This window comes from Lactuca serriola, chromosome 1 (genome assembly GCF_051521515.1).
Source record: "Lactuca serriola cultivar US96UC23 chromosome 1, Lser_US96UC23_V15, whole genome shotgun sequence".
NCBI classification, from domain to species: domain Eukaryota; kingdom Viridiplantae; phylum Streptophyta; class Magnoliopsida; order Asterales; family Asteraceae; genus Lactuca; species Lactuca serriola.
In genome coordinates, this window is record NC_136408.1 from 129,211,872 (window position 1) to 129,283,960 (window position 72,089).

General features: G+C 35.6%; 3 protein-coding genes across 3 annotated transcripts; 2 read left to right on the forward strand and 1 right to left on the reverse strand.

Moving 5' to 3' along the window:
• Nucleotides 1–21,240: 21,240 nt before the first annotated feature.
• Nucleotides 21,241–21,750, reverse strand: LOC145061469 (uncharacterized). Its single transcript, XM_079008949.1, has one exon. The coding sequence runs from the start codon at nucleotides 21,748–21,750 to the stop codon at nucleotides 21,241–21,243; it is 510 nt and encodes a 169-aa protein (XP_078865075.1).
• Nucleotides 21,751–43,685: 21,935 nt separating this feature from the next.
• Nucleotides 43,686–45,931, forward strand: LOC145070914 (heat shock cognate 70 kDa protein 1-like). The gene is made up of 2 exons (XM_079017869.1): nucleotides 43,686–44,044; nucleotides 44,142–45,931. The coding sequence occupies exons 1-2, from the start codon at nucleotides 43,807–43,809 to the stop codon at nucleotides 44,405–44,407; spliced, it is 504 nt and encodes a 167-aa protein (XP_078873995.1). The 5' UTR covers nucleotides 43,686–43,806; the 3' UTR covers nucleotides 44,408–45,931.
• LOC145061476 (heat shock cognate 70 kDa protein-like) lies at nucleotides 44,498–45,784 on the forward strand. The gene has a single exon (XM_079008960.1). The coding sequence runs from the start codon at nucleotides 44,498–44,500 to the stop codon at nucleotides 45,782–45,784; it is 1,287 nt and encodes a 428-aa protein (XP_078865086.1).
• Nucleotides 45,932–72,089: the final 26,158 nt, after the last annotated feature.

The following is a 72,089-nucleotide window of genomic DNA, read 5'->3' on the forward strand; positions in this document are numbered from 1 at the left end:
AAAGAGTAAAAGAGTTTTGAGACAAACTGAGCAGAGCCGTGTGTACGATCAGCCAGCGCCCGAACGACGAATTCCCCAAAAGTACCCTTACATTATGTGTTATGAGATATGTTACATTATGCATGCTAGAGTAGGCTATGTATTCATATTAGGACTAGAGTGGCCTGATTTGTGATGCCTTTGCCTAGGGGTTTTCTGCTGCTGAGGTGCTTTGAGGGTGAGTAGATAGCAGTTAGGAGCTCATGAGAATAGAGTACTTGTAATCCAAGATCCAAGGAGGAGGACTTGAAGTGAATGTTGATGCGGTGTGGTCGGTAGTATTAGGCCCGTACTACTGAAGACACTGGATCAGTGGGAATTTCAAGTAAGAATCTTTTGGACAACGGAGGACAAGTAGGGTTCTGTCATCGAAAATGAGTATGTTCGATCGAGTCTCTGTTCATTTTTGTTGTATTTCAGAGGCATCATGGTTGGGACTCGACACACACCGGAGATCAGTAGTGTTAGCGACGAGGAGATCCGTCGATTGATTCATGAGGAGGTGGTTGCTGCCATCCGGGCTGAGATTCCTGAGATGTTTGGGGCAATCAAGACCACATTGATTGAGACTTTTGATGAGCGGTATGTAGCGTTGACTGAGGTTGCTGCAGCTGCAACAACTGTTGCTGTTGCTGTTGCCAGACCTCAGGGAGGTGACTCGTTGTTGTTCCGGGAGTTCAACAACACGAAGCCACCAGAGTTCGACGGGATGCAGGACCCGATTACTGCTATGAGATGGATCTCTGACATCGAGGGATGTTTCTATACGTGCTCTTGTCCAGAGCACTTGAGGGTTCGGTTCGCCTTGAACCAGCTCCGCATGGGAGCGAAGGATTGGTCGAAGTTCGTGACGGCGAACTTCATTTTGGCTGAGATTTCCGAGGTGACTTGGGAGAGGTTCACCGCTATGTTCCGAGAGGAGTATGTTCCCCCGGTGGAGAGGGCGTTGATTCAGGAGTTCTTGACCCTCAAGCAGGGTACTGATTCTGTGGCAGTCATCACTAGGAAGTTCCATGAGAGGGCAATGTTTTGCCCTGAGCAGGTGTCGACTGAGCAGGCTCGTATGAGCCGTTATCTGAGTGTTCTGAGGAGAGATATTTGGGAGTTCGTGGTGAACTCGACTTACCGGACATTTGCTGAGCTTCAGGCAAATGTCCGGAAGAGGGAGATCGAGCTGGAGACTCAGGCCAGGGAGGAGGCCGAGTCTCAGAGGATGGATCGGTGGTCGGCTCAGTCTCAGCCGGCAGCCAAGCGGGCTAGACCCACTGATTCGAGATCTGGGGGCATGAAGGGCTACACATGTGGGAAGTGCGGTAAGAGTCACGAAGGGTCGTGCAGGGCTGGGGTGTGCTACAAGTGTGGGAAGGAGGGGCATATCTCGAGGGATTGCCCCAAGGGATTTTCGGTTTGTTTTCATTGCAACCAGACTGGCCATCAGAAGGCTGAGTGCCCGCAGCTTCTTCAGGGATCAACGCAGGGATCTGCGCCTGCTGCTAGGGCTACCGAGGTTCGGCCGGTGAAGGCCGAGGCCCCGAAGGATCGTGGGAGAGCATTTCAGTTGACCGCGGAGGAGGTCTGCGCGGCGCCCGATGCTGTGGCTGGTATATATTCTCTTTTCCACTTTTATTCGAGTTGAGTTTTTATGCTTATATGATGTTATGCGTAGGTACTTTTCTTGTGAGTTCTGTGCCTGCATTGGTATTATTTGACTCGGGTGCGAGTCGGTCGTTTGTTTCCGTAGCATTTAGTTAGGATATTAGTGTCCGTCGAGAGGCGTTGGATCGGCCTCTGCGAGTTTCCATAGCTGATGAGCGAGCAGTGTATGCTTCGGATGTGATTCGAGGATGTGTCCTTGAGATCTTCGGTGTAGAGTTTCCGATAGACTGGTTCTAATCGCAATAGGGGACGTATGTGTTATAGTGGGTATGGATTGGAGGAGCCGATATGGAGCTGTGATAGACTGCGAGCGTCAATTGGTGACGATTCGAGACCCTATTGGGGGAGTTCTTACGGTGTACGGCGATGGTACACGTGCGGGGTCAACATTTTGTTCGGCCGCCAGAGTGAGACAGAGTCTACAGCAAGGCTGTAGGGGTTTTATGGCATATATGAGGGATGTGAGGGTTGATTCAGAGAGACCGAAGTCAGTTGATGGGGTCCCGATAGTGCGTGAGTTTCCGGATGTGTTTCCAGAGGAGTTGTCGGGTGTGCCTCCAGAGAGGCAGGTAGAGTTTGGTATTGAGTTGGTTCTGGGAGCTGCACCTATCGCCAAGGCGCCTTATCGTCTTGCGCCTCCGGAGATGCAGGAGTTATCCTCGCAGCTTCAAGAGCTGCTGGGGAAGGGGTTTATCAGGCCGAGTAGTTTGCCATGGGGGGCGCCTATTCTTTTTGTCAAGAAAAAGGATGGTTCACTCCGGATGTGCATTGATTATCATGAGTTGAACAAGCTAACGGTCAAGAACTGTTACCCTTTGCTGAGGATTGATGATTTGTTCGATCAGTTGCAGGGAGCATCTTGGTTCTCCAAGATCGATTTGAGGTCTGGTTATCATCAGGTGAGGTTGCGAGAGGAGGACGTCCAGAAGACAACATTCCGGACTCGTTATGGTCATTATGAGTTCGTGGTGATGCCTTTTGGACTCACCAACGCACCGGCGGTGTTCATGGATCTCATGAACAGGGTGTGCAGACCGATGTTGGATCGCTCAGTGATCGTGTTCATCGACGACATATTGGTGTATTCGAGGTCCAAAGAGTAGCATGAGGAGCATTTGAGGGAGATCCTCAGAGTTCTGAGATCGGAGAGACTTTATGCCAAGTTGTCCAAATGTGAGTTCTGGCTACGAGAGGTTCAATTTTTGGGGCATCTCATTAACAAGAAGGGGATATTGGTCGATCCGGCCAAGATTGAGGCGGACATGAGGTGGGAAGTGTCGAGATCATGGCTCTTTCTAACTAAAGGCCGGCGTATCCTATCACCTAATGTTTCTAAGGAGCGAGAGCATGGGAAACCTCTCAGATTGAACTAGGCCTTACCTTGAGTGGTAATTCTTATGTGTGACCAGAGGGTCTTATGTGCATGAGTTGTGTAATGAGATAACCTGCTAATCATTTATGTTATGTATTTTGTGTATTATATTGTGATGCTGCGTTGAGGGACTGGAGGGTCCATCTGAGTTGTGGGACCAGAGGGTCCTACTGAGACACATTGACCAGAGGGTCTTATTGAGTTATGGCCTCGAGTGGCTAATGTGTTGTGTATGGTATTTTGGGGAACTCACTAAGCTTTTATGCTTACCGTGTTATGTGTTATGTGTTTCAGGTAGTTCCGAGGATCGCGGCAAGGCACTGGCATGATTGTACACACTGACGGGAGATTGTTTTTATGGTTATGGGATTCTGTTTTATTTGTTGACATTTGAGACATATGTGATTTTGAGAATTACGAAACAAGTTTTATTGTGTTTAAAATGAAAAAATTGTTTGAGAATTTACGTCGTTACAAGTTGGTATCAGAGCCTTGGTTTTAGGGATTCGGATGCACGCTCGGGTGTGTTTGGACTCAAACTGAGGATTTGAGAAGGATTTTCAAAAAGAGATAAGTCTTTCTAAAAAATGAAAAAGAGTTAAGAGAGCCGAGCCGGAGCAGTGTGTACAATTAGCTAGAGCCGAGTGGTGATTTCCCAAAATACCCCTATTTTGTGTTATTAGATATTTTATGTCATATAATGCATTCTAGAATAGGCTAGGTGATTCATATATTAGGACTAGGGTGGCCTGATTTGTGATGCCTTAACTTAGAGATTTCTGCTATTAGTGTTTAGCTTGAGTATGAGTACCTAGCAGGAGCGAGCCAATGAGAGGACTACTGTGGGAGTAGCTTGTGAGGCATAGAGTACTTGTAAATTGGGATCCAAGGAGGAGGACTTGGGGTGAGCACTGATGCGGTGTGGAAGGTAGTATTGGGCTCGTACTACTGGAAGCACCAAATCAGTGAGCGGCCCAAGTAAGAATCCTTGGGATGCTAAGGAACAAGTAGGGGCGGGTGATCAAGTGTGAGTATGCTTGAGCGACTCTCTGATAATTTTTTTGTTGTGTTTCAGAGACGTCATGGTGGGTACACGCCACAACCCTGAGAGCAGTGGGACTAGTGATGAGGAGATACGTAGGATGATCCACGAGGAGGTGGCTGCAGCTATCCGAGCAGAGATTCCAGAGAAGTTTGGTTCTATCAAGATCATATTGATTCAGACGTTTGACAAGCAATACACTGCTACCACCGAGGCTGTTGTTGTCGTGGCCACTGCGGTCGTCGCCGCTGCTAGGCCACAGGGAGGTGACTCGTTGCAATTCTGAGAATTCAGCAACACAAAGCCACCGGAGTTTGATGGGACGCAGGATCCGATTGTTGTGATGAGGTGGATCTCCGATATCGATGGGTGCTTTTATACGTGTTCTTGTCTCGACCATTTGAGAGTTCGGTTTGTGCTGAACCAGCTTCGCTTAGGAGCAAAGGTCTAGTGAAAATTTGCGACAACTAGCTTCACCATTGCAGATCATGTTGCAGTGACATGGGAGAGGTTTGTTCAAATGTTTCGAGACGAGTATGTTCCCCCGGTGGAGAGGGAACGTTCGGTGCAAGTGTTTCTGTCTCTCCGGCAAAAGATAGAGTTGGTGACGGAGATCTCAAGGATGTTCCATGAGAGGGCGATGTTTTGCCCCAAACATGTGTCCCCTGAGCAGGAATGTGTGAGTCGATATCAGAGCATACTGAGGAGGGATATACGTGACTTAGTGGTGAACTCGTCGTACTGGATATTGGTCGAGCTTCAGGCCATTGCCAGGAGGAGGGAGATTGAGCTTGAGTTACAGACCAGGGAGGATGAGGAGGAGTCCTGGGGGAAGGACCGGAGACTAGTGTAGTCGCAGTGGGTGACGAAGCGGGCCAAGCCCGCTGATTCCAAAGTTGGGGGCCCGAAGGGCCGCACTTGTGTTAAGTGCGAAAAGAGTCACGAGGGTTCTTATTGTATGGGGATATGTTACAAATGCGGCAAGGAGAGGCACATGGAAAAGGATTGCCCCAAGGGATTCTCGGTTTGCTGTCATTGCAACCAGACCGGCCACCGGAAGGCCGAGTGCCCCCAGCTAGTGCAGGGACCAGCGCAGGGATCTGCACCTAATTTCGTGCGCGCTTCTGAGAGCTGGCCAGTGAAGGCCGAGACACCGAAGGTTCGTGGGAGAGCCTTTCAGCTGACAGCGGAGGAGGTCCACGCAGCACCTGACATTGTGGCCGGTACGTATTCTTATTTTATTCTTTTGAGCTATTTGGTACTTATATTATGATTGTATATAGGTACTTTTCTTGTGAGTTATGTGCCTGCATTGATGTTATTTGACTCGGGTGCGAGTCGGTTATTCATGTCTTTAGCTTTTAGTCATCACCTCAGTATCCGTCGAGAGGCATTGAGTCGATCTTTGAGAGTTTCCATAGCCAATGAGCATTCGGTGTTTGCGACTGATGTGATCCGAGGATGTGTGCTTGATATTTTGGAGTTGAGTTTCTGATAGATTTGGTACCGATCGCGATGAGGGATGTGTGTGTCATCGTGGGCATGGACTGGTTGAGTCGATTTTGAGCTGTGATCGAATGTGAGCGCCAACTAGTGACTATTCGAGTCCCTAGTGGAGGAGTACATACGATATACGGCGAGGACACTAGATCTAGATCAGCGTTCTTCTCTGCTGCTAGGGCGAGGCAGAGTTTGCAGCAGGGATGTATGGGGTTTTTGGCGTATGTGATAGATGCGCGGGCTTCTGCAAAGATATCGAGTTCTCTCTCCGAGGTTAGGATAGTGTGCGAGTTTCCAAATGTTTTTCCCGAGGAGTTGCCGGGTGTGCCTCTCGAGAGGCAGGCAGAGTTTCGGATTGATTTGGTGCCGAGTGCAGCCCCTATTGCCAAGGCGCCCTATCGTCTTGCACTGCTAGAAATGCAGGAGTTATCCTCTCAGCTCCAGGGGCTGCTAGGGAAGGGGTTTATCAGGCCAAGTAGTTCGCTGTGGGGACCCCCATCCTTTTTGTCAAGCAAAAGGATGGTTCACACCGGATGTGCATTGATTACTGGGAGTTGAACAAGTTGATGTTCAAGAACCGTTACCCACTCCCGAGGATCAACAATTTGTTCGATTAGTTGCAGGGGGCTTCTTGGTTTTCCAAGATCGACCTGAGGTCTGGGTATCATCAGATGAGAGTCCGCGAGGAGGATGTCTAGAAGATGGCCTTCAGGACATGTTATGGGCACTATGAGTTTGTGGTGACACCTTTCGGGCTCACCAACGCACTAGCAGCGTTCATGGACCTCATGAACCGGGTGTGCAAGCCCATGTTGGATCGTTCGGTGATAGTGTTCATCGACGATATTTTAGTGTATTCAAGGACCAGAGAGCAGCATGAGGAGCATCTAAGAGAGATTTTTGGTAAATTGAGGTTGGAGAGGCTCTATGCCAAGTTCTTTAAATGTGATTTCTAGTTACGAGATGTCCAGTTCCTGGGACACCTCATTAACCAGAATGGTATTTTGGTCGATCCAGCCAAGATTGAGGCAGTTATGAGGTGGGAGGTGCCGAGATCCCCCACCAAAATCAGGAGTTTTTTGGGACTGGTCGGGTACTATCGGAGATTTATCAAGGATTTCTCCAAGATTGTCATCCCACTCACTAGTTTGACCTTGAAGGGTGTCGTGTTTGTTTGCGGTTCCGAGAAGCAGACCTCATTCGAGACCCTTCGCCAGAGATTGTGCGAGGCTCCCATGTTGCCCCTTCCGGAGGGAATGGATGATTTTGTGGTTTACTGTGACGCATCTATTATAGGCATGGGTGTGGTACTGATGCATAGAGGGCACGTGATAACATACGCATCACGACAGTTGAAGCCTCATGAGATGAGATATCCCACCCATGATCTGGAGCCAGGGGCAGTGGTATTTGCCCTCAAGATCTGGCGTCACTTTCTGTACAGGGTTCGGTGTATCATATACACGGACCACATGAGTCTGAAATATCTTATGGATCAGCCCAACCTTAACATGAGACAGAGGAGATGGTTGGATGTGGTGAAAGATTACGACTGTGATATCCTGTACCATCCGGGAAAGGCTAATGTAGTAGCCGACACCATGACCCGCAGAGCAGAGAGTGCTCTGATCCGAGACGTGTGTATGAGGATCACAGTGATGACTCCAGTTCTAGATATCATTCGAGAGGCTCATGTGGAGGCCGTGAAACCAGAGAACCGCAAGTGGGAGCAAGTGATGGGGCAAGTGCCCGAATTTGTGAAAGACAGCCGCGGGCTTATGACCTTCCAAAAAAGGATTTGTGTGCCCTTTTTGGGCGAAGCACGACATGTATTGATGGAGGAGGCACAAATCAAGATTTTAATCCAAACTAGGGCCACTAAGATGTATTTTGACATGAAAAGAGACTATTGGTGGCCCAGTATGAAGAGGGATGACGCTTGGGTAGTCGAGAGGTGCTTGACATGTCGTCGGGTTAAGGCCAAGCACCAGCATCCGCAAGGCAAGTAGCAGCCACTAGAGGTTCCCCAGTGGAAATGTGAACATATTTCCACGGACTTTATCACCAAGTTGCCAAAGACTGCACGAGGTGTCGACGCGATTTGGGTGATTGTAGACCGGTTGACGAAGAGCGCTCACTTTCTTGCTATCAGTGAGAGCTCTTCTGCTGAGAGGTTGGCATAGATATATGTGAGGAGGTGGTGGCTCGACTTGGAGTGACGACATCTATAGTGTCCGATCGGGATGTGCATTTTACTTCCAGATTCTGGAAGAACTTCCATGAGGAATTGGGGACGCGATTGCATTTTAGCACATCCTACCACCCACAGACAGATGGACAGAGTGAGCGGACGATTCAGATGCTCGAGGACATTCTTTGAGCGTATGTTATGGACTTCAGTGGGAGTTGGGACATATACCTACCCCTGACTGAGTTTTCTTACAACAACAACCACCATTCTAGTATCGACATTCCTCCTTTTAAGCTCCTTTATGGGAGGAGGTGTCGGACCCCCATTTGTTGGGGAGTGATCGGACAGTGAGTGATGGGTGGCACTGAGATAGTGCTCAAGACGACTGAACAGATTCAATAGGTCAGGCAGAGGTTACTGATGGCTCAGAGTCGCGAGAAGAGTTATGCGGACAGGCTTCGAACTTGAGTTTTAGGTTGGAGATTTCGTTCTCCTGAGGGTATCCCCGTGGAAAAGGGTAATACGGTTCTGGAAGAGAGGCAAGCTGGGGGCCCGATTCATCGGCCCTTTCATGGTGATCGCTAGAGTGGGTAAGGTAGCATATCGTTTGGAGCTACCTGCGGAGTTGAGCCAGATCCATGACACCATCCACGTGTCCCAGTTAAGGAAGTGTGTGGCCAACGAGACGATAGTGGTACCTCTAGAGGATATTCAGGTGGATGCAAGCCTGAATTATATCGAGAGACCTATCGCGATTATGGACCAAAAGGTGAAAGTGTTAAGGAACAAAGAGGTGCCCCTGGTTCAGGTTCATTGGCAACATCGGAAGGGGTCCGAGATGACTTGGGAGCCGGAGTCCGAGATGCGGGAACAACATCCGGAGCTATTTCAGGAGCATGACTTTGAGGGCGAAGACTGATCCTAGTGGGGGAGAATTGTAACATCCCGAGTCCAGGTATACCTCGAGAACCTTGATCTTTTGAGCTATTGTCATTTTTGGCCTTAATTATAAAAAAGAGTGAAAAAAGAGTACGCGGGGCGTACCTTAGGGTATGTTTAGCGTACTCGTCAACATGCATACTACGCGGAGACCACCTAGTATGTTGGGCGTACCCATGGGTACCCCCAACATATTAGGTGGTCTCCGCGTAGTATGCATGCTGACGGGGTACGCTGGGCGTACTAGGCCCAAAATGCAACCCTAATTTGAGGTGATTCCCCTATATAAGGAACATGATGGCCCCCTTTCTGGCCACCATTTCCAAAGAGAAAACCCTAAGAGTGCCCTTACCTCCGTTCTAGAGCTTGTGTGTGTGTTTGAGCTTTGTGAGGGTGTTTTTGTGGTTTTGAAGAGAAGAGAAGGCCTTGAACAAGGAGAGTTGGAGTTCAAGGTTCTAGATCTGAGCAAATTTATGTGGGAAGCTTCTCTTTGAGGTATAAAGCTTCAAAATTTACCTTTTTTTTCTTAAGTATGTTGTGATGAGCATTTTAGGGTTTTGTCCCATAAAGGTGGAGTCTTGATGAGATCTTGAACTCCAGAGTCTAGGACCAACCCCTTTTGAGTATATGAGTAGTATTATGCCATAAAAATCCAATCTTGGTTGGTGAAATCACTCCATGCAAGAGTTATGAAACCCTTAGGACAAAACAGTTTGTATTTTTGAGAATCGAGACTTTTCAGCCATGCAAAGGCTTAAAGTCAATGACTTTATGGATTGAGAGGCATTAGAAGGCCTAGATCTGAGATATGGGCTTATGTTTTAACTGATTAAGACCATGAGTATAAGAAGAGTAAAACCGGGGAGTACAGTGGGCGTAATCCCCAGTACGCGCCGCGTAGGGGCCGAGCACCCCGTTTCTGGATAGCAGCCGAGTACGCCCATCGTAGGGAGTTGGAACGCTCAACATACTCCTTGCTGTTCACTTTTTTTGACTTTTAGGGTTTGGTCAAGATTGAGGACTATTAAGCTTTGGAGGGGTAAAATGGTCTTTTACCCTTCTATGAGCTGTTGAAGGCTTAGTCTAGCTTCTTGAGGGCTAATACTAATTAGGGATAGTTATTATGTGTTAGGAAGGAGCTAGACCGGGGAGTAGAGATCAAGATGTCGAGTGCGAGATTTTCATTCATTAGCTTACGAGGTGAGTCTTCTCACTATACTTACCTTGAGTGGTAATTCTTATGTGTGACCAGAGGGTCTTGTGTGCATGAGCTGTGTAATGAGATATCTTGCTAATCATTTGTGTTATGCATTTTGTGTATTATATTGTGATGCTGAGTTGAGGAACCGGAGGGTCCATTTGTGTTGTGGGACCGGAGGGTCCCACTGAGACACATCGACCAGAGGGTCTTATTGAGTTACGGCCTCGAGTAGCTAATGCGTTGTATGTGGTATTTTGGGGAACTCACTAAGTTGTTATGCCTACCATGTTATGTGTATCTAGAAGTTCCGAGGATCACGACAAGGCATCGGCATCACAATATATATATATATATATATATATATATATATATATATATATATATATATATATATATATATAGGGAGTGGTTCAAATGATATCTCAAAAAGGTTAAGAAGCCTGGAAACAATTTTTAAAATGTTCTCATTAATGACATTTTGAAAAAATTCAAGATTTATATTGTATTAAGCAAACTTTTCTACTCTATAGTTTACAAACTACTTGTCACTTGTTGTTGAACTACCATCTGACCGTTGTCGGACCACCGTTGAACCGTCGCTGGACTAACAGTAAATTCAATAGCATTTTTTGTTGTATTCACGACTTAATAGAACAAACATTGTAGCTCTAGTTTCTTTGGTAATATTTTTCATTTTCCAGCCAAAATATTCAAAATTTTTGTAAGAAAAATGTAAAGAATTATGTCTTGAAAAAATCAATTTCCTTTTTCTAAATTGCAGATTTTTTTTTTAAAAAAATATATAGTGTATAATAAATATTCACAGTTAAAAATATAATATTCACAGTTTAATAAACATAATAATTTACTAATTCACAATTTAATATATTCATGCATACCTTCATTCATATTTTAACATAAAATTTATATAAACTATACAACTTAATACGGTCAATTTTTAGTTTAATAAATCAAATTCACAACATAACATAATATAATTCATTATACACTAATTTACATATTTAAAGAAGTCAAACTCAAGCTCCCCCACGACCACCACGACCAACTACCACACTTCACCACCAATCACCTGTACCAACGTCACAAACATAATTTCTTCCAAATTAAATCTCTATGTAAAATCATTGGTTGACGTCTTAAATACTATTTTCACAATTTAATAAACTAGTTAATTTATCTATTCAGAGTTTAATGCAAAATAATTATAAACATTAATACATTCTTATATGCACTAAGTTCATTAAAAATTAACAACTTCATACAGTCAATTCACAGTTTAGTAGTCAACTTAATCTTAATATAATAAATTTACAATTTAATGCAAAAAATTATACATTCACAACCATATTCTCAACTTAAGGGGAAAACTGCAATAAAGTCCTTACATATTGACTTCATAATCGAATTAGTCCTTATATCTTTTTTTTATTAAATTATTTCCCAAAAACCGGTAATCGTATTCAATTTAACACTTTTACCTGGTCAACAAGTCATCCGACATTCAAAAATTACACTTTTAGCCAAGATTTCAAAAAAAATTACAAATTTGGTCCGAAATCTACACTTTTGGCCCAAATTTTATATTTTATTACAAATTTGCTCAAAATTTTTTCCCTTTTTGCCCAAAATTTGAATTTTGTTATGAATTCATCATAACTTTTGTTTTTACAACTTTTTTTCTCAAAATTTTGTTTGAATATGTTTTTTCTTTATAAAATCATATTTATACAAAAAAAAAAACATATTTAAAAAAAACTTATACTTCCTATATAAAAACTTAAAAAAAATTGTATACGGAATACCTATTTAGAAAAATAGGTATTTATTATATACATAAATATATACAAATCCGTTTTTATAAAAAAAAATGTATACAGACATGTATTTTATTATAAATACATTTTTATGCAAACACATATTTATAAAATATATATATATATATATATATATATATATATATATATATATATATATATATATATATATATATATATACAAACACCTATTTCATACTAAACGTATGCATTTCTTTTGTAAAAACATATATATATATATATATATATATATATATATATATATATATTATTAACACCTATTTTATAATAAATGCATTCGTATTGAAACACGTTTTTATAAAAGATATTTAAACAAACACCATAGCTTTCCTTCCCCATAGTGACCCAAAACCATCACAAAACACCAACTTCAACCACTCGTCTTCCCTTTCACCACCATTTCTCATTGCTTTTTTCTTTCCCATGAAATACCTAGCAACCAACATTACCTATCCATATGATTATCTTCACCTACTGTAGTAACATTGCTTGACAACTACACTTTATAAACCACCAAACGTTGTCTCCAACCACCAATCGCTACGTTATTGCTCACCAACATCACCCATCCCTATGGTTAAGCAGAAGGTGGTATTTGCTGGTGGTTTGACGATGTTCTCAAACTTCGATGTTGGATGCGATGAAGCTAATGACAGAAGAGGATTGTGATGTAGATGTTTGGGATAGAGTGATAATGGTAGCTCAAGGTATTAAGGTTGAGATGGTGTGCTATACAACTGTGAAATGATTTATGTAATTATAGGATTTTAAATTAATAATATTTAATTGATTTAAGTTTCCTGAATTTGTTGAAACTTCAAAAGAGAACTAAATGATTATTATGATAATTCACCTATATATCCTTATCTATTTATTGTTTGAGAACGAATTATACAATAACACAATACTTATTGGTTATATATTGTCTTAGCTATATATATATATATATATATATATATATATATATATATATATATATATATATATATATATATATATATAATTTCATTGGAATCATAAAGATTTTACATTTATTAAATACTTAATAAATACCTATTTTTATAAATAGATATTTTGTATACAAAAATGTTTTGTATATATATATATATATATATATATATATATATATATATATATATATATATGTATGTATAAAGTAAGATTTTTATGTGAAAATATGTTATTTTTTTATAAATATGATTTTATAAAGAAAAAACATAATAGAAATTTTTTTTTGAGAAAAAAAGTTGTAAAGCAAACTAAATTTAGGATGAACATAGAAAAAAAATCTAAAATTTGGTCCAAAAGGTTAATTTTTGACCAAATTTGTAATAAAATTTAAAATCTAGTCCACAAGTGTAAATTTTGGACCAAATTTGTAATAAGATTCGAAATTTGGACCAAAAATAAATTTTTTGAAAGTTGGATGACCTGTTGACCGGGTAAAATGGTGGGTTACCGGTTTTTGGAACTTAATTGAATAAAAAACATATATAATGACTAAATCGATTATGAGTTCAATATGTAAGGATATTATTGTAGTTTTCCGCAACTTAAAACTTAGATGTATATACCTTCGGATCTATATGCTATTGCTTCTTTCAAAAATTATTTACACAAATAATCATAATTTAAATTTTATACGCTTTATCTAAAAGTAGATTAAATCATATATGTGTATAAAGTTTCTTTTATCTCATATTTTAGAAGAAAAAAAATTAATAAAAAAAAATTACAGCTTAATACAGTTAATTCACAACTTATTAAAATCAATTCACAATTTACTACGGTCAATTCATAGCTTTATATAGTCAAATAATAATTTAATATATAAAATTCATAGCTTAATATGATAATTTCAAAGTTTTATACAAAAAATAAACATTCACGGCCGAATTCTAAACTTAAACGTTATATTTCAAAACTTTAATTCACAGTTTAATAAAACAAATTTAGGTTTCTCATTCACAATGTTTACATCTTAACACATAATTGATTGTGTTGAAACATTTCATCGGATACATTTTGTGCACCACACAAATTCACAATTTAATAGAGCATCTCAGAATTCCATTCACAACTAATAATCAATTAGGACTTTCATTCATAGTATTCATAACATAAAAACATATTAATTCATGCATTCACAGTAACTAACTTAAATAGAACTAAACAATAATTGAAACATTAAAAACACAACAATTCTAAGCTTTAAAAAAAATCAAAATTCATGTTATTTTAGAAAACACTAACATAATAATACACATTCTAAATTCAATTCACAGTTTAACAACAATAAAACATAAAGTGTGAATAAAAATTTGATGCACACATCATAAAAATAACAAAATAAACGTGGATTAACAACTTAATAGTAGAAAAAACTATGTTTAACAAAAGTAAACAACAAATAAGAGATTAGAACATTAAATTCACAGCTTAACATGAAGAAAAAAAAAGTAAACAAATACCGACATACTTGATGTGTTTCACCAGAGATTAGAGATAAAAAGATGGAGAATATTTGACAGTGTTTAATAGAGCAGTGAAGCAACAAAAATGGTGGCGGTTGATGACGGTCTCAGATCCGGTCTCAATCTTGTCGGAGCTTTGTTAGATTTCTTGAGATCTTGTGGCAACTAGAATTTCAGTTGTGAACATGCTTGAAAACAGAGAACAAAATCTAAATAAACAAAAAAAATCTTCAGAGGATTTAGACATGGAGAACCAGAAGGAAATAAAATATGAAGGTTTTAAACTAGATTTGAAGGAAATCAGATCTAGAATCACGAGCATGAACAACGAAACGAAACAAAATTATGGAGGCGAAGCAGATATGGAGGGGTAGTGAAGATACGATGGCGATGACGCATATTGACGTGGTACATGTCAGAGGTTCAGTGGTGATGTCGGAATCTCGAATAGAAGGCCATATAGTCAACGATGGATGTTTAACTGGAGATCTGATATAGATCTAGTCATATAAGATGTAGATTTAGTCAAATCTGATGTAGATATGGTGATTTCTAATGTGGATCTAGTAAGATCTGATGTAGACATGGATATTTACCGAGGGTTGGAGAAGGATGTGGTGATTTATGGCGGTAATAGAAATCGATAGAGGAGTTGGTGGTGGCGGTGGTGCTATCGACATAGGAGACGACGGTGGTAAGTCACCGGAGCAAAGTTGTCGGTGGTAAGGGCGGCAGAAATGGTGGATGTTATCTGATGAAGGAAGAAGCAAAGATGAAGATATGTTTAGAGTCATGTGAAAGAATGGTGTGGTGATGGTTATGTTAGAAAGAGGAAGTGATATTGCCCAAAATATCTTTATTGCTTTTTGGACATTTATCAAAAATAAAAAAAAATCAAAATATTAGTATATATGAAATGCCTATTAATTACAACTTAAAAATAATTGGTTCTTATAACTCTTAAACTTTAATGGCTCTCATTTGTTGTTTTACCTATATATATATATATATATATATATATATATATATATATATATATATATATATATATATATATATATATTAAAGAACCATTTCATACTCGACACATTGTTACTCCAAAACATGCTACATGCATATTCATAAACATATTATATTTTACATTGATGGTCTTATTACACAAGACTAGATACAAAACAACTAAGTTTTAATTTATTAAAAAACTACCCAGGATTATAATTTTATACATACTTAAACTCAAATACAAAAGTAATAGTATAAACTATTCTAAATCTCCCAATAGTATATGACTATACTGGATGCCTATTACCTGCAATTGTTAAACACTGAGAGGGGTAAGCGGTGACGCTTAGTGAGTTCAATAATAGGTAAAATATAATGTTATGTCATATATATAGATCAATATGGGAAAATCAAAGAGGAACAACAAGGGCATATGTGAATCATGTGACAAACTTTCCATATCAATCAACGATTTGGTATGTTCCCAGGGCTTCAGGGGATTAAAAGTGGCTTGAAATAGGGTGTAAGGTGTAAAAGTAAGAAAAAATTTAACCAAAACTAGGAGGGTTCGCACCCTCCCTTATATAGGGTGCGAGAGGTTGGTTTCGAAGGAAGGAGAAGAACACATGTCGCATGCGAGGGGGTGCCAAGCGTCGGATGCGAAGGCTTGGGCACGTGGCAGTCTCGGACTGGGCTGCGCCTTCGGGTGCGAGGTTCAGCGACACACGTCGGACACACATCGGTAGCTGCTTCGAATGACTCATCAAGTCGGACACACTTGAGCAACGGCGACATGGCCAAACCCTGGCCATGCGAAATTTCTCGGTTCTTGTGATTTCTTGGATTTTTTGGCCTGAACTTCAAAAATCCATAACTTTCGCATACTAGCTCCGTTTTCGACTATCTTTATATGCACGCGTAGGTACATTTTCTCTACAACTTTTGTTTAGACTCCATCGGCTAATTTTGAATTTATTTTTAATATTATTATTTTTAAAAGATCGGGAAAGGAAAATTCGTTAAAAACTCATAACTTCTTCATCTGATGCCCGTTTTCGTCTGTCTTTTTACCGTTATACTACTATTGACGAGACCTTTGATTCTTGTTTAGGTTGTGTCGGCTAAAAATCACTCAATCTATATTTCGAGTTTTTTAGCTGTCTACTACTATACCGAAACATAGAAAAATCATTACTTCCTCATACGGAGTCAGACTTTGACGTTCTTTTTATGAAAGTTCTCGGTTTAACGAATACTACAACTTTCATTTAGATTACTAAGGCTAAATAGTAGTTTATCCAAAACTCAATTTTTATGCTAAAAAGTGTTTGTCGGTTTTGTCGCGGATCTTCGATTGGTCATAACTTATTTGTTATAACTCGGATTTCGATGAAGTTTTCGCCTAAATGTTTCTAACGAAATTATCTACAACTTTCAATAATGAAATTTTACTTTTTTCAAATTTTATATTTTTATTAAATTTCAATATTTGACTTTTGATTGGAATCTCATAAGACTTCCAATATTTTCCGAGTGATTATAAACAAAGTTTACTTCATTTCTAGTAAAAACTATCTATTAGAGCTCAACGCTCAGTATCATATAATATTTCATAATATTATTTATTTTTAAACTACAAAACACGATAATTGAACGGGTGTGTTACAAATACCTCCTCCTTTTGAGGATTTTGTCCCCAAAATCTCAACGATTAAAACAAATGGGGATATTTCGCTCCTATATCATTCTTATTTTCCCAAGTATAATTTGGGCTCGATGGTGTTTCCACTTGACCAGCACAAACTCCACTTCTTTATTACGTAGCTTTGTTGTTCTTTCATTTACGATCTCTTCGGGCTCTTCTACATATCTTAACTTATTATCTAGATTCACCTCCGATAATGGGACCATTTCATCATATATGCTCAAGCGTTAACATAGATAACTCACATGAAACACATCATGAATACCTGCTAAATCTTAAGGCAGTTCCAAGCGGTATGCTTGTTTACCAATTCTCTGTATGATTTTGAAAGGACCAACAAATCTAGGACTTAGTTTTCCTTTCTTCCTAAATCACATAATGCCTTTCCATGGGGATACCTTCAGCATTACAAACTCACCCACCTAGAATTCTATGGGTCGTCTCCTCTTTTCTGCATAGGACTTTTCTTGATCCTGGGCCGCTTTCATTCTTTCTCGAACAATTTGAATCTTATCAGTGGTTTCTTGAATCATTTCGGGGCCTCCAAGGATTTTCTGTCCTACTTGACGCCAACATAATGGAGTACGGCATCTACGTCCATATAGTGCTTCATATGGTGGCATTTTGATTTAATTGTGGTAACTGCTATTGTATGAAAATTCGACAAGCGGTAAGTAATTATCCCATTTACCAGCGAACTCCAAGACACATGCACAAATCATATCTTCTATTGTCTGGATTTTTCTCTCCATCGGACCATTTGTCTGGGGATGATAAGTTGTGCTGAGAGCAACTCGAGATCCTAATTCACGTTGCATACTCACCCAAAAGTGGGAAGTGAAACAAGTATCACGATTAAATATAATCTTTAGTGGTACACCATGTCTCGCAACAATTTCATCTAAGTATACTTGTTCGTATTTCTCCATTGGAGCCGTTTCACGCATGGCGAGAAAATGTGCACTCTTAGTCAGTCGATCGATAATTACTCAAATGTTATCATTCTGTCTAGCAGTCTTTGGCAATTTGATAATAAAATCCATGGAAAGCTCTTCCCATTTCCACATGGGAACACTAATGTCAACTGGCATTTTTAGCCAGGAAATTATGTGATCATGTAAACATCATCTATAATAATACTTGTAACCCTAACTGGATACCGTGCACTATGTTCATTCTATGACAACAATCATAATACAAAATTCACAAGTGAAGTTCAAAAATCTATACAAAGTATCTAAACAGTCAATAATGAGTAGAAAACCCTAAAAACTCAGGTTCAAGCTTATTCTGGACTAGGGTTTCTTTATTGGGCCTAATGGACCATTAAACATCCAATCGGACTATCTTGGGCTTAGAAACCCTATTTGGATTCTGAATGGGCCCAATACATAAACCTATAACATTTTGGGAAATTTCGGCCTAGAATGATTCATTCTAACCCTAATGGGCCTTACTAGGCCACAAATGAATTAAATTGCCCTAATGAGTCATAAACTCCATTCCTTTTATTTTAATGGGCCGAGAACTTTTCATTTGGGCCATAATATCGAAATCAAGCATTCAAAGCCGAAACCACTCCTTATTTCTCCTTTTTCCTTCTTCCTCTCGGCCCAATATAAAAAAAAGAGATTTAATGGCTAATTACCCAAACCATGACACATCACTTTTATTTAGGGGATATTAAGGCATTACACAACATGCATCTTGATAATTCCCATGTTTCCATGCAAAATCCCCTCACCTTTTCTCTCTTTATCTTTCGGCCATGAACATCAAACACACACACACACACAAACTTCACTTTCAAACACTCTAAAATCTCTCAACAACACTCCTTCCTGCCATCCAGATTTTCGAGATCTCTAAGTGTTTCAAGAAGATCTTCACCAAAGATCACCAATCTTGGGTAAGTCATCACACATCGAAGCTAAATAACTTCATTATTAATCTAGATCACTCCTTCTAAACATTGTTTATGATCATACTCTTAAAAAACCCCCCTAAGTTCAAGATCTACTCAAGAAAGCTTGCTATTCCACTTCTTCTTCAAACGGTGAACAACTAAGCAATGTGAGTTCATAGCCCTTGTTTTCAGATTTTACATGAATTTTGTGGGAGAATACAAGTAAAATGTGTAGATCTATGTGTTATATGCTTGATATGTGTGATTTCTTGGTTTATCTTGTAAAAATGTGTTAGATCTTAACACATCTCGACATCTTAAGCAACAACGAGTGATAAACCATGAACTAAGACACCTTATGCATCATTATTATCAATTTAAAGTATTTACATGTTTAATATATGAAAATTTAAAGCAAAAATCTTGTTGAGGGTCATATTGGTCAAGAAAACAAAGATAAGGGAAAAAGTGACATTTTCGATTTTTATAAGGATCAAACAAGTCATACTTGTATAAAATGGGTTTTTATGATAACCATACTTTTCAAAGGGCCAAAAGTAAATTTTAGCCTAATGGACTTAATATTTGGGCCTTACGGTTTTGGGCCCAAATTTGCGAAAAAATATGAGTTTTGGGGTTAAAATGTCATTTCATCAAAGTTTGAGCTATAAATGTAAATAAACCAAATTTAAGGCTGAAAATAACATTTATTTCTAAATTGGGACTAAAAATGCAAAGTTTTTGGATTTTGGGCCAAAAATGTAAAATTCACGAGAGTTGGGCCAAAAGTGAAATTTTTTTACAAATAAGTGCTGACAATGTAAATTCTTACAAATCAAGGTTTCAAATGGTGAAATAAATATTTTGAGACAAACCTGTCAATTATGAAACCATTGGACCAAAAATATAAGTTTTTATAAGGATTTAAAAATGGTGTATTTTATAAACTAATAATATCGTTATAGATCAAACATTGAGTATCTTAATATCATACGTAAATGCTTCATATAAAACACTATACCACATCAAATATACAAATATATAGCAATGGTACCAATATTGGGCCTGGTACTTGTAATGTCTTTGTGATCCATTTGCATTTTTATTGGGTCCAATATAATCAGTTCATGTCTAGTGGGCCTCAGTAACACAATGACATCCTCAATGGGTCTAAATTAATTTTTACATGTTATCGGGCCTTAGTGGCTCATTTGCATGTTAATTTTGCCCAGAGAGATTCATTGTATGCTTAATGGGCTTCAATGTGCCCGTTTGCATGCCACCAAGCCTTGAAATTACTTACGTGTTTAATGGGCCACAACTGTCCTTATTCATGTTTGTTGGGCTGTGTCTTTCACATTCAAGTATCATCAGGTTTTAGTAAATCAAACTACGTTTAACAACAAAAATATTCATGTGGAAATCATTGGGGTCTAGTGAGAATTATCGATCGACACCATTGAGTGTTTGGCCGTTGCCTGTAGTTATAATCAGAGTCTCCAGGAGGGGGAGAGAGAGAGAGAGAGAGAGAGAGAGAGAGAGAGAGTTTGTGTATAGATCTATATGGGGGTGACTCCCCCCCCCCCACACCTGAGCTGTTCGCTACAGTTAGATTCGGCCAGTCTAGGGTGACAAAATCTTGATCAAAACCGGCGTTTGGAAAAATGCCAAGACAGGCGAATTAGTCATTTATCTGGCATCGTTATAACGACTCACATAAGATTCAGTACCATCTATACTTTTCAGGGGAAATCAAATTCATATACTGTGGCGATACAAGACAATTCATACGATAATACAAATATTACAATACTATTATAGATCGGGAAATATCGAATTTTCCAGGAATTACCATCATTTACTTTCATTTACATGCATCAAATACAAGACAAGGAAAACTTTTAGGATTCATTCATTTACACATGTTTTGAAATCACACATACACACATATATTAGATTATCACATCATGTTGTAAACGAATTTTACAGAAAATATCGGATTTTCTGGGTTATACTATCGATACAAAGTCTTTTAAATCAAACTTGCTTATGAACTCACGAACATTATATATGTTGACCGTTTTCAAAATAACTTGTATTTTCAGGTAACTGTTTAGCCGAAGAATCATCAATTGTATTTTGGGAATCTTATTTTTGTGAAATGTTAACTCTCGTACAATTTATGATCTAAATATGTAGTATTATACAATGTACTTGATGTGAACAATGATGTTTGTAATATATAATGTTTGGCAATGATCGTGTTATGATTCATGTATATTTATTGTGATGATAATTCGATTGCTAGGCACACGATCCCTCGGACGTTTTCGTCGTCCGGTTCGAGGGTGTGACAACTAAGACTTTCTAGAATTCCGTAAGGCTTTTGGTGTTCTGTTTTGACTTGTAAGCATGTCAAACATTCCCGCACGTCTTCCAATTTCTTTCTTTAATCCAAGCCACCAACAATCAGGCCGTACATCATAGAACATTTTACTTGTACCAGGATGTATTGACAGCTTAGACTTATAATCTTCATCTAAAATCTTTTGTCTTAATCCGCCAATCTTTGGTATCCATAGGCGATTCTTAAATACTTTCAATCCTCGTGGATCATCAAGTAAAACATAAGCATAATGTACCATCCTTTCCTTCTTCAGATTTTCTGGATTTAAGGCCTCAACTTGCCATTTCTCTAGTTCGTCAAGAACAGTGAACTTTACTGTAGTGTGAGTAATAATATAACACATACTATTATGATAAATCTTTATGCTGAGTGCATCGGCAACTACATTGGCTTTTTCGGGATGATACAAGATTTGACAATCATAGTCTTTGATTAGCTCCATGGCTCGTTGTTGTCTCATATTCAAAGTTTGTTGATTGAATATATACTTGAGAGTTTTGTGGTCAGTAAACAATTGGCATTTCGTACCAAAAAGATAATGTTGTTGGATTAGTGTCTAAGTCCACAACTATAACTGGTATGTACTTGACCCGATTGGCATGGTCCATTTGGGTTGCATGACGTCGGAACAATTGGATAAACAAAATGAGAAAAAGGATATTAGTGATGTATATTAATATATTATAAGTTCTAACATATTAATATGAAATCATATTATTTAATTAGTATTGATCAAGAATTAATTTAGAATTAATTTAGTGATCAAAAGAAACTAATTAAATATGGACTCTGATATATAGTTGGTGGGCCAAGTTCATTTAGGTTGGGCTAAGCTTTCATGGATAGTCCATGGAGTGTTTAACCCATGGATCCTATGGAAATGAAAGGTCATGGGTATTAAGGTTTACATGAATGTAACCCTAATCCTCCACACTATATAAAGAGGTCTATGGTTCATGAAATGACACTAGTGGAACTAGTGTGACTAGTGTGTGTACACAAGAGGGCAAAACCGAATTTGTACAAGAATCCTAATTCTCATATTATTCCAAGTGTTCTTGATGTTGTGTGAACCATTTGAGGTGTCACACTTGAGGCACTAGGCTCTTAAGCTCCATGAAATCAAGCTACATGAAAAAGGTATGTCTTCTAACTTGTTTATATTACCCAAGTATCAATGATTGTATGCTAGTTAGGTTAATACCTTTGAAAGATCAAGTTTGCATGTATAATAGAGAAAACATAGATCCAAGGTATTTGGGGTTGCATGTACACCATAAGAGTGTTAGAATTCTCAAAATCCATCAGTGGTATCAGAGCCAAGGTTTGTTTTCATTTATACTTGATGCGAACTTGTTTTTCAAAACCAAAAACTGCCCAGAATGGAAAACTCGATGAGTTCTGGCCAAAAACTCGTTAAGTTCTTGTCTTAAGGCATGAACTCGACGAGTTCCTTGGGGAACTCAACGAGTTGATCTTCTAGTTTGCATATTTTCTTGTTTTTTGGCTGGAATTAAACTAGGAACATTACCCTAAGCTATTTTTGAACTTGTAAACTTGTTTTTGATGTGGTAATGTTCATGCTAATACAATTTCAAATATAATTGTCAATAGATTCATGTTTTGTATTAGTTTAAGGATTAGGCTAATTACATGAAAAACTTTGATTTGAATTATCTTGTTCTTATGAGTTGCTTAGATTAATAGAAAAGTTATGTGATAATGTGTTTTCAATCCATGTTAATCTAAGAGTTGATTCTAAAATGTGTTTTTGTAACTTGTCCTCAAGTTATATGAAAAGTCACATTTAAGATTCATAAAACTCATAAAGATTTCCATAAGTTATGAATAAGGAAGAGTCACATTCTTTTAATGGTTTAAAGTCTTCCATAACTTGTCCTCAAGTTATGGAACTTGAAGATTTTTTTAATTAAAACTACTTTAAACTCATATGTTATAGAATTGAAAAGTTTTTGAATAGTTCAAAACTTACCCTCAAGTTTTGGAATTTGGAAAGTTTCACCTCATGAATAATTTAATTCCAAGTTAATCCCTTAGAATTTTAAAAGTTAAAATTTAACCCATATACTTTATATTATTATAAGTTAATAATATATATATATATATATATATATATATATATATAAATATATATATATATATGTATGTATGTATGTATGTATGTATGTATGTATGTATAAGAACAAAGTTTGTCTTACTGTTAGTAGGCCTCATTCACGAAGCCGATCTATAAGGGGGGTATAAGGTTATTGCCTATAAAATGGCAGTTTAATGGGTGTCCACTCTCACCCACCGCTTCCTTGACTGGTGGAGGGTTGTTAGCCAAATAGGTAGGGCAAGGATTAGAATTCTCCATTCATTAAAAGTATTAATGATAAATATTAAGTAACTAAAAACTTATGAATTACCAATCTTAGTTACTTAGGAAAATGTGAATTTGGTGCTAACCCATGAAATTACACTTTGCACTTTGCTTAAGTTGGTTAGTGGAGCGCGTGTAGGTAACTGGCACACTAGTTTGATTTAACAAGGTAAGCAAAGGGTAACTTAATATTTATCATAGTATCGGTGGAGTGCATGTGGTTAACCGGCACATCGATTGAGGGGTAAATATTAAGGGAACCAAGTATATTTTCATGGTTATTAACACCTTGTTTTGTGATCCTCGGCACAATTGAGATTGAAACATGCCATTAAAAAGTTCAATGAATCTCAAAATATCTGGGAGTTTCAAGTCCAAATAAAACCTAATAAATTATTTCGTTTTTCATGGTGGAAATTGGAGATTCATCATTCGCCTACCTTCAAATATTTTATAGTTTGGATTACGGCATCCCTTTTCCAAGATATAAAAGTATTGCGTTGGGTCCTAGCCTTAATATATCATATTGGGTGTTATATTAAGGACTTAAATCAACTAACTTGAATATCTCCCGTATTAGATGTTTGGTTTAGACATCTATGATCATCCCAAATCTCTTGGAACAAGCTTTCCTAATGAAGATGATGTCCTAGAAATCATTCTTCACTCCCTCCACCTCCTCCAATTATTCTCCCTAACCCACAAGTTCTTGAAGAGTTCAAAGTCACTCAAGCCCTATTAGTAAGCAAGGTCTACATGTGCTCACATCTTGGAGATGAAGTCAAATATTGACAAGCCGGGAGAGTTGGGTGTCAAAGTCTTAAGGAAGTTGGATGTTGACTAAGTTCTTCAACCACTTCCTAAGACACATAGTAGGTTCTTTAAGGACTACTATGTAACAGACTATGACATGACCCTTAATGATCTTATCTATTTGCTTGGTGTTCCTGAATAAACAATGATATGGAAGACTAGTAAAGAAATTTTGATTAGAAGATCAACTTCCCAAACCTTCAATGGACATTAACAATGGTAACATTGGATATCCAGAAAAAGCTTTCTCTTCCCAATGGAAAGGGATTGGCCATAGTCAACTCGGTTGACCAAATGGTAAAGAGAAAGGCTAAGTCTGAGATAGTCCCATGTACCATTACCAAAGAGTCCATATGTTTCTATTGCCAAAGGAAGGGGCATTGGTTGCAAAGCTGCCAAATTTACCTGAAAGATCATAAGGATGGTAAATTCAAAAGTTTGACTCTACTTCAGGTAAAGTCCACTGTCTAACTCTATTAAGTTCCTATTTGGAGATTTTTATAACATAATGTGACTGGGTCACATGTTGATGTTTTAAAAATTAATGAAAAGAGAGGAAGTTTAAAGGAAGTATATGCTGATTCTGATCGCGAAGATGGATTTCGATCGCATGGTTCGGTGATCAAAATTTTGTGTTGTCACTTAGGAGTTATGATATATATCTTAGGAATAGATAAAAACAAGTATTTCATATGAATTTGCATTGTAAGGATAAGTTATTCCGCAATTTTTAAAATAAAAGAAAAGTTTTTAATTTTATTTTAAATATCCTTACAGTGGCATTTGAGAAAAAAAAAATTGTTATTTATATCATTCCATTGATAGCAATAATGGAAATATGAATTTGATTCTTTTATTTGTGGTAATGTCTAAATTTACCAAATAAAGAAAGATTCTCATCACCCAAGTTTCAATTGGACCGAAACTTGGAATCATACAAGTTGTATAGTATGATGAATGAGAATTTTCACCTTTAGAAAATTAAGACTAATTCCTTGTTCACATTTATATGTGATTCAAGTGAAGGACAAAGGGATCGAGTACACATTCTTGTGCACTGGTCAAGTCCACCACAAAGATCGATAAGACTATTCGTCATGATTTACTAATGCTTAGTAAATATGGTTATAGCTACAAGTTTAAGTATAATTCTGAAACATTGGAAAAGTTTCGATGTATGGCAGAATGAAAGAGAAGAATCACATTAGACAGAAAGATAAAAGTTTGTCAAATCTGTAAAGATGGGAGAGCACTTTAATATCATGTTTTATGATCATCTTAATGATTAAGAAACCAAGTCACAATTCATCCTCTAAGGTCATCTTAGTGCATTCTTATGGCTAAGAAGAGGAGACATGAATTGTTGGAATGGTTAAATCAAGAAGATGAGCCATACTTCGTTCCAAAACAATTCTTAGAGTCCTACTCCAAGATTTTAACTTGAGTGACATATCTTAAAGAAGGTTTTTAACACTTGTCAAATGTAAGAGTAAAATGTATTCTACTCTTGTTCATTTTAAATTGGTAAGTTGTGATGTTTTGGAATAAACAGAGACCAACTAAAGCCAATTGTGTGAAGTGTTTGTCTTGATAAAGAATCTGCACTATCTCTTGAATATTTGACAAGAGAGTCTTATATGTCAAGAGGACAGTGGGAGTCTTAAAGGTGTTTAAAGTCTCAAGAACTAATCAAGAACAAAACCTGTAGTGTCTTACTAGCTTACGACTTGAGGTTTATAACCTATCGTGTTGACATATTTCTATTTCTGTGCCCATTCTAGTTAAAGTTAGTTTTGCATATGAGTTCTGAGAGTTCTCAATTGGTTGCATAACAACTTGGAAGCAATGGCAGACCCTTGTGCTGTTAGGTGGCAAGAAGTTAAGATTGCACAAGTTCAGTCCATATGAATTTGGAGTTGTCACTAACCTTGTCTTGTGATTATGGTTTTAACAAAATTCACATGGAAAGGAACATATACACCATAAAATCTAAGTGCCATATGATTTCTCTCCGATTCATGAAAATGATGGTGAGGAAACGCTTTCACTAAGTAGATTTTAAGTAGATAGCAATTGTGATATTTGCATTCTCAAAGTCATTAGTGGAGCGTGTGTGGTTAACCGGAAAACCAACATGGACTTATGAGAAATGGAAAAGGTCTAAACAATTGAGGAAATGATTACAACATCCCTTTTCATAGTTATAAGATTTTTTAGACAGACATGTGAGCTATCTAAGGAAAGATGTATGATTTTGATAAAGTTTTATCAAAGCATCTCATATCAGAAATCTGAACTTTGGTAAGAAAGTCAATAAAGTATTGATTTCTAGAAGTCCAACTGATTTCTGAGTACATGTCAAAGCTAGTAGGAGCATAAGTGTTATGCTAATAATTATCGTGTTAGTGGGAACATGATAATTATGAGAAGTGTTGGAAGTTAGCAATGTTAATTACAGAAAAACAAAAGGTTTCAATTGGAAAAAAGTTGTTTTGCTATAAATAAGGGAGAGGAAATTATACTTCATTTCAATTCTAAAAGCTTATATTGAGGTTTTAATCATCTTTAGTCAAGGATATATATATATATATATATATATATATATATATATATATATATATATATATATATGAATTTTATGTTGGATATATATATATATATACATATATATATATATATATATATATATATATATATATATATATATATATATATATGAATTTTATGTTGGAATGGCTTTACATTATTTGTGTTCTAAAATTCGATTATGATTACGGCATCCCATTTCATAATCTGAATTATGAGAACTTGGCAAATAGAAACAAAAAAATATTGTAGCAAAAGGCTGGTCTAGTATCATGCCTTTATGTGAGACATCATGAATCGTGTCCCATATGCTTCTGATATAGGATCGATTGCATGTCCTATAATATTCATCCTTTCTAAATTTTCCAAATGCTCAGGGCATTAAGGGGGAAAAGTCTAGAATTGGAAAGATGATATTGACATATTCTAAAAAGAGGCAGCTCGTGTTCAGAAGTGATAGTCAAATTGGGAATATGGAAATGTTTTGCATAGGTGGAAGTTATTCAATGTGTGTAAGGTTAGAAAAACTTAATGCAAGGAGGATGTTCAAAGCAATGTACTTTAAATATGAGACTTTGTTTCCATAGAGTTGATCTCCATTGGAATACTCTGTAATGACTGTTGACAAGTCTTTGTGACTTTGTGCATAGTCATTACAAGAGGATCGGTGCATATAAGTTTAAAATCGTTACATTTCAGTAAATGGTAGGAATTTGGAATTCTTGCATTTGCGGTAAGGATTTGGGACTGGGAAATGAGAATCATTGGAACTATGTTGAATCGATCTATTTCACAAAGTAAAAGATCATAGACAAACATAGTGTGCATACTTGGTGTATGGCATGATTAGTGTTTAAAAAACATAGTGTACATGCTTGGAGCATGGGACAACTATTGTTTTAATTCAAGTATAAAGTTGATAATTTGAAACAGTATACAACGAATAATGTGTAATCAATATGGTGATAAATAAAAGTTGTTCTATTTATATTCATAAGTTTTGAGACCATATTGGATTCGATTATTCTTGTGTTTCACTTTGCATGTTTTGACTTCCAGAATAACTAGGTAGTTCTTCCTAAATGACTAAGTTATTCAAACCATCCACAGTCGATAATACGTTGGAAGTAGGTGTTAAGGCAGGACTGTCATGAAGCTGATTTGTAGATGTCCAAGGTAGTGGACATAGCAAGAGTTGCCACAACATTCATGAGTGCTCATAAGTTATGAGAATTGGATTTAACCCATGCTCATTTGACTCATTTCATGGATTTTATCACGAGTGATCATGAGACGATAATATCTTATATTCTTCAAACCTAGAGATATGAGTTGTTGCCTATGAGTTGGTTATACATTGATTGTATGAAAATGCATTGGTAACTCGATGTTATAAAACATGCCTTTTTGTATAATTCAACAAGTAGTAGAACAAGCATATGAGTCGAAGTTTATCCATTACTTTTACCCTTAAAGGGATAAAGTTGATATCTGTGGGCCCCTCGATGATTTAGCGATGACACCCTGAAGTGTTTGGCCAAGCCAGGACTGATTTGATTTGTTCAATTAGTCGGTCATCATAAATCGGAAATCGGGAAACAATAGATGGACAAAGAGAATGATTATAATCCATGTCTCAGTCCATATGATATCTATAATAGGGGAATATATGATCCCTTATCTAATGGACGCATCATTGATTTGTTCAGAGTTCGACAACAGCTTTCAAAAGCTACGATTGCTAGTCGGGTTTTGAAGTCATACGCAATAATAGTTTTAGGCTTATCCAATTAGGAGACTGTTGGATTAGTGTCTAAGTCCACAACTATAATTCGTATGTATTTGACCCGATTGGCATGGTCTATTTGGGTTGCATGGCATTGGAACAATTGGATAGACAAAATGAGAAAAAAGGATACTAGTGATGTATATTAATATATTATAAGTTGTAATATATTAATATGAAATCATATTATTTAACTAGTATTGATCAAGAATTAATTTAGTGATCAAAAGAACATAATTAAATATGGACTCTTATATATAGTTGGTGGGCCAAGTTCATTTAGGTTGGACTAAGCTTTCAAGGATAGTCCATGGAGTGTTTAACCCATGGATCATATGGAAATGAAAGGTCCTGGGTATTAGGGTTTACATGAATGTAACCCTAATCCTCCACACTATATAAAGAGGTCTATGGTTCATGAAATGACACTAGTGGAAGTAGTGTGACTAGTATGTGTACATAAGAGGGCAAAACCAAATTTGTACAAGTATCCTTACTCTCATATTATTCCAAGTGTTCTTGATGTTGTGTGAACCATTTGAGGGGTCACACTTGAGGCACTAGGCTCTTAAGCTCCATGAAATCAAGCTACATGAAAAAGGTATGTATTCTAACTTGTTTAAATTACCCAAGTATCAATGATTGTATTCTAGTTAGGGTAATACCTTGGAAAGATCAAGTTTGCAAGTATAATAGAGAAAACATAGATCCAAGGTATTTAGGGTAATGTTCCTAGTCCAATTCCAACCAAAAAACATGAAATTGGACTAGGAACATTACCCTAGTGTCATTCAATACCTTAGATCTATGTTTTTTGGCTGGAATTGAACTAGGAACATTACCCTAGTGTCTTTCAATCATGGAAAACATCAGGATATTCATTAACAATGGGAACATTATTTACAATTTTCTTCTCCTTTTTTGAGATATCAACGGTATAGGCCAGATAGATAGAAGACGCCTTCGATATAAATTTACGAGCTCTTAGGAAAGAGATTATTTTTAAGCAATTAGGTCTTTGTTCACCGTAGACATAAAGAGGATTCTTCCATTCGATAAGAATGCATACCATCTTTTCGTAGCACAAGAGTTTTGTGTGGTTCTTTGACAACCAATCCATGCCGAGAATAGTATCAAAGTTAGGCAAGGAGATAGGAATCAGATTAGCAAGAAAATTATAGCCTTCAATTTCTATAACACAATCCCTATAGATTTTGTCAGCAACTAATGATATACTTCCCACAATATATACGTGAAATGGTTGCGCTAGTGCATAGCAACCAATTTGAAAAGAATGCGCAAATTCACGAGACACAAAAGAATTTGAGGCACCAGAATAAAATAACATGTGAGCAGATCTAAAGTTGACAAGAAATGTACCCGTCACAACATTGGGTCCTCGCGTTCCTCCTCTGTGGTAATCTGGAATGCACGGCCTTTAGCTTTTGGCACCTCCTCCTTTTTAGTTCGAGTATTCTTTGGTTGTTGAACAAAAGCTTGACTTCTTGCTATTTGGCTAGTAAGAGTAGGACAGTTACGTTTCTCGTGTCCAGTAACACCACATGCATAGCAAGTAACATTCTTCATTGCGCAGGCTGCCTTTAAGTGACCCGTTTCTTTACATCCATAACAGACTACGGATTCCTTTTCTATTCTGCATTGGTCCTGATGATTCTATCCACAAATGCTACATGATCGCGATTGAATAGAAAAAGATTATGATATACCGCGACCACGAAATGCACTCTTGAATTAGAATCACATCGAACAGATCGATGTGGTGGCATAGAAGGAATAGCAACAGTTCGATCAATGCGTAGATGCTTTGAAATAGAAAGAGTGGCACCACGTATCTCCAAGTCATGCTCGCGCTTTTGGGCATACTCAAAAGCTTTATCAAATGATAGAATATCCCGATTGATCACGAAATCACGGATTTCATACCGTAACCCTTCCATGAATAACTAAATTTTATTGTCTTCAGTTGGGATATACTTTGCAGCAAACTGTGCTCTCTGATTGAATTGAGTCTCATACTCACACACAATCATTCCTTCCTGCTTGGGCTCAAGGAATTATTTCTCTAATCTTCTCCTAATGTCTAGAGGAGAATACTTTCCTAGCAAATGAGTTTTGACATCTCCTAGGATAAGTTCTTCAGTTTATACTCATCGAAAGCTTCAAATTTTGCTTCCCATCATACCAAGGCTTCACCAACGAACATTGCAGAAGCATAATTAGCATTGTCTTCATTAATCACATGAGAAATAAGAAATACTTTCTCTGTGTTCTGATCCATGTAAGAACAACAATGGGATTGATGTAATGACCCAAAAATCAAGGGTAAAAAATCCCATTTTTAATATAGCTAAAACATCGATACCATTGTTTCTAAACAATTCAAATCATCATTAAGTAAAACATTTATCAGAGTTCATCCCAAAATCATTCATTGCGGAAATCATAGGTATGTGCACTGCGATCAATCCGAGCCCTTCCTTTCCAAAACAATGATACCTGAAACCGTAAACAAAACTTGTAAGCACGAAGCTTAATGAGCACACCAACCATATATCACATATCATGTTGCTATAAAAGCTACCTGTATCACATTTTCCTACTAGCTATACAAGCTACATATAACAAATAAGCCATGCATACAAAACCTGTAAGAATGTCATAAGCTACCCCACATGGTCTTTACCTAGGACTGCTATGGGCTACCCCACATGGTCTTACATCCAATGCCATGGGTTACCCCACATGGTCTTTACCTAGGACTGCCATGGGCTACCCTACATGGTCTTACATCCAATGCCATGGGCTACCACACAGGTCTTTACCTAGGACTGTCATGGGCTACCCCACATGGTCTTACATCCAATTCCACGGGCTCCCCCCGGGGTCTTCCATGCAAGTATTACAAAGACAACTAGCATAACACGTATCATATAATCACTAGCATACCACTTAGCATAGAGCTAACTATCATACCACATATCTCTACTACAGCTAGTGTACCACATAACATGAAATGGGCCGACCCTGGTGCCTTAGAATCGTTGATATGGTGAGAAGACTCACCTGGAATACAGAAGCTTCCTGAAGAAATCCTTTGTTGCTGCCTCGCCAACTTCCCAAGCTGCCTCTACCAAATAATATACCCAATTAGCAATTGGGTCCCAAACCATAATCCTTAATCCATGCATGGGGTAAAATGACCATTCTAACCCTGGCCTAGTATGATCCTAACTTAGGCCCAATTCCAAAACAAAAGCCTAACACTAGTTAGGCTTTCCAACCCCACTAGTGGCCCATTAATGGCCCAATTTGCCAAATTGGTCCCAAATCCTCTAATGGGCTTTACCCTAAGCCCGAACATCTCCTTAGCACACATTATCTGACTTCTGATGGCCCACTAAGGCCCAAAGAACCAAAATACCTTGCATGGCCCAAACCGAGGCCCAAAACAGCCCAAACCCGTATCTGATGAGTATGTTGGGCGTACTCCTATGTACGCTAAGCGTACAAGCCAAATGGTGAGTACGTTGGGCGTACCTGCATGTACGCTCAGCCTAATCCCCCTGTTAAGTAACTTTCCCATTAAGTGCTTAATACTCTACTCTAGAAGCTACAATTATAGATCCACGTCCTTATTGACGTCTTAAACCATAAACTTGCTTGCTTGATGGCTTTTCATGACCCACATAAGCTCAAACTCCAAAAATGGCAATCTACTTCCATGGAAATGGTCTTAACTCATGCATGAAGCCATTAGGACGTCAACGGTGGCAACTTTCTGCCTTAGGGACTCATTTAGAACTGAGAGTAGGAACTCCAAGTCCTAGAAATCGGATTAAACCACAAAGCTTTAACCTTTGGACCAAATTGGTCACAAAACCCAATCTAAGAGATCTAAGGAGATAAATGATCAAGATCAAAACTTTATACCTTTATCAAGTTGAGAATGAGTCCTAAATCCCAGATCCACAAGCTCCTCCTTGATCCCCATCTTTGCAACAAGTTCCATCTTCTTAAAATGCACCAAAACCACCCAAAAGCACTCACCATGCTCACAACACTCTTGGATAAACCTACCACTCGAATTTAGGGTTTAACACTCTGAGAATGAAAGGGAGGCGCACCCCCTTTGGACTTAAGGTGCTTAAATAGTGAGCTAACCATAAAAATTAAGGTTTTGGAGATCCTGGACGTACGTTGGGCGTACGTCTTCAGCACTCGTGATTCATTAACCAACACTACGTTGGGCGTACCCTAAATTACGTTGGGCGTACTCATCTGGCTGCCACCTTGCATGCATGGGCTGAAATGCAAGCTTTTCCATTTAGGGATCAACTCTGTCAACCACTTCAAAGTACTATAACTTCTTCGTTCCAAGTTCGTTTCCGACGAACTTTATATCCACGAAAAGGTGGCAAGAAACCCTACGCTCCTACCTACACCACAAGCCTTAAAGCCTTTCGAATAAAATTTGAGACTCATAAAACATCGAATCAACAAATTACTCGTATACCCTTGTCCTCCGAAAGCACAGTCGAGCACTTTCAAAAAAACCGGGTGTTACAATTGAGGACTCCTTAAAACTCCGTAGCACCACTACTCTTGAAAGCTTTGAATGAAGGACACTTCACCTTATCTATCGAAGATTCTCTAGTAGCTTTCTCTTTACCCTTATCGCGATCCTTCTTGTGTTCTTCGAGAGTTTTCCGAATAGCACTAGTAAGTTTATGTCACACCCCAAAACCGGAACGGCGGAAACGTTCGGGGGTGTAGAACGTCATGTTTAGTATCACAAGACATGCATTATAGTAAGCGAAGAAATAAACAACCATTTATTAGAAAGAAAGTGTTTACAAAGTATGTGTTTCACAAACATAGAGTACAAAAACAAATAACAAAACAAGACATGCAGCTATACTGCTCCATCTTCTGAATTCCTAGCGCGAGTACCTGTCTGCTAGTTCCTGAGAATACAAGTTATTTAAAAGAGTTTGTCAGCAATTAAGCTGGTGGGTTCATAAGATTTTTGTGATGTATGCAAGTTGTAGAAAGTTGTTGAAAAATGTAGTGGAAAATGAAGTAAGTTTTAAGTTCTGTTTTTAGAAAAGTTCGTCTGTTCCTCTAGAAAATCCTATATTTCCTACTTAGATGAATAATACGTAAAAATGATTCTACAAACCTTTCTATGAGTAATAAATGAATACAAGTTATATACAACTTGGAGTAAACAAACAATCCACTGTGCACATCTGCCCTAAATCCACAACCCAACGAGGAACAGGAAGTAAAGTGGATAGCACACATCCCATTGTTTGTTAGGTCCTTGATGTATATAACCATGGTGTATTCGTTTGTTACTCATAGAGTTAATTGTAATAGTTCCTTTATAATTTATGAAAATATTCTTTAAGAAAACCCTTATTTCTTATAGTAAAATAGTGACCACAGTAATCACTTCTATAATCACTTAGTTTATATTGGCTATACATAATTTAATATCGAATAGATAGTTAATTGGGTGTATCTGCCCTAAGCCCACAACCCAACGAGGAACAGGAAATAAGGCGGAAGGCACACATCCAACGAGCTATTGGGTATTAATGATGTATAACCATGACGCATAAACCAAGGTATTATAGAGTCAATCACCTAGAGTCCTTTAAGTCTTTACTGGTTTAATAAAATGGATTAAACCCTTTACTGGGAAGTTTCTAGTTTTGTGTACTAAAAGATATGATTTGAAAAGTATGCTTCGTACTAGAAAACTATGCATTGAATTTGTGTCCTATGACCTGACCCATACCTGGTACCCCTTATGATGACTTAATGTGTACAGAACATATAATTAACTAAAATCGAATAGATAATAGGTTGGGTGAATCTGATCTAAGCCCACAACCCAATGAGGAACAGGAAGTAAAGCGGATAGCACACATCCTATTATTTGTTGGATACCATTTATATATATCCCTTAATGTATACATTAAGGAATCATAAGGTTAGCATTATGGTCCCTTTCTACTGTATGTACTAGACCCGACTGTTCTGTTTGTCGTTTATAAATTATAAGTAGTGTAGTATTGTATAAAGTGACTACTATTGTACTAATTGCCTTAAATTGAGTGTTAAGGTATAATGTGATGGGTAGATCCCATACTAAACGCTCTCCCTGTCAAAATATTCTGGAAACCAAACGCAACCCCTGCAATGATTGCAAGCCGTGAACATCCACATTATGATTATATGATCATGTATACCCAATATAACTATCACCTTTTCTTTACAACAATGCGTTAGTGATTCATTGGTATAGTTAGATCCTATAATTGTTCCATGCTATAACACCTTATTATGTTTGTTCTGTTATCATGTATTGTATCTTCCTCCTTGTTTCTCTTTATTGTGTGTTCTCTTATGTTATCGTGTACTATTTCTAGTATGAACTAACTCTCTAAACTATACCCATTATAGTTTACTAGTATTCTACTTGAACTGTTATTGAAAAGACTCATTTTACTACCCAGTTATGTTTATACTTTAAAAACGGAGTTTTGCTAAACTATAAAGCAACATAACAAAACTATAAAGTAACATAACTGTAAAATAGTTTTTGAAATGTTTTGACTACATATAGAAGCCATAAGCAACATCTTGAACGATGTTTATAACAAATAATTACACAATTATCATTGTGTTCAACTTGTACTCCCCCCCCCCCCCTAAAAGCATTTAAAACAGTTAAAAGAATCATTACGGGGTATGAACTCAACTGATGTGGGTGATTCAAACGGTTATGCATGTAAGGATGAGAAGTTCCACGAATGAAGTCCCGAGACACAAAAAGTCCTAAATAATATATAATGAGACATATTGGCATGAATATAGTGTTTATAAGCAACTGTATGAAAGGAAACACCTTCCGGGACTAGGAAACACTTTAGCCAAGTGTTGGAATCACATGTGATTCAACAAAGGAAGGTAGATGACACCAACATGAGTTTACTACCATGGTTTTATGTCCCAAGGGAGTTTACGGCCGTAAACTCATAGTCAAACATGGCTAAGAGTGAGTTTGAAGGCTAGGGATGATTTAGGAACTTTTGTTCTATACTTGTATGAGAAAGACCACCTCAAATGAGGCTTTTGATGAGTTTACGGCCCCTAGGGGTTTACGGCCATAAACTCATTGTCATGATGGATTTGAGTGAAGTTTAAGGTCCTTCAATAATCAATGAAGGGTTCTGGGTCACTTGCCTTGCATCCTATAGGGTTTATGGTCCAAATGGCCACCTAAAAGGGGTTTACGGCCTTGGGAGATGGCCTGGCCGTAAACTCCATTTGATCTTGTGTTCTTGATGATTTTAAGTGTCTAAACATGAGTCCTAACTAGATATAAAGTATAGGGAAGAGCACTTACGATCTAGAAGCTTGAAATGGTTGATAATGGCCAAGAACACTAGTGTGTGTTCTTGGTGAAACTTGAAGATCTAAACAAACATGATTTCCATGGATGAAATCAATGTATGTAGATAGTTAATAAGATGTATCAACTAATCAAGGGATAGAATACTTACTCTTTTGAAGATCTAAGGAAGAAGGTTGGATGATAGCTGATAGAGAATAAAGAAAATCCGGCCAAGGAATGAAGAAATGAGAAGAAATGACCAAATTCCATATATATGGGTGAGAGTTTGCGGCCAACATGAGTTTACGGCCGTAAACTCCATGTTTACGGCCGTAAACTCCATCTTATGGAGTTTAGGGAATGCATTTGGTACTGTGGCTTTAGCAGATACTTTCTAACACTTATTCGTTAAGTGTATTAGGCTTAAAACTCCTTAGAATGACCTTTAACCAGGCTAGAACTCCATACTAATGAGTTTGACACTCAGTTGAGTTGATTGACTGTGTGTATAAAGCAAAAAAATTTCGGGTTGCCACAGTTTATCCAAGAGTCGCACCTCACGAAGGGATACTGGAGTATCTCCTTCATCATGATGAGGATCTCCACCCACTTCTTGTGTATGACTACTCACTTTTTCAACCATTGCTCTAAAAATTTGGAGTAACATAGTACTTTAGAATTTTAGGATTTATCATTACCTAACACTTTACTTAAGTCTTTCCTATGGTTTTTATCCATATACTTACAATGATTCAGTTCATATATTGAACTTCCAATAGTTTAAGTCTAAATACCAATCTGTGGGATTTCGTTCACTTAACCTACCGCTTTGATACCATGATTGAAAGAACCCCTTTCATACTCGACACATTGTTACTCCAAAACATGCTACATGTATATTCATAAACATATTATATTTTACATTGATAGTCTTATTACAAAAGATGGGATACAAACCAACTAAGTTTTAATATATTACAAAACTACCTAGGATATTATAATTTTATACATACTTAAACTCAAATAAAAAAGTAATAGTATAAACTATTCTAGATCTCCCAACAGTATATGACTATACTGGATGCCTATTACCTGCAATTGTTAAACACTGAGAGGGGTAAGCGGTGACGCTTAGTGAGTTCAATAATAGATATAATATAACGTTATGCCATATATACATCAATATGGCAGAAGCAAAGAGGAATAACAAAGGCATATGTGAATCATGTGAGAAGCTTTCCATATTAATCAATGATTTGATTCACAGATATACAATCAATGAGACATAAGAATTTCAATACTTGAAATACATCAATAAAGCTTTAGCCCAAATGGAACAGAAGACATACAATTTCTGATTAACATTTTGGTAGATTTCAGGCTTTTAGCCCTATCTAACGTTCGGCCAATGCCCTAAGGGTAGAAGTCATTCTCTTACGAGACATGCTCTACACGGCAAAAGGCTACAAACCAATACCATTGTGATACTAGTCCTTTCACAGATCACATGGTCAAAGGTACAACTTTGCTATCATAATAGCATGAAATAATAACATGGGAAAATAACATGGAAAAGCACATACCACATATAAAACATAACATACAATTGTTCCTATATATTGAACTCATCGTGAAATAATCGGAGATTAAAATAGTAATTTGGGCAGCACTTCGTTCTAATAAATAAGTTTCTTCGATGAAAATAGGGAGCTTTATTGAAAACCGGGCCTTGTGAGGGTTGAGCTTCAAACCAAAAAGATAAATTTCTTGAGGTCTTCGGGCACTTCGGGACGTTCTTCGGGTGTTCGGTAGGTTCTCGGGGCTTCGGGGGATTAAAAGTGGCTTGAAAGAGGGTGCAAGGTGTAAAAGTAAACAAAAATTCAACCAAAACCGGGAGGGTTCGCACCCTCCCTTATATAGGGTGCGAGTGGTCGGTTCCGAAGGAAGGAGAAGAACACGCGTCGCATGCGAGGGGGTGCCAAGCGTCGGATGCGAAGGCTTGGGCAGGTGGCGGTCTCGGACTAGGTCGCGTCTTCGGGTGTGGGGTTCAGCGACACGCGTCGGTAGCTACTTCGGATGACTCATCAACTTGAACACGGAGCAGGCTCACGAGCAAGGGCAACGTGGCCGAACCTAGCCATGCGATATTTCTCGGTTCTCGTGATTTCTCGGATGTTGTGTCCCGAATTTATAAAATCCATAACTTTCACATACAAGCTCCATTTTCGACATTCTTTATATGCACACGTAGGTGAAGTTATGCTCTACAACTTTTGTTTAGACTCTGTCGGCTAATTTTGAATTTATTTTTAATATTATTATTTTTAACAAATCGAGACAGGAAAATCTGTTAAAAATTCATAACTTCTTCATCTGACGTCCGTTTTCGTCTGTCTTTTTACCATTGTACTATTATTGACTAGACCTTCGATTCTCGTTTAGGTTGCATCAGCTAAAAATCACTTGATCTTTATTTCGAGTTTTTTAGCCGTCTACTGCTATACCGAAACTTAGAAAAATCATAATTTCCTCATACGAAGTCAGATTTTGACGTTCTTTTTATGAAAGTTCTTGGTTTAACGAATACTACAACTTTCATTTAGATCACTAAGGCTAAAAAGTAGTTTATCGAAACTCACTTTTTACGCTAAATAGTGTTTGCCACTTTTGTCGCGGATCTTCGATTGATCATAACTTCTTCGTTATAACTCGGATTTCGATGAGGTTTTCGTCTAAATGTTTCTAACGAAATTATCTACAACTTTCAATAATAAAATTTTACTTATCTCAAATTTTATATTTCATTAAATTTCAATATTTGACTTTTGATTGAAATCTTATAAGACTTTCAATATTTTTTGAGTGATTATAAACATAATTTTACTTCATTTCTAGTAAAAATTGTGTGTTAGAACTCAACGTTCAATATTATATAATATTTCATTATATTATTTATTTTTAAACTATAAAACATGATAACTGAACATATATATATATATATATATATATATATATATATATATATATATATATATATATATATATATATATATATATATATATCGGTTTTTTTTGTTTTTTTATTCTTCGGTTCTACTCACCCTTAAAAAATTCTATATATTATAAATCAAATGGTTAATATAAACCAAGTGGGTATTTCCCGTCAAGTCTTTTAATAATCTCGGATAATATACAAAGATTTCTTCTATATTATAAGTCAAATGGTTAATATAAAACAAGTGGGTATTTCCCATCAAGTCTTTTAATAACCAGATAATATACAACGAATTCCAAGTCTACGAATTCCAAGTCTTTAAAAATTCAATATAATACAAAAGGAAAACAAATATAACTTTGAAATTGCTATGTATATATAGATGAAGGGATGGGGAAGAATGGATTCATACATTCAATTTGAAAAGGTAAGATTAATACAAAGTGTTGTTATAAATCGTTTATGAGATATTTTTCCATGAACCTTTTAGCTACGGATAATTTCTTGTGAAAAAATCTCCAAAAGAGCAGGTCAAAATCCGAATCATAATAGATTCGAGTTTCTTTAATGCGTTTTGCTTTTTAAAAGCTTATTATTATGTGACACGAACCTAACTCTTTATTGTGTTTCTGATTAATGTACATGCTGGAAAATAGGACATACACAAGAACAAGAGATCAACCTCAAAATAAACGGCAAGTCTTCAACTCAAATATTGTATTAAGTAACTTTTTTCTGCTAACCAACACTCTCCGGCGAACTCCACGAATTTTTTCTTATGAATTTAAAATAAAATACCGACTTAAGAAATTAGTCGGTCTTGTAGAAGTTCATTTGCAACATAAAAAAAAAAATTTGTAAAAAATACGTACTTTTAATATGTGCAATTTTTTTTTTGTGATTTTTTTTCTCAAATGCATTTTTATACGACCGATTTAATGTATTAAGTAACTTTAAAAAAATGAAAAAATTCGTTGAAAAATATGAGTTCGCAAAAAGATCCTGACCATATATATATATATATATATATATATATATATATATATATATATATATATATATATATATATATATATATATATAACCATAATTAACCAAGAAATCAAGAGAATAATTTGTTTAGTAATGTCAATACGTTTAACCTTACAAAAATATCATCATTTTCATGCATTCTTACAAATTCTTATTTATTTTTGTTCTCACACATCGTTTTTTACACATTTTTATTCTGACAGAATACGACTCAATAAATATACTGACAAAATGAGAATAACAAAAAAAAATGCATAATAACCTTATAGAGGATTTAATTATGTAAGATTCAAAGTGTTTATACTATCAAACGACATATTTTATTTATCATTTTCACAGAATAGCATTGTCTACACGTCCGCACAATAGATGTCAATCAATATTTGAACCTAGCTATATATATATATATATATATATATATATATATATATATATATATATATATATATATATATATATATATATATATATATATATATATGGGAAAAGTGAATATACATTTAATGGTATATAAAGTTAGGTACCCAAACCCACCTTAATATGTTTTTTTTTTATATATTCATTATAATGTTCTTAAATTTCAACTCATAACTTGATTTACTTGAAAGATTTTTGAAATTTCACTATTATCTTCTTTTTACATCATATCTTATTGTTGAACTACTACTCGGCTATATATATTATAGTTGAAAATGAAAATTATGTAGGAGGAAGATAAGTGTGAAATTTATGAAAATCATGGAAGTAAAAAAAAAAAATTTGTAAAAAATACGTACTTTTAATATGTGCAATTTTTTTTTGTGATTTTTTTCTCGAATGCATTTTTATACGACCGATTTAATGTATTAAGTAACTTTAAAAAAATGAAAAAATTCGTTGAAAAATATGAGTTCGCAAAAAGATCCTGACCATATATATATATATATATATATATATATATATATATATATATATATATATATATATATATATATATATATATATATATAACCATAATTAACCAAGAAATCAAGAGAATAATTTGTTTAGTAATGTCAATACGTTTAACCTTACAAAAATATCATCATTTTCATGCATTCTTATAAATTCTTATTTATTTTTGTTCTCACACATCGTTTTTTACACATTTTTATTCTGACAAAATACGACTCAATAAATATACTGACAAAATGAGAATAACAAAAAAAAATGCATAATAACCTTATAGAGGATTTAATTATGTAAGATTCAAAGTGTTTATACTATCAAACGACATATTTTATTTATCATTTTCACAGAATAGCATTGTCTACACGTCCGCACAATAGATGTCATTCAACATTTGAACCTAGCTATGTATATATATATATATATATATATATATATATATATATATATATGGGAAAAGTGAATATACATTTAATGGTATATAAACTTAGGTACCCAAACCCACCATAATATGTTTTTTTTATATATTCATTATAATGTTCTTAAACTTCAACTCATAACTTGATTTACTTGAAAGATTTTTGAAATTTCACTATTATCTTCTTTTTACATTATATCTTATTGTTGAACTACTACTCAGCTATATATATTATAGTTGAAAATGAAAATTATGTAGGAGGAAGATAAGTGTGAAATTTATGAAAATCATGGAAGTAAATCAAGTTAGAAGTTGAATTATAAGAACATTAGACAATTACATTGCATATATATACCCTTAAGGATATATTCATTTTTTCATATATATATATATATATATATATATATATATATATATATATATATATATATATATATATATATATATATATATATATATATATATATATATATAAGTAGGTCCAGTTGAGATTCTGAAAAAAATAAAGATCATTAGATTAAGCCTCAGTCGCATATTTCTTATTACCGCTCTTGCGCTTCGGCATACAGGCGCGACAGAAAAATTATAATCATAAATTGTTATTCAACGTCGTCCGTTACTTTTTCCCCTGTAAACCTTCCTCACCACCACCACCTCCATTGCCACCAACCAACATAATCATATATAATTACTCAATCTATGTAAAGATACATATATGTATAATCATTTATAATTAGGCGTGTATGTATAAACATATATAATAATATATGTTTATATCTCTCTCTTATATAATCATTTGTGATTAAGCGTACTCTTTTCCTGTCGGTACGCTACAATATTAGTACGACAAATAAGAAATATGTATAAACATGTATAATAATTATCAAGATCTCTAGTTTTTTAGAATCTCAAGTGAACTGTCCTCTCTCTCTCTCTCTATCTATCTATATATATATATATATATATATATATATATATATATATATATATATATATATATATATATATATATATATATCTGTGTGTGTGTGTGTTCCGTTGAGATTTAGAAAATATAAAGATATTGAGATTGAACCTCAGTCATATATTACTCATTTGCTGTACTAGCGCAGCGACATATCACCACGATGAGAGAGTTATAACCATAAATGATTATTTTGCGCTACTTTTTCCTTTTCTCTCATCACCTTCCCCATCATCACGTCCATCGCCGCCACCACCACTAACACCACCTCTACCAGTAAATCACCTCACAACTGCAACCGCCGACACCTATACCACCACTACCTCTGTCACCACCACTTCCTCTACCAACAACTACCATAATCATATATGAATATTTAATCTGTTACTAAATAGACATGTATATATGATCATTTATGTTCTGACATATGTGTATAAACATGTGTCGTCATATATGATCATACCTCTCTATCATATATTCATTTATTACTAGGGATACCCTGCTATTACCGACACGCTGGAGCGTTAGAGCGGCTAATATGTAATATGTTTTTGATGTTGAATATCATGATCTCTATTTCTTTAGAATATCAAGTGAACTATTCTCTCTCTCTCTCTCTCTCTATATATATATATATATATATATATATATATATATATATATATATATATATATATATAAATGTACAATATTTAGGTAAAGCAACATGAAATTCGTAAACTAATTGCTTAATAATACAAATTAAAGTAGAAGGTTTGATAAAAAAATATGTGATTATCTATTAGTCATGTGTCGTGACTAATTGAAGCAAATATGTCTTTATTGAACTTGAACAACACTTCGTTATCTTATTAATTTTGTTTTCCACTAGAAAAAAGTCAAATTAGGACTATAATGTGTGGGCATTTATCATAATCAAGTTTGTTTGAGGCCTTTCATAAATTTTAAAATTAAGAAAAAAATAGTGTTTAATTAAACAATGCATAGAAATTGTTAATTTAAATAACATTTATTTGAGAAAGTAACTTAAATAACTTCTAAAAAAAATAAATAAATAAAAGAACCATCCATATATTTTTTGAAATTATTGTTTGTTTACTATTATTATTGAAAGGTAGTTATTTTGCACACATACATATAGTTTTGAAGAGTTAGATGAGCATAATTATCAAAATGAATAACCATTATGTTTCAAATGCAGGTTTTACCAGTCATGAATAGAAAAGTTGTTGCGGCTATTGGTATTGATCTTGGAACAACATATTCTTGTGTGGGTGTTTGGCAAAATGACCAAGTTGAGATCATATCTAATGATCAAGGAAATAGGACAATGCCATCTTGTGTTGCTTTCACGAATTGCGGACGCCTAATAGGTGAAGGTGCTAAGAACCAGACTGCTATGAACCCTACCAACACCATTTATGGTTTGCCTTTTAATTCATTTCATCCTTTGTTTTAAGCTCTTAGAATTCATAAAATTGCTATTCTTCAATGATTAATATAAACTTGGTGGATTTTCAGATGCAAAAAGATTGATTGGAAGGAGATTCAATGATGCGAAACTTCAGGAGGACATTAAGTTATGGCCTTTCAAAGTCATAAAAGGAACTAGCAACATTCCGAAGATTGTAGTTTCATACAATGGTGAAGAGAAGGAGTTTTCTGCAGAGGAGATTTCATCCATGGTTCTTATTAAATTGAAAGAAGCTGCAGAGAAATTCCTTGGTAAAATTGTACGTGATGCAGTCATCACGGTACCAGCTTATTTTGATGATTCCCAACGCTAAGCAACAAAGGATGCTGGTCATGTTGCTGGACTTAATGTTCTACAGATAATTAATGAGCCAACCTCGGCAGCAATCGCATATGGATTAGACATGAGAAATAATATAACTCGTCAAATAAATGTGCTTATCTTTGATTTGGGTGGTGGTACCTTCGATGTCTCTCTTGTCACCATTGATAAGAATAGTACGATAACAGTTAAGGCTGTTGCCGGTGACACTCACTTAGGTGGTCAGGACTTTGATAGCACGATGGTTGACTATTTTGTGGAACAATTCAAGAGAAAGCATACGATAGACATCAGTGTGAATAAAAAAGCACTATCTCGGTTGGGGGTAGCTTGTGAAAAAGCAAAAAGAGTTCTCTCTTCAATTATTGATACTACTATTGATATCGACAGCTTGCATGATGGTGTTGATTTTTCTATGAGAATATCTCGTGCAAAGTTTGAAAAGCTTAATGAAGACTTCTTTAGTAAGTGTATAGAGATGGTGGAAAAATGTTTGGGTGATGCACAAATGAATAAAAAAGATATAGATGAGGTAGTATTAGTTGGTGGGTCAACCAGGATACCCAAGGTACAACAAATGTTGAAAGACTTCTTCCAAGGAAAAGAGCTTTCTAAGAAAATCCATGCTGATGAGGCAGTTGCATATGGTGCAACAGTTCTTGCTGGAAAATTAACAGGATGTACCGGTAAAAGAGTTAAGAACTTAGTGTTGATAGATGTTGTGCCTCTGTCACTTGGTACAGATTTACATGATGGCTCTATGTCTGTTATAATTAAAAGAAATTCCCCAATACCAATCAAGAATGAAAAAACTTATGTGACTATTAAGGATGACCAAAAGATTATCGGTTGCAATATCTATCAGGGTGAGAGAAGTAGGGCGGTAGATAATAATTGGTTGGGAAAATTCGATGTTGCAGTTCCACCTGCGCCAAAGGGCAAGTCAAAGATAAGAGTGGCCTTTTCCATTGATGCTAATGGTATTTTAAATTGCTCGGGAGTAGAGTTAACAACTGGCCTAAAAAGAGGGCTTATAGTTACCAATTACAAGGAAAGGCTTACAACGCAAGATATCGAAAAAATGCTTGATGATGCTCATAAGTACAAATTACAAGACGAGGAGTACAAGAAGAAGACTTTTGTACGTAATGCATTGGAGGGCTACATTGACGATGTGAAAAGAAAAATCAAGAAAATAGGAAAAAATACTAAGATGATTCATAAGAAAGACATGGAAATAATGGAAATCGCCATAGAAAAAGCAAGTAAAATTCTTAATGAAAGCCAACTTGATGATTCTGATGAGTATGAAAAGGCACTTAATCAGTTGGAAAAGGTATGTCTTCCAATCATCGCCAAACTTGTTTAAACAACATTTGGTTAATCGTGATGAAGAATTAGTTGGAGTGTCAACTACTATAAATTATGTGCTATAGTTTGTATTTTTCAATAACTGTTTACATTTAAGTGTTGGATTGATATTACGTGCGAGTGAAGAATCAAATGATTTTGATAATATTTCTACTATGTATTGTCAATAAATATATTTCTCCTTTTTGAAGTGTGTCTGACATAAGAACCGTCGATGATATTTTGCAAAAAATCAATGATTGAATTATCCCTAGGACAAGTAGTCCCCATTGGAACTTTTAGTTGTAGCAAAAGAGATACCAAAAAGTTGTCTTCAAATATGGTAAAAGAACGTTATTTACTAAACATTATGGCAACAATTTAGTTCATCTTAATAGCAATGGAAAATTCTATCATTTGTTTGTGTTAATCCCTCACAACATTTTCATTTTTTTGATTTGTGAACGTTTTATGGATGGTTTGTTTCTATATCTGCTAAAAGAATGGGCATAATATTTTTGCTTTTACTTCATATCCTTTGATACATGTTTCAAATTCAGTACCAAATATATAAAGAACATAAAAACTGATAGCTTTGAACATTACAACCAAAATAAAATGCAATAATTCAAACTACAATGCACGTATAAAAGATAAATAAACTTCTCAAATAAAAATTATAAATTTGTAAGAAAAAGTAAAATGGTAATGTCCTAATAAAAACTAAAATTATCAAAAATGTTTCGTAAAGCTATAATTTACAAAGGTGAAGTACATTTTTGCAAATTAGATAAAATTTTGGTTGTGATGCTTGGGTAAATGACCACATCAGTCAATGGTCAATTGGCTAGCGAGAGCTCTATTTCATCTATAAAAAATAGCCATTTGTAGGAATCCTCATCCTCCTAAATCACAAAAATACAATATTATTAAATCGCCCCTCTTTAGATGCATAACATAAAATCCTAAGAAAATAGGAAATGCATCATTTCTTTTTGAAAAACCATAAGTGTAACCTAATCTCTTTGACACTGATGGTAGAATAATAGCAAGCACAACGAATAATGTGTAAAATTATTCTTAGAACAAATGTTGATACAAACTAAACTATAATAAGTAATAACACTAAGTATAACACCATAATGGAAAAAATGACAGTACGATGCTATAATTAGTAGTCAAATTCAAACAAGTTTGGATTCTCAAGGTATAGTGACACCATAGCTTAGATTTTGAAAGTGTAATGACTTGATAAGTTAATGTGATAGATTTTTAAATTATGAGGAATTGATATGTTAGATTTTCAAATAAAAATTACAATGATTTAAAGGTCATAAACTTAATTCTTACTCTTAACATGGTCTTGTGACAGAGGTATACCAAGGTATGAAACAAGGAAGTATAGAAGCTTTGCATACGTATTGGGAGCACTTCAAAAAGCTACTTGTTAAGTTCATACAACATGAATAAACAATTATTAGCTTTACAATTGTTTCTGTAAAGGTTTGACTCCCATGAGAGGAGCCTGGTAAATGATTCAAGTGGTGGATCCTTAGGGGATGTGACACAAACATAAATTTGGGACTTGATAGAAAAGCTTGACATTCAGTCAAAACATATTGGAACAAAGAAGAGTGGCTTGCTGATCCCCCATGAGGAGTCAAAGAAGTTAGCCCACATCATTTGGAAACCCAAATTTTTGAACTAAAAAAAGCAGTTCTGCTGCTGACGAAAGAAAAAGGAGTTACATAAAAATAGTGTGGAATCTGCTTGAAGACAGACCATCCTACTGACACATGCCCATTATTACAAGAGGACATAGCTATAGTAAAATCTATCGGAAGCTATCTTCAAAATTTTTCAAAAAATTTTCATCAATGGCAACAATATCAGAATCGACCCAGATTCTAAGAGCAGTAAAATTTTCAGCTACCGGGTTTTTGGTAGATTTTTTAGAATTAACAGCAGTTTCCGAATCAAAATTTTCAATAGAACTCAAATCAACAATCTAGCAGCTTTAGCATAGCATTAAAAGACATAGTAAAAAGACTGGCCACCTACGCTCATGTGTTCCAAAATGAAACTTGAGCTAGTACAAAAAAATTCAAAATAACAGGTGTCTAAACTTGACACTTTTGTGGGTCGATTGGAGTCTCAAGGGGAAATACTTGCTTAGACTGAACACAATCTAAAACTTCATGTGAGTGTAATTTCCTTGATAAGTGCGAAAAGTTATGTAGGCCCAAGTAAATCTAAACCAGAAGAGGAGGCTGAAAAAAGAAAGTGAAGAAGTTTTAGGTTAAAAAGGAGCTGAAAGAGATGAAGAGAAAATAACTCCCAAACAAAGCAAGCCAATTTTGAAAGAGTATAATCTAGTTGTACTATTCCGAAAGTGCAAAGATCCGAGATTTTTCTCGATTCCTTTTAAATTGGGACACATTACTTTTCCAAAATCAATGCTTGATTTACGTGTCTCATTCAACTTCATCCCATTATCTGCATTTGAAAAATTAAAATTAAGATCTTTATAAAAGATTGGGACTATCATTCAGTCAGCTGATCACTTAACACTATGGCCAAAAGGTGTATTGGAGGATGTTGTTGTCCAAGTGAATGAATTAATTTTTTTCCTGCTAATTTTACATCTTGGACATTGGAAATTTGGACACGTCGGACAAAAACTCAATCATTTTGGGAAGACCTTCTGAAAAATGCTAAAACCAAAATTGATATTTTTGCTGATACTATCTCTATGGAATTCGATTGTGATGTTGTGAACTTTAAAATAAATGTTGCTAATTTACCTTCTGATAATCTTTCTATCAATCATTTTAAGAAGACATTTTTTGATCTTTTCAATCATCTCTGAGCATTAAAGACAATGCATCATTCTAAGCTTAGGGAGGGGGTTAGTGTTAAAATTTCTCATTTTTGTGAAAATTTTAAAATTTTTCAGTTTTTCAATAAAAAATTTTCTACTTTCCTTTTTGGATTTTATTTTCATATAAAAATTTGAAAAATACATAATTTTTTTTATGCATTTAAAAAAAACCTAAAAGATTTTATTTTTAGTTATTTTAGTTTTTATTTTGTGCTAGAAGTTCAAAAAATTTAAAAAAAAAAGATTTTTTTTTCAGAAAGAGTTACATGAGTTGATGACATTCTTACATTGGATAGCTCTGTAAATATTGAAAATGAAAGTCCGAAGCTACCGGAATCAATAGTAGCAAGTTTAGTAATAGTTCTTATAACCATGGGTTGCAAAGCACAATGGTCTGAGAGACTGACTGTAAAAAATAAGAAGAATGGCATCCCTAAACACTACATAGGCGGTAACAATAGTTTCAGAATCAGTTGCTTTTGAATGTTTAAAAAGAACTTTAATCGACAAGTTTGGACCCACATAATATGACCATATTTGTTGATACACATTACCCTCATGGTAACAGAGAACCTTAAGTCATATCTACACACCCATCAAAGAAAAGAAGAAGCGAGCAAAATCGTTATATCTGAGCTTGGTGCGGGTATAAACTGTCAAATCTGGTACAGGAGTAATTTTCTATTTCAAAAAAAAGTGCAAAAGTTGATTAAAGAACTCAAAGCTAAAGACAAAGACACAAAAACTCAAGTTTAATAAATCAAAAGTCATCTCAAAGATAAATCTGACAAGTGAAGACTTGTGTGTTTTGATATTTTTCGTTCTTAGAAAAAGTGAAAGCATAGAGTTCCGACCGCTACATGAGGGTTGACTTCTTCGGTGAAAGCTGATTTGGTCATGTCGGGTTCTTAAGGATGTTTCGATCCTAGTTCTTAATTATCTAGTCTCGAGGATATAAAATTATGAAATATAATATTTTCACTTGCAAGGAAAATAAAGGTTTAAAGTTAAAGTAGAAGTTACACTTGGTTACTTGCTTTACACTGTCGAGCTTCTTTCTAAATTTGGGAGTCTGTGAAAGATGGAAGGTATTAGGATGGTTGCCTAGGTAGTGATTCCATTAGAGCTTCCTCGATGCAATGTCTAATCATGTGGAAAAAAAAGTAAAATGAAAAAAAAGTGAAGTGTTTTACTTATTTAAGTTCATGTTTTTACTTTCCTCCATTTTATTTTAGTTTTTATTCTAAGTTCTTTTTAGGTCTTCTGCATCTCTCCATCTTGGTTATAATGCTTAATTTTTTTATTACTTGATGACAAGTAAGGTTTATGCTTTGGAAGATTTGATAGATGCCATTTTATGCATCTTTTAGGGAAATTTTTATAACATTTTTCTTCATAATTTACGCATTTACATGTGCATTAGCTTACTTAATGTCCAGCTCACGTATTTCGTCAGAATCCCATACTGTTCATGTTATGATGTCATTTTCATATAAGTTAAGTGGGGCGATATTTTTGGAGCAGATTCGGATTAGTTTTATTGAGCATTAGAGCCTAATTGGAGCTAGGATCTTATTAAGTATGTTAAGGAATGCTTGGAAGTAGTTTTTTTTTGAAGGATCTTATTATGTATTTTGTGTGAAAAAAGACAAAACCCAATCATGATTTCTCTACAAACATGATCAAATTGATCAGTCAAAGGTTGTTTTCTTTAGTTTAAAGTTTCAAGACCTCAAAGTGTTTATTCGATTGTGTTTTTCCACATAAAACAATGGTGCTTTTGGTTTTCATGTCAGATATAGCCTCGTACTTCTTTAAACAGGATTTTGGGAGATTTTAAATGAAAATTTGATCATTTTTTCCCTTAACACGATGATATTTTCATGTTCCTTGATCCAAAAGTTACTAGTTTTCATAATAATTTGACCTATTCGATCAGTTTGAAGCCTAGACGTTTACAGGCGATTTTCAACACATTTTATCACTTTATGAAGATCGGATGGTTGTGGATCATCTCATACATTTAGTTTAGTATGATTTAGTAGCTTAATCTCTGTTTTTTACTATTATGGATTTTTTTTAGGCATGTCTGACTAAACCATAGACTTCAGTTTTGCACAGATCAATACATTTCATGTAATCAATCATGAGAACTGGTTTTTATTGTGTGATTCTATCTAGATTTTTCAGTTTGTCAGTTAATGAATGTTTGATTTTGATACTTTTTAGCCTGATCGCCTAGGCCTTGCATTCGTGTCGTGTTCAGGTTGAAAGGTCAAAATATACTAACTCGAACACGACCCATTTAACTATACAGGTCACAGGTTCGCGAGTTTGAAACATAAACATATATATGACCCATAAACCCCCGTATTTATACGGCTTCACAGGTTGGTTGGTTTGTGGGTCAAATTTGGGTTTGTGGGTTATTAGAAATAACTCACCAAACGTAAACATAAACTTTATTAGAAGTCAGAACCTCGGCTTTGTCTTCGACAATGTTCATATCCATGATGATTTAAGTTAGTTTATCAACATCAACATGATTATCAATATCGTTTTCTATCGTTCATCACAAAGCGGAGACCGGGAGATTGATTTTGTTTGTAAGATACTGAGACTATTTAGGCCAAACGCCAAACATGTTACAATGTAAATCAACAAACGATGAACTATAGGTCAAATGGTCAGTGGTATCGCATATCCTGTCCTAGTATAAATTAAAAATAGTATAGTGTATAATTATTAATACGTTTAAAAAATATATAAACTTTTTATTAAAATTATAAACGGGCTGGCCGGTCAACCCGTATATTTTTTGAGAAACCGATATATGACTCGTTGAATAAATGAGTTAGCGGGTTGGTGGGTTGACGGATTGAAAAACTCAACCCAAACTCGTTTATTTCGTGTCATGTTGCGGTTCGTGTCATGGGTCGTGTCGAGAGTTTCCATGCATATGATCACCTAATTAGGATTTAGTAATTCTAGTTAATCAATTAATAGAATCTGTAATTGTTTTAATCAAATTGTAATAAGTAACAAGTATCAGATTGGTTCTAGGTTGGGAATTAATACTAATATAAACTGAAGTTTCATAGTTTTATGCTTCCGAGCTTGTGAGAGGTATTAAATTGTGTTGGAAATTTTTCATAGGTCATAATGGTTCTTTCTAAATTTTACAAAATTAAGGTTAATTGAAGAGCGTGTTTTGGTTAACTAGTTAGGTAAAAGAGAACCTACTGGAGCTTAGTATTTTTCAGTACCAAGTTAGATAGAACATATCTTAAATAACCAAGTTTTTATTGATTGCATTATTAAGAAAGTCGTAGTCGAATTAAAGTCGCTTTTTATTGTTGAATTATAATTAGTTATTTTCATAGCTATTTAGATTTTATTTAATAATCAAAACTCCATTCTTTGTCTTTATTTGTTTTTGACTAGTGTGTGCCTTACACAAAGAGGCATTGACTTTTAAACTGTGTCCCTGAAGATTCGACTCTCTTCCCTATGATATCCTTTAGAGCATTCGAGCTGTGAAATTTTATTTGCTTAAGATGCCCGTGATAGAATTTTAACAAATAACTCTATTAAATTCTAGTCCTTTTTTCTAACAATGCTGAGAGCATAATAAAAATTAGAAGAAGCGAATATTATAACATATGTAACTGATACTATATCTGAAGCATATGAGATTTGACTAATTCTATCATATATAAGGATTTGGTATCTGTTCAATCTCTTGCTATAATATTTTTCATATATAATCTTCTATGTTGAAACATTTCAACACACTATTTGTGACATCCTCTAATTTCTCGGCCAGAAAAAACCGATTTAATTTATGCTTTTTAAAATAAAATCAGAGAAATCTTTTTTTTAAAAGATGTTGCGGAATTGGTCCCCAAACAAAATATGATAAAAGTTTATCAAAACCTTCTTTAAGAAATATATAGTTTCATTTCATATCAAAACCTCGGGATGTCATGTTCCGATACAGATCAAAAGCATAAACAAGACATTATAAGTCTTTCAACAGTTATTTACAACTACTGGCCTATAATCTAAAAATCTCTCATCGTCCTCCAACTATGCTCGGGGTGCACTACCTGTAATCATAAAACTTAGTGGGTCAGGCTTGGGAGCCTGGTGAGCATATAGGGTTTTCAACCCACATTAATAATATACTTATTAAGTTCACCAATCAACAATAACCCTGATTACCCATTCCCGTTGTGCTCACTTTACGTCCCTAAACACCTATGACAAGGGACCTAGCCTAAGGAATATCATCGGGATGGACACTACTGCTAAGGGGTTTCCTCAGCCATACATGTCCTTAAGGCAACCCTGAGGGGGATGGAGTATGCCAATGAACATCTAATTCATCAACACCTGCAAGTTGCGAACCTGCTAGTGTTCCATTGGACTATCTAGAAAGTCCGTGGTCGTCATCTATACTCTGCTAGATGTCTACAACAACAACAACAACAACATCGAGGCCTCTCACCATTTTAACACACATCAACTATTTCATCTACCCATGTTCTACCCAACATATTTTGTAGATAAAAAGCATATACAGTTTAAAACTTGTATAAAACATCAATTCAACAGTCACCTCGAATAAATAATTAGCATATTTACACATAACACGTATTTTGAGGTAAATACTTCATATCTATGTGTAAATTGAAAGTAACTACACACTCACTTATTTTGGTGAAAATCGGGCAGCAATTCGTTTCCTAAAACGATTGTTTCTAATAAAACCGGGAGTTTTATTGAGAAACCGGGCTCTATAAAAGTCAGGCTTCGAAACCGAAAAGATAAATTTTTCGGGCTTCTCGGGCATTTCGTGGAGTATTCCGGGCTTTACAATCGATACCGGGGCTTTGCGAGATGTTAAAATGAAGAAAATTGACAAATTTTCAAAGTTACCCGGGAAGGCTCGCAGCCTTCTATTTATAGGGTGGAGCTTCTGATCCAACGGCTAAGAAGCTTCTGATCCGATGGCTGAGAGGCTTCGCAGGGGGGTGGCTCGCACGAGGGTGGCATGTGCGAGGGTCTCGGTGGCACTCGCTGATTGGACCGCGGCCTACTGGTGCACCTGCGAGGTTCGGAGTTAGGCTATGCGAGGCTCGGAGCTAGGCTATGCGAGGCTCGGACGGAGAGCTAGCTGCTTCGGATTGGGCCTCCTCCTCAGTCGAATCAGAAGAGGACACGTAGCTTCGCATGACTCAGCAGCTTCAGTGACTCAGCAGCCTGGTGACTCAGCAGGACATGTGTCACATTCTAAGCGAGGGTGACGTGGCAAGGTGTGACTATGCGAAATTTCTCGATTTTCGCGCCAAAACTTCTAAAATCCATAACTTTTGCATACGAGCTCCATTTTTGATGTTCTTTATATGCACACGTAGCTAAAATTACGCTCTACAACTTCTGTTTAGACTTCGTCGGCTAATTTTGACTTTAAATTTTATATTATTATTTTTAACAGACCCGGACAGGAAATTCGTTAAAAATTCATAACTTCTTCATACGACGTCCGTTTTCGTCAGACTTTTTACCGTTGTGCTCCTAATGATGAGACCTTCAATTCTCGTTTAGGTTATATCGGCTAAAAATTACTCGATCTAAAATTTGAGTTTTTAGCTGTCTACCGCTAAGCTGAAACTTCGGAAAATCATAACTTCCTCATACGAAGTCAGATTTGGGCGTTCTTTTTATCGAACTTCTCGGATTAACGAATACTACGACTTTCGTTTAGATTACTAAGGCTAAAAAGTAGTTTATCGAAAACTCACTTTTTACGACATTCAACACCGTGTCGGTTTTGTCGCGAAACTTCGACAGGTCATAACTTCTTCGTTATAACTCCGATTTTGGTATTCTTTATATCCCCAAAATCCTTTTTTCGACCACTACAACTCTATGTAAAGATATCGGGCTTATCTCACACTTTAATTTTGACGCTTATTTTTATTCTTAATTAATTAAGCCCTAATAATTAAACATAAAACACATAATTCACAAAATATTCACATAATTCCTTTTCATTTCTTCAAAATGAGTTACAAAGGTTAACCTAGACTATCAACTCAATATAAATGCCTAGGCTAGAAACACGAGTGTTACACTATTCATATATGATTTTGACTAAGTTTTTTTAAAATATACGATATAAACCTTAGATTCATAATAAAGTATGAGTGCCCTCTCCCTTAAGTCCACTATAGCGAAACAGTTTTGAACTTTTGCAACTTGTAAACTAGAGACATTGTTCCTTATGAAAAGTGTAGTCGGCATGTAATACCAAAAGAAAAATTATGCTCCCACTAACTTTGACATGCACTCAGAAATCAATTGAATTTCTTGAAATCAATACCCATTAAATTTCTCATGGAAGTGTAGATTCCTATTTCGCGTTCCTTCTTTAAGCCTATAATTATGCTACTTAAGCTTATGCACTTTATCTGCTAATATATGTGCTTAAACCCTTTCAAGAAGCGATAAACGTATCTTCTGAAAGTTTAAACATTTCCTTTCCGTTCCATACAATTTGAAATAGGATGCGATAATAATATTGTGAATTTAAGAATAAAATCAATACACCTAATATTTATATTGATCTTTTTGAATCCTTAAAATCTACTAGCAAAAGTGTTTCCCCACGAAAGTGTTTTCTCATTACCATTTTCATGAATTATTGAGAAACCTTTTGCCTTCTAGATTCGAAGGTGAATACCTTTGTATCTATGTAGAACTTTCATTTTCAACATATAGTCATGAGACAAAGTTTAGTACAAACAAAGATGACATTTAGGTCTCTATCATGGACTGAACTTCACTATTCTTCATTTCTTGCTTTCTGGCAGCTCAAAGCTCACCAATGCTTCGTTCTTGTTAACAACTCACCTGTATTGATCAAAGCACCTTCATTGACCAATGTGCTTTGCTTTTATATTTAAACAAAAAACATAAAATCATAAGCATTTCTGACTTAATTAGAAGTGCACAAAAATAAGAATGTGTCAATAAACACAACAAGTTTTCAACCTTAGTTTGTGCGGTAGTAATAACTAAAAGGATCTTTTTTGGTTAATTCTTATAACTCTCAAGATCAATATGACTCTCACTGACTTGTTGACATATAAGTTTTTTTCTCAGGAAACATTGTTTGACGAGCTAAAACAAACATGCAAAAGTTCATGCAGATTCCCAACATTATAACACTCTTTAGAATGGATTCAATTTTTGTTTTGTTTCTCGACTGTCGAAAAATATCATAATCCCAATTCTTACTATGATTGAGTAAGAAATAATTCTTCTTCCACATATTACAATATTTTATCTACCTTTTTAGATCATAATGAATTTGAAGATATGATTTAGAGTTACTAGAGCATAACTGTAAAACCCGATTGGGAATGAAGTATGACTCATCTCTTGATCTAGCCATTTCTAACAATATCCGATTCTTCTTCTTAGTCTGGGAAGTCATAAAGGTGGAAACTTTGTGACTTAAGTAGATGTTTTGTGTCTAGATCTGAGCTCTGGAAAAAGTTCGTAAGTGATAAAGTACTTAATGGAGAAATAATATTAGGTCGCATACGTTGGGTGTACGAGGAGTAAGCTAGGTGTACGCAACTGCCATGAGCATTGACTTTGTTGACTTTTGTTACTTGAGGGTTTTGGACTGCTAATTAAGGTTTTACATACTTTTTGTGATTAGCGGATTCGTGGGAGCACATAGTGCAGAAAGGTAAAAGCGTCTCAGTTTTTCGGGTTTCTTCATTTCAAGTGAGTTTTGCCTCATTATACTCGTGGATCGAAGGCACCAATGCCGACCCACTAGTTTTGGTTACCTTTTAGTAGATGGATGCTAAAGGGAATGTATGTAGTCATGTAGGATAGACTGAGGACTCTTGATCTAGGCTTCCTTGCATGCTCCTTGTTTGGTTGTGACTCTAGAGTAGGATCACCTGTCCGGGTGTCTATCTCACATATGAAGATATACAGTTATGTATTCCTTGGATTAACAAATTCATGAAAAATAGCAACCAATTAAGAAAACTCTCGAAATTTTTTGTAACACTAATATTCATCATATATAATTTGGGAAAAATATAAAACTTCGTTTTTAAACAGATTAACGTGATTTTATGATTTTTGTGAATTTATTATAGCAAAAATCAAAATACGTAGAAATCAGTTTATAAAATTCTCCAAAAATTTTGTGACACTGTTATTTAACATATATAAGCTGGAAAAAAGTATCAAAGTTGGTTTTCAAACAGTTTAACTATTTTTCTTTGTTTTATTCATTTAAATAAGCATTAATTCGTGAAAAATCATTAAACAACAGGTAAAATTCACTAAGCTTTTTATTAATGATTAATGTGTACTATAAGATATTATGATGAAGTTTCATAATTTTTGGATATGTGTAGCTATTTTTCATCAATTTAGTCCCTTAAACATTCATTAAATCTGGAAAAATAAGAAAGTATCTTGGAAAAATCTGAATTTTTTTTTCATGGAGTCTATGATTTCAAGAAGATGTGAAAATGATCAAATATGGTTTTGGACAATCATAACTGTATTTTACAAATTATTTATCTTAAAAAAAATGAAATCAAAATAAAAAGAAAGTAGTCATAGAAATGCATGAAACTTAGAAAGTGTCTTTAATCTGTGTATGGCTCATGCCAGAATTTTCTAAGATTTTTTTTTACTGCAAAAGTATTTCATGTGAATTATTGCTTTATTTTCTTGTAATAATTATAAAAATTCGAGAATAATAATGTATTTTATGAAAATTTCCAGATCATCTTATTTTGTTGTTTGGATTCTGGAAAAAATCTGATTTGAGAAAAAAATAAGTTTTAGATATCTATTTATTAATAAATCATTTATAAGCATTCTTAACAATGTACTTTGATAATCAAGCCTTTAAGCTTGATGGTCCTCACATGCATTATGATTTGAAGACCACAAATGAACTTATTTTGTTCAAAATGATGTTTCTAAATGAAAAACTTGAATGTATGTGGTTTTGAATCTTTAAAACTTATAAAACTCAAATTGATGGATTTGATTTAGGTTTTGATCTTTGGATGTCACCTGCTAACAACATGCATGTTGTTTTTGGGTGAAATCCTACCACCACCATCATCAAATTTGACATGCATGAACATGCGTGTGGGTAATCTCAAAGAAAAGTGTAAAAGAGGGAGAAAAGAGCGATTCTGTCTCTCTGGAAATTAATTTTAACTTGAATATCAACTTCAAATGATGAAGATTTTTGAGTAAAATCAGGGATATTTTCTTGAAATTTCGTGGGTTTTGGAGCTAATTCATAGAGGTAAATAATGGGGGGTGGTTTTAGAGAGAAGAAAAGAGAAAAAAAAGTGATTCTGTCTCTCCGGATACCCAATCTCTCTCATCGTCTCTTCGGGGTTTCTATCCACCGAAATTGGCCACCAAAACAAATGCAAAAATTGCATCACCAAAGGAAAGAAAAGGAGACTAAATTGATCACAGAGTGGATCATCAAACCGAAAACAATTTAAGATTATCAAGACTATTCAAACATGTGTTAAGGAAATGGAAGAAAAACTACAGAGAGCTTGAGAAGCAAAAGGAAATCTTGCTGGAGGATCGAAGCCTATCCATTTACCAATTGAACATGGTGACTCAATGATGATGGAACTGAAATGTAGACAAGTAAGGAACTAGGGTTTGATTTTTTGTTTAATAAAGAATATGTGGAAGTCCAAAAACAAGGCAATCTGGAAGACTATGACATGTTTTTCGAAGATGAAGAATTTAGTGGATTCAACACTCCACATCCAAGCCCAAGCAAAAACAAGAGAAAGAAAGGTGTAGTGTCAAGGAAAGACTTCCTTGATCTAGAAATCAAGATTGATGTAATTCTCATTGATGTATCCTCCCAACAACCCCCACAAACCTGTACTCCTCTAACTCTTTAGTCTTTCGGGGGAAGGAGTAGCATCCATTAAAGTAAAGGAAAAATGGACTGCTGACCGGATCCTAATACATATTGAAATGGGGACCCGTCAACTTGATCAACAAAGAAAATCAAATCACAAGGCGTTAATCAAGAAAGTTGAATACTTTCTCTATGATATTAAAGAGTTGAAGGATCAAGTAATCAAGATGACAAATCAACAGGAATTAGAGACAAAGCTTTTAATAAATGAAATAAACAAAGCCTGTGAAGTTGGTTATTCTTAACTTCAACATACGATCCGAGGCCTTCGTCGTTTTGTCTCTACCAGATAGAACATAGAGAAACTCCTCACCATTACCAAGGACATCTATGGTTATTTCAAGCATCTTGCATTGCTAACGATTAATGATGTTAGTGGCCAAATCTTGATTTAGTTTGGTAAAACCTTCACTAAGCTGAATGAACTAAAAGGTTTTTTTTAAGAGAAGGGACAACCTTCTTCCTTAAAAGAGGGAAAGGATCAAGCAGTTCAAGTTAATAAAAGTACAATCTCCTCTTCAGAATATGAAAAATTGAAGTCCCCTCCTCCTAAAATTCCAACCCCCTCCATCTCCAAAAGATAAAACTCCACCATAGTCTCCCACTAGCATCCCTCAGAAAAATAAAACTCCAACTCTTCCAACCTCTCCAAAGAAGCCTTCTCCTATCATAGAAGCAGAACCAGAGCCTCCCATGTCCAATGAAAACTCTTCCGACTCTCCTAAAATGAGGCAGAAAAAGACAAACTGGAGAGCAGGCAAGCTAGTCGAATACATTTGCCAGTCTAATGGATTTGATATAAGAATTGATGAATCTCTAATCAATTCTTGGGTAAATCTAATGTGAAAACTCTTGGATACGAATTATGTCCCTCATCTGACTTATGCTCAACCCCCTGCTAGAGTATACTGGGATATTCCTCTTTCCCCAAATGCTAAATACTTTATAGTATTTAAGCCATTCGACCAAAGCATCCCAGATGAGTGAAGAATGCCCATGGAGTTTGAGAGATTAAACTTTTTCATAAAAATTATGGTAAATCAGTAGAGGAAATTTAGTCTATTGGCATGCCCAATGTGGTTACAATGTTCAAAGCAATGTATTTCAAATGAGAAACTCACTATCAATACACTCTTACTCGCTTCGGTAAAGAATACCACCAAACTGTAGCAAATTTCATCTTCATGAATCCTAAGGAAAATTTTCTGATTGCAAGGGTCTTCCAGTTCAAAGGTCAAAATACCCCAAGATGGTAGATGCATATATCAAGGCTATTGATTTCCTCGAAGGCCTTATATGTGTCTTCGACATAATAGATGCTGAGATCTATTCAACCCTTTCAGAGAAAATGAATTTTCCTCCATTTGAACATCCTCCTTTATTACTGAAGAGATTCAAGTTTTAAGCCACTACTAGAGATAGTGAAAACTTCTTCTTTCCAGCCATTGTATTTCATCCCTGTTCTCTAAAACATCTTGAAGATACTCTATCTATGGTTTGAAAGTCCAAGTTTACCACTAAAAATGTGAGGTTCGAAATCGCAACAAGAATCAATTGGATCATTGAAGTTAGGAAGTTATGGTGGATCATTATTAAGTTTCTCAAACTTAATAGATGAAACAGATATCTGTGAGGTCACTTAGGGGAAATTACTGATGCATGAAATTGACCTCGGTAGCTATGAATTGTATTGAAGTACCAAAGACCTGTTTTTTAGTTGCAGTAGAGCTTTTGATTGAAGATCGGTTGAGAAGAGTTTGAAGATCATACCGAAGACTTGAAGACCAAGGTGCGAATGTTGATTCGATGGAGTCTATGTTCTATCTTGCCTTTTGCCGAAATGTTAGAAAAGTAATGTTCACCATTTATGACAGTTTGTATCAGATGAGTTTTCTAAGTCCATGCATGGAAAGCATGATTGTTTGACTTAGTAGTATTTTATTATTTATCATTTACTCAATTTCTTGCTTATGTTTTTCGTCGTTTAGCAACATGTTTTGAATGAAAACCTTGTTATGATTCAACTAAGTGTTATTTCTTGTTTATGTTTACTGATTAATATTGTTGCTATTTACTTCCTTATTATTCCTCATATTTGTTTATTTTTGAGCTTATCAAATGATCTATTGAGATTAACTTACTTTCTACATATTACAATGCTCTTCACTTCGGCCTGCTGTAAAGAGGACTGGACTACCGCAGAGTAAGGCAACGATGGTTCCTTAGGGGAACATTTGATGGAAGACAGTTGGTCAGACTGCAGTACGGGACAGGAAAGAGTGGGACTGCGGTCCAGGGACAAAGTTGGAGAATCAATAGGTCCTTCCATAAGAATTTCATCATCAACAACAGAAGAAGTTTGAGAGTTAGGATAAATTGTGTCACAGATGAGTATTTGATCACTTGGATGATCCAAGGTTTCAGGAAGAATTTCCTCGATGACACAGTTATTGCTCAGATTATGAAGTCTACCGAAGTGGGCTCTAATATCTTTGGGAAAAGTCTTGACATTTATAGGGAAATGGAATTCTCTATCAGGAGGGACGTAAGGACGGTCTTGGTTGAATCAAGGGGAAGAGTCCATGGTTGAATAACCATTAGACCAGCTCCAATTATACTTCTTATCAACAATCCCATTGTTAACAAGATTTTCAATGGCCTCACTTTTATTAAACAATTTTTCAATTAATAGATTCAAACGTACAATTTCCTTTGTTGGGGTGCAAAGTTATTCGTGATTGACTTTGTAAATGTTTGACTTTTGCAAAACCCACTTGCATGTGGAGTATTTGCCTGTTGACACATGTGTAAATGAGAGTGAGAGAGAGACATGTAAACACCTCTATATAAGGTGGGTTTTTCTACTTGTAGAGGTGTGCTTGAGAGGTGTAAAAGTGAGTGTGTAAGTGTGTGTTATTTATGTAGACTAGATCTAGATCCCTTTTTGTGTAACACCATACATATTCAATACATCTCTTAAACACCCAAATCACCATGTTCAATTGTGAAAGCTTTAATTCCGCATGCCAACCCATGTTCTTTGTCACTACAACTGGTATCAGAGAGGGTCTTCAGGATCAAGGTGATTTTTGAAGAACGATTCTTGGTTTGACAACATTTGTCACAATTGGAGCAATTTTGGTGAGTCTCTCTCTATGATCTCTCTTAATTTCATTGAATTTGTGCGTTACGTTTCTTGATTTTTGATCGTTTTGATTCATCGGATTAAATTTGTTTCAAACCCCATTGATGATCCAATAATTTTTGTTTAGATCAAGCCCAACCAAAATCAAAATCAATTTTACTGTTCATCAGATTGGATTCAAAAGCCCAAACAAAAGTTTTAATTCATTTGATTTATTCAAATCCAAATGTTTTAATCAATTCGATATATTCAAATCCAAATGTTTTGATCAGTTTACTGTTCACTTAATCCAGTTTGAAGCCCAATTTATTGACATTTTGTTGAATTTCAATTCATAAACCCAATAATCAATCCATAATAGTTCATTGACTGTTTCGATCAAGACTAAATCCAAATTAGACGTGATTTTACGTCTTTATCATTTCGGTAAATACTTCTTGAGGATTGTTGATGAAGATCGAGTTTAGTAGCAAACTCAAAGTGTTCTTGAAATCGATTGAGATTATTATGATCAAATCGGTGTTCTAAAGTAGAACTAGAATCTGTTCGTCTCATCTTATTCACTGCCTGTGTTTTTTTTTTTTTTATGTTCTTGACTCACAATTTCTTCATCCTGTGATTATGTCTTCGTTTTTGATTCTTTATCTCTAAAATCGATTGGTTTTGATTGTTGAGTTGGACTTGTGAATCAATTATATGTGTTGTGTTCAATCACGAAAATTGATTATGATCAAGTCAAAGTGAAGAAGTCGGAAATTGATCTCTTGATTTTGATGAAATTGTTCAAGAACAGATAAATGTGATGAAGAACATTTGGATAATCATGTTTTGATCCAATAGTTGTTGTTTAAATCATCAATTTCTTGTTTGTGGATTGTTGACTTCGAAAAGTCAAACTGTGAAAAAGTCAAATTCAATGATTGTGTGATGAATTGCTAAATTGAAGGCAGAAATCATTTGATACAAGTTGGATATGGGCTGGGGATGTCGAAAGCATGTTAAATTTGGTGTTTAATTTCGAAATTTCTTGGATTAGAGCTAATGGCGTCGATGCCTGTTCTTATGTTCTTGGTTGATTTTGGAACTCGATCTTGGATTTTATTTGGGGTCGAATGTTCTTAATGTAAGTCAAAGTTGATGTTTTGGGTAAATGAAGAATGAAGAACGATGAAGTTGGAATAGATGATCTCAATTAACGAATTCCTTGGAGTCTGAGTTCGTTATTGCAAAGAACGAACTGGGAAGATGTTACAGGAGAACAAACAATTGATTGGTTGTGTTTGGGGTGTGATAATGAAATGGGTTGATGTTCAAACTCACTTCGCATTTGGTTAATCAATTTAGAGATTAAAATCGGGTTCGCATCTGAGAATGTGATTTGGTTAATTTTGAGGTCAAAATCAATTTCGCATATGAGGTTGTATTGAATGGGTTGACGGTTAAACAAGGCTTCGCATCTAAGATCGATGATTGGGTTGGTATCAGATGTTTCGTTCGCATCTATGTTTCAGTATGAGAAGAATTTGATTGGAACGTGCGAAGCATGTCACTGTGAAACATATGAATTGAAGAAGAAGAAGAAGAAGTCGAATTTACGAAACTAGCCCTTAAAGTTTTGTTTGTTTGACAAGAGATTTCGTACGAATTTAAGAAGGAAGAAAAGGGCCTACTCTTCGCATGTTTGGAGAACAAAAGGGAAGAAGTTTCGAAAACGGCCCCTGAACCTTTGAATATTTTACACTTCGCAAATTAACTCAAATTTCGCATGTTTGACACTTTTCACCCAAATTCGAAAAAGGACTATTTTTGCTGAAAATTGAAGATTGTGCATTTCAGGCCCCTACAGTTTGTGCAAATTGACGCTTTTTACCCATATATTAAAAAGGGGGAGAGTTTTGCATATTTTGCTGTTTTGGGCGCAACGGTCACTGCAGAATTTTGAAATTGACAATTTCTACCCATTTTTGAGAAATTTTGTTAAAGGCAATCTGTGAACAAAGATAAAAATTGAATATTTTTTGGATTTTCTGGATTGAAGCACAAAGTTTATGCCACGTGCTAAGGGGAAGTTTTGACATGAAAAATCCAAATATAGCATGTTCTTTTTCCTTGGAGTTTTATAATCAAATTTCAATTATAAAAAGGGGGAGAAGTTTTATATGGAAATTCGAACTTGAATTTTTCATATTATGTGGATTTGAAGACCGAAGTGATCTTGAAGTTTTGAAGCCTATGAGCTGATGCAGTTGGAAGTTCGGAAGTGATGTATTCGAAATGGGTTTGGTTTTATTGAAGATTTTTGGGGTGTGCTTTATGCTCAACTTTAGGGTGATTATTTGGAGTTTGGGATACTCTTAATCTTTCGTTGATGCTCGGATTGTATGGTCTCACATCCTAGAGCCCAAATTGAAGAATCGTGGAAGAATTGAAGATTGAAGTTCGTTTCAACACGTGTCACCTTTGAGGCTCGAACCGCGTAGTTGCTCGAATTTGGAAGAATTGAAGTGGGTCATTCATTCCTAACTTTGAGGGGGAGAATGTTGGGGTGCAAAGTTATTCATCATTGACTTTGTAAATGTTTGACTTTTGTAAAACCCACTTGCATGTGGAGTATTAGCCTTGTGACACATGAGAGATAGAGAGTGAGAGAGAGACATGTAAACACTTTTATATAAGTGGGTTTAGTCCACTTGTAGAATTGTGCTTGGGAGATGTAAAAGTTGAGTGTGTAAGTGTGTGTTATTCATGTAGTCTAGATCTAGATCCTTTTTGTAACACCATATACAATCAATACATCTCTTGATCATCCAAATCACCATGTTCAATTGTGCAAGCTTTAATTCCGCATGCCAAACCATGTTCTTATGTCACTACATCCTTCTGAGCTAAATCTCTCTAGTTTAAGGCTATTCCTAATTGGGTCTCACATAACATTCTGGCATCCTTCTCTAACACTAAGTCTTTTTCTAACATGTTCACTTTCAGTCTCTTGTCTTCTAGTCTTCTTCTCACATGGAACATTTCTTGGGACGCAATGTTCTTCTCATCTAGTGCTTTGTTATAGTCTGAAAGGACGGCAACACATGTGTCATTAAGATTGTCTAAAAGAGGTTGACATTCATGTATGTTGTAATTATTAGTGTGAATCATGAGTTTTACATGCTCTACGATGCTCAGAGTGCCATCTTTCGCCATGAAGCAGTAATTCTTTTCAAACTTTGTTGACCTATCTTTATCTGCTGCTACTAGCATGCAAATCTTTCCCTTGCATTTGATGTTGTTAAATCTTCATCTTCATCTGCTGACGACCAAACTTGATGATCCCTTTTGACTTGTGCCACATAGACCCTTACTTTCTCTTTCTCCTCCATCTCTTGAGACATTCTAAGGTAGAATTCTTTGTCCTTCACAACATTCTCTTTACAGTCTTTAGTGAAATGATTTTCTTTGTTACACTTATGGTAAATAATAACATCATTTTTATCTTCGGTTGAGGTACCGGAATCAGTTGGCTTCACAGACTGCGGTGCTTCCTTTGGTTGATGAGTATTCTGAGGTTGAGACGGGTGAGGATTTTTGGGAAATCGAGAATGATTATTCTGCGGATTGAAGTTACAGTTGAAGGGAGGTTTGGTGAACTGCTGGTTTTTTGAAAAGACGGTGTTAATCTGTTGAACTGTTGGCTAACTAGGGCGATAGCATTTTGGAACTCTTCCTCATCATCATACTCTGTGTCTGCTTCGTATGATTGTGGTGGGTTGTCATACGAAAGAGGGTAAGGTTCATATGATTGGGTGGTTCTGTTTTGTGAGGTTTGGGCTAAAAGAGCAAGTGGACCTTCGAAGTTTGCACAATCTTTTAGCACAATAAATTCTTGTGCTTGGAGTTTTCCATATAACTTGAAGAGAGATAGTGTGTGAATCTTCCTATCTCCTTGAACTATCATTTTTGACATAGTCTAGTGCTTTCCTAAACCGTTGAGTAACTGGAGGTTGGTTTCATGGTTGCTTCAGACGGTACCTGCATTTGACAGCTTCGTGAAAATGATATTGAACCTTTTGAATGAGTCTTCAAGACTTTCACCAGCATGAGCTTTAAAGTTGTTGAACTCGTTGAGTGCAGTGGTGAGTTTCTTGTATGGAGCTTGTTCTGAGCCTTCATACAGATTTTTGAGGACATCGCAGATCTCCTTCGCTGATTTGCAGTTGATGATAATGTCAAAGTTGTATGGGGCCACTCTGCATGAGATTTCATAGAAAGTAACAACATCACTTTCCATTTTATCTAGATCATCTTTCGTGGGGAGATTCAAAGCAGCTAAACCTCCACCTAGTTTGGCTTTAGTACCATTAGTTTGAACAGGAGTGAGAACAGGAACATGAGGACCTTCTTTAACAGATGTCCATACATCTCGGCCAAGTATTTATAGATATATTTTCATTCTTTAAGACCAGTGGTGGTATTCGCTTGCAACAAGTATCGGGGCTAGGTTAGAACCACCAACACTGTTGGAAACATTAAGAGATAAAGCTTGTGCCATGTTTCCTTGTTTTTGTTTTTTTAAGAAGAATGAGCTTCAATGGTATAGAAGGCTTTTCAAAATATGAGTTTCATTCAAAAAGCAACCACTTTGGCTCTGATACCAATTGTTGAGAGAGAAATCTTTTGAGAAACACTTGAACAAACGTTAGTACAAGTTATATGTTGTGGAATAGAGTTAATCTCAAAGGATCATAAAGATCAGCAATAATAAGAAGTTAGAGGTTAGAGTTGTTAGATTGTTAGATGCGTAAAAGTAAGGAAATAAAAATGACAGCAAGTTATACATCAAGTAAACACTAAGCTAATTCTTAACAAGGTTTGTGGCCAAACTGAGTTAGTTCACGTGATCAGCTTAAAGTGATTGAAGTCTCCGGTACTTGCTCCGAAGGAGATATAGAAGTTTGATCTTAATATTTGAGTGTAAGTTCAGTAAGATCTTAGAGAATAAGAATATAATTATTCAGAGAGAAATTCTTATATAGAGAGAATGGAGATATATTTCATTCAGAATAAGAGAGCTTTATTTATAGAGTCCCGAGAAGTTACATGAGAAATAAAAAAAAGGCTAAAGTTTTGTTCTAAGTGTCCATGCAAGGCACACTGGACAAAGTGATGTAACTAGAAAAGTTAACAGAGAAACTAAGTCTTTGCTGATGAAGACACTGCGGCTGCGGAAGTTGATTGCGGTTGAGTAGGCATTGTGGATGCTAAAAATACTTTGGATTGATAAGTTAAAAAGGGTCATTTTCTTGCTTCAACAAAAATGATACCCAATTATGATTAGATTTTTGAAAGTACAATGATATAATGGGATAGATATTTTAGAGTACAATGTTTTAATAAGAAAAAAATGAAGGTTCAAAGTTTTAATAAAAGGAAGTCTAAGAAATACACTTGAATAAACATATAATAGGAAGCTTGTTGGTGTTTCTTGCATTTAAATCTAATAGAAATAAATAATGAAATCATTTGTTGTGAGGTGTCGAAGGCTGTCTAGGTCAGGAACAATTTTGAAAGTTTGTTTGTAATATTATTATAAGGGCACTTTTTATCGAAGCTTTTAATGTTCAGTCCATTATAGTTTTATTATTCTTTCCCGATCCCTATAAATATGGGATGAGTATAAGAGATACGAAGTAACTTGGTCATTCACATTGTACTTTCTAAAACTTCTTTGTATTCATTGAGAGCTTAAATGGGCCAAACAAATATAATTTGGATCTCGTGTTCATCATTCTTACTTTACTCTGATATTGAAATTCATACTCGATTCATTCACAACTACAGGCAACCAAACTGTAACATCCCGACTCCCAGGTATAAGAATTTTATCTAAAAAGGACATTTTGACTTGGAACTCGTCTAGTTGATGTCCTCAACTCAATGTGTAGGAAACTCTCTACTCGACGAATTAACAGGTAAAACTCGACGAGTATGAGTTGGAAAATGAAACCCTAATTTTTAGGGTTTTGCACCCTATATAAAGAGTCATTAGCCTCCCTCTGCCTCCCTTACCGTCCCCCTTGAGCTCAGAAAACCCTAATCGCATTTATTGTTCATTTTTGTGTTTTAAGAAGCTTGGAAGGTTGATTTTGTGAAGAGGGCTCGAAGTCTAAGGAGCTTGGAGCAAGGCGAAGCTTGAGGATCTGAATTCTACTTTTATCTTAGGTAGATCTCTTCATGCAAGGTTTAGGGTCATTTTTAGTTTGTATTAGAGTTAATCCTAGTATTGGGCATGATCTGAAGTTGTAACTTCAGATCTGGACTCCTCTAGCCCTTAATAGTCATAAACTTCTAGTCTTTGGCAAGCCATGGCCTTCTCCTTACCTAACACTTCTTCTTTAGATTAGTTATGGCCCATAGACCTCACATGCATGTAAAGTTTGCAACTTTACGTGGTAACCAGGCCCTAGGAGGCTAGATCTACTAATTGGAGCTTTGGAGTAGCTTAAAACAGTCTGGACAAGAAATTGATGGCATGACCTCGACAATTCGGGTTGGACAACTCGACGAGTTGAGAAGGGTATTCTCGTTTTCTTGATTTCTCATGAACTCGACAAGTTAACAAGATAACTCGAATAGTAGATAGGGTTTTACCCATCCTTCTGGACGTTGCATGGACTCGACGACGTTGATAGCCGACTTGGCGAGTCGACTCGGATTTTTGTGATTCTCTGATTTATGAAGGAACTCGACGAGTCTATCATTATACTCGACGAGTTCGGTCAACATTGACTGTTGACCTTGACCGTTGACTTAGACTTTGACCAAGGTTTGAATAGTTTGACTTCTAAGGGCATTTTGGGTAATTTGGGATTTTATGGAAATGGACCATTGGTGGTTATAGGTGTTAGTGTTTGGAGCTGTGTTTCAGGAGTTGATCTATTGCAGTTCAGTTCGACAGAGAGAGGTGAGCTACCTTCAAATAGAAGTGGGTCTAAGGCACCAAGGCTGACCCACTAGTAGGAGTTTGTTGTTAGATGATTGTCTGTGTGATAATTGTCTGGTATTCCACTATCTATTATGTTTATGTGCTAGTATGTTGTGATATGCTATGTGTTTATGTGATAGTGGTAGGGGTGAAATAGTCCCTGGTTACCTGTTAAAAGATACTGAAGGGGTAAGCCAACACCCAGATCTTCTAGGTAATATGTGATTCATGTCTATGATAGGGTTTAGTGCACTAGTAGTATGGGTTAAATAGCCCCCGGTTACCTGTGATAACGGTTAAAATTCGATTCGGTTCTAGATTTGACTAAATTCAGTTGCACATATAGGCATGACACATACTAGACATAGTAACTAGAAGCTAAGTTATAACCTACTAGAAACCTGGAAACAATTAGAAATGACGGACAGTGTACTTAGATTTCACATTGTCATGTGAATTCTGCAACTACTTAACTATAAAGACTATCCATATTCGGGTCACTCTTTGAACTGAAAACCTTTTCATGAATCATATATACACATCATGCACTTGACCTATCAGTAGAAATTAGGTTGGAGTCTTACGGAACTTAAGTCAAAGTTGAAACTATGACTAGTATACTTGGTTCTTCAATTTCATTTGAATCTCGGAGCCACTACATAGAATGCCAATAGATTGATAAAAATAAATTACAAACATTATTTCTAACTTGAATAAGATTTAGGAAACACAAAAGTAATTTGTAGTCTTAAATATTCAATTTATTTTGAAATTAAAAGATGTATTAAACTCTAAAACCCTAAAAGCCATAAAATCTCATATTTATAAACTTTAACCTTAAAAACTCTATAAAAATAAATATGAACCTTATAATATTATCTTATAATTATTAAAATTATGAAAATTCATTCCAAGGAAAATAAAATTTAATACATTAACATTTACCTTTAATTTATAAGTCAAAAATCAAGGTTTTATGAATAATATATAGGTTAAGGTGCATATTTTATAAAAATTTCATAATATTATAAAAGATATGAACATCATAAAAATGGAAGAGAGGGAAACCCTCTCTTATCCCCTAAAATTCGTTCTCTCTCTCTCTCTCTCTCTCTCTCTCTCTCCCTCCCATTCTCTCTCTTTCCAAAGTAGAAATCAATTAAATAACTCTTACACTCTTCCTTCTCTTTCACACTTCACTCTCTCACACTCTCAATTACGAACTTCAGTCTCTCCGTTCTCCAACCTCTAAACCCCGAAATATTCCAGAAAAATGGCTCCAAGAACACACCTTAAACTCTAAATCTTCATCATTTGAAGTAATCTTGAAGGTAATCTCGAATTTTCTTTCATTCTACTTCACTTTTCCTTCAAGTTTTGCTATTGCACTTTCTCCTTCTTCTAATCCATTCTATGGTAAAATCATGAACACTTGCTCACACTCACAGTTTTGATGACGATGGTGGTAGATTTTCACCAAAAACATCTTGCATCTTACAAAATGGTGAAGATCCATGACCTAAATCTAAGTCAAAATCATGGAAATGCACTTTTCCACAAGTTTTGGTGGAAAATCACCACATGCACCCTAAGTTTTCTTTCCAAAACGATTTTTGACCATTTCAAACTCAAGAATGGCCTTCAAAACAACATGCATGTGATGATCTTGAAGCTTAGATGCTACATGATCAAAGTTTGTTGTTAAAAGCTTTCAAATAGGTTCATAAAGGATTTATTCCAAAATTAATATCTAAAACTTCTTTTCTGATCAAATCCAATTTTTCCCTGAATTCCACCAACAACATGAGAAGTTCTACAAATTTTCATCAAATATTTCATTTTTTCTCGAATTATTATAATTATTGCAAGAAAATAGGTCAATAATTCATATAAAATACTTTCTGAGGTCTATAAATCCTAGATAAATTCATGGACAATCCCTAAAGTAAATGATAAGATCTCATTAGGTTTCGTTGATTTTTGTTACAATTTATTATGGTTTTGAATTTTCTTTTTGGTTAGTTCTAATAAATCATAAAACCACTTTAGGGAATGTGAAAAGGCTATGTAAGATTTTTTGAAGATCATACCTCATATGTGATACTTAGAAAAATATTTTCAGTATTTTTCATAATGCATACCTCTTTTTCCCTGATTTTTGTATTTATAATGGACTAATAACGGGAAAAATAGTTCTACGCATCCAAAATTCATGAAAATTTTCCAAAAGACCTTATAATCTATTATACCTGTAAATAAAATTTTATAAGATTTTTCTATTCAGTATGCTATTTTTCTTCTATTTTTTAAGATTAAATACACTTAAATTCACAAAATCGGATTACAGTATATAAAAATCACCATGGGCCTTCTTCCACAACTATGTGACCCAAAAAGTGAGCTCCTTTTGCTTCAATCATTTATGGGCATTGCAAAACTTTTGTTTGGTTTAAGGACATGCCAGCCAGTGCACATAGAAGAGCCAGCTTTGTTCTTTGACAAAGGATTGCGCAGGTCTATTGAGGATATGGTGGTATGTGAAGGTCCCTTCTTTGGAGACATCCAGTGGCGTCTGGCTTCCTTAACTATTTATTTCAGTGGTTTGGGTTTGTACTCAGCATATGAGGTTTCCTCCTATGCATTTGTAGCCTCGAGGGCCTAATCTTGGGCATTACAAGACCACATCTTACGTGACAGTGGCATATGTGGTATGGACGATGATTACCTATCTGCTATGACTCGTCTTTGCGATATAATTCCGAGATTCGACTGTAGCAGTTTCACTAATAAGGACACCGCCCCCCTTAAATCCCAAAAAGTATTGGTGTGTGCCATTTTTAGCAAAATCGTCAAAGATATGGAAGTCGATTTCGATATGACTGTTAGACAGAAAGCTGTCTTTGAGTGTCTTCGGGCACCTCATGCTTAGGATTTTCTGCTAACTATCCCTATTGATGGCCTTCGCTAGTATATATCTCCTGCGGAGTACCGAACTATCCTTCGTTACCGCCTCATGATTCCTCTATTCTCAATTGACGAGATATGCCCAGTTTGTCGCAAGGCATGTTTTGATACCTTTGGGGAACACATTGTTCATTGTAGAGATCTCCTTGGCTTTAAGCACATACATGATGTGGTTAGATATGTTTTGTTTGATTCTTGTCGGTATGCAGGTATTTCTGCTAAGAAAGAAGCACCAGTGAACTTTTTGACGGACCCGCAGGATAGAAGATCCACACTTAGATCGGCTGGCATTTTGGTCTTTGGATGGGTAGAAGGGAAGCACGCGTGTGTGGATCTTACTGGGGTC

What these genes read in the sequence shown, in the direction of transcription:
- LOC145061476 (XM_079008960.1), top strand. Translation starts at nt 44,498, where the DNA reads ATGAGAAATAATATAACTCGTCAAATAAATGTGCTTATCTTTGATTTG.
- LOC145070914 (XM_079017869.1), top strand. Translation starts at nt 43,807, where the DNA reads ATGTTTCAAATGCAGGTTTTACCAGTCATGAATAGAAAAGTTGTTGCG. An exon ending in CCCTACCAACACCATTTATG is followed by an intron (nt 44,045 to 44,141) that starts GTTTGCCTTTTA and finishes GTGGATTTTCAG; the next exon opens with ATGCAAAAAGATTGATTGGA.
- LOC145061469 (XM_079008949.1), bottom strand. Translation starts at nt 21,750, where the DNA reads ATGAGACAACAACGAGCCATGGAGCTAATCAAAGACTATGATTGTCAA.